Source organism: Salvelinus namaycush, unplaced genomic scaffold, assembly GCF_016432855.1.
Source record: "Salvelinus namaycush isolate Seneca unplaced genomic scaffold, SaNama_1.0 Scaffold339, whole genome shotgun sequence".
Lineage (NCBI taxonomy): Eukaryota > Metazoa > Chordata > Actinopteri > Salmoniformes > Salmonidae > Salvelinus > Salvelinus namaycush.
Window position 1 is genome coordinate 1 of NW_024060330.1, and position 53,996 is coordinate 53,996.

At 43.0% G+C, this 53,996-nt stretch overlaps 1 protein-coding gene across 1 annotated transcript; it reads right to left on the minus strand.

Annotated features, from left to right (window-relative positions):
* Window positions 1-20,448: 20,448 nt before the first annotated feature.
* On the minus strand, window positions 20,449-50,901 carry LOC120040278 (gamma-aminobutyric acid receptor subunit beta-2-like). The gene is made up of 6 exons (XM_038985474.1): window positions 50,835-50,901; window positions 30,250-30,387; window positions 29,577-29,729; window positions 25,276-25,520; window positions 24,810-24,950; window positions 20,449-20,835 (listed from the first exon to the last, which is right to left on the minus strand). Exons 1-6 carry the CDS (start codon window positions 50,899-50,901, stop codon window positions 20,449-20,451), a joined length of 1,131 nt encoding a protein of 376 aa, XP_038841402.1.
* Between the last annotated feature and the right edge of the window lie 3,095 nt (window positions 50,902-53,996).

Here is a 53,996-nt window from a genome sequence, read left to right on the forward strand (position 1 = left end):
GAGGAAACTAACACTAAAGAGACAGTTATAAATGTGAGGAAACTAACACTGAAGAGACAGTTATAAATGTGAGGAAACTAACACTGAAGAGACAGTTATAAATGTGAGGAAACTAACACTAAAGAGACAGTTATAAATGTGAGGAAACTAACACTAAGAGGACAGTTATAAATGTGAGGAAACTAACACTAAAGAGACAGTTATAAATGTGAGGAAACACTAAGAGACAGTTATAAATGTCAGGAAACTAACACTAAGTGACAGTTATAAATGTCAGGAAACTACACTAAAGAGACAGTTATAAATGTCGAGGAAACTAACACTAAAGAGACAGTTATAATGTAAGGAAACTAACACTAAAGAGACAGTTATAAATGTGAGGAGGAAACTAACACTAAGTAGACAGTTATAAATGTGAGGAAACTAACACTAAGAGGACAGTTATAAATGTGAGGAAACTAACACTAAAGAGACAGTTATAAATGTGAGGAAACTAACACTAAAGAGACAGTTATAAATGTGAGGAAACACTAAAGAGACAGTTATAAATGTCAGGAAACTAACACTAAAGTGACAGTTATAAATGTGAGGAAACTAACACTAAAGAGACAGTTATAAATGTGAGGAAACTAACACTAAAGTGACAGTTATAAATGTCAGGAAACTAACACTAAAGTGACAGTTATAAATGTCAGGAACTACACTAAGTGACAGTTAAATGTAGGAAACTAACACTAAGAGACAGTTATAAATGTAAGGAAACTAACACTAAAGTGACAGTTATAAATGTGAGGAAACTAACACTAAAGAGGACAGTTATAAATGTGAGGAAAACTAACACTAAAGTGACAGTTATAAGTGAGGAAACTAACACTAAAGAGACAGTTATAAATGTGAGGAAACTAACACTAAAGAGACAGTTATAAATGTGAGGAAACTAACACTAAAGTGACAGTTATAAATGTAAGGAAACTAACACTAAAGTGACAGTTATAAATGTGAGGAAACTAACACTAAAGAGACAGTTATAAATGTGAGGAAACTAACACTAAAGAGACAGTTATAAATGTGAGGAAACTAACACTAAAGAGACAGTTATAAATGTATGTGGGTATAACTGACGGTGCCTACTGATAGTGGCTAATATTAAACACATTAAACACAACAGATTAAAAAAAGAATGAATACAGTGAAAAGTCCGGGCATATAATTAAAACATTCTAGAAATCATAAATCAACTTGGTATGCTTGGGTCTGTACTGTCATTTGTGCATGGCTACAGAAGCCCACAGCTTGGCGCTGTACTGTCATTTGTGCATGGCTACAGAAGCCCACAGCTTGGCTCTGTACTGTCATTTGTGCATGGCTACAGAAGCCCACAGCTTGGCGCTGTACTGTCATTTGTGCATGGCTACAGAAGCCCACAGCTTGGCTCTGTACTGTCATTTGTGCATGGCTACAGAAGCCCACAGCTTGGCGCTGTACTGTCATTTGTGCATGGCTACAGAAGCCCACAGCTTGGCGCTGTACTGTCATTTGTGCATGGCTACAGAAGCCCACAGCTTGGCGCTGTACTGTCATTTGTGCATGGCTATAGAAGCCCACAGCTTGGCGCTGTACTGTCATTTGTGCATGGCTACAGAAGCCCACAGCTTGGCTCTGTACTGTCATTTGTGCATGGCTACAGAAGCCCACAGCTTGGCTCTGTACTGTCATTTGTGCATGGCTACAGAAGCCCACAGCTTGGCGCTGTACTGTCATTTGTGCATGGCTATAGAAGCCCACAGCTTGGCGCTGTACTGTCATTTGTGCATGGCTACAGAAGCCCACAGCTTGGCTCTGTACTGTCATTTGTGCATGGCTACAGAAGCCCACAGCTTGGCTCTGTACTGTCATTTGTGCATGGCTACAGAAGCCCACAGCTTGGCTCTGTACTGTCATTTGTGCATGGCTACAGAAGCCCACAGCTTGGCGCTGTACTGTCATTTGTGCATGGCTACATAAGCCCACAGCTTGGCGCTGTACTGTCATTTGTGCATGGCTACAGAAGCAACAGCTTGGCTCTGTACTGTCATTTGTGCATGGCTACAGAAGCCCACAGCTTGGCGCTGTACTGTCATTTGTGCATGGCTACAGAAGCCCACAGCTTGGCGCTGTACTGTCATTTGTGCATGGCTACAGAAGCCCACAGCTTGGCTCTGTACTGTCATTTGTGCATGGCTACAGAAGCCCACAGCTTGGCTCTGTACTGTCATTTCTACATGGCTACAGAAGGCCACAGCTTGGCTCTGTACTGTCATTTGTGCATGGCTACAGAAGCCCACAGCTTGGCTCTGTACTGTCATTTGTGCATGGCTACAGAAGCCCACAGCTTGGCGCTGTACTGTCATTTGTGCATGGCTACAGAAGCCCACAGCTTGGCGCTGTACTGTCATTTGTGCATGGCTACAGAAGCCCACAGCTTGGCTCTGTACTGTCATTTGTGCATGGCTACAGAAGCCCACAGCTTGGCTCTGTACTGTCATTTGTGCATGGCTACAGAAGCCCACAGCTTGGCTCTGTACTGTCATTTGTGCATGGCTACAGAAGCCCACAGCTTGGCGCTGTACTGTCATTTGTGCATGGCTACAGAAGCCCACAGCTTGGCGCTGTACTGTCATTTGTGCATGGCTATAGAAGCCCACAGCTTGGCGCTGTACTGTCATTTGTGCATGGCTACAGAAGCCCACAGCTTGGCTCTGTACTGTCATTTGTGCATGGCTACAGAAGCCCACAGCTTGGCTCTGTACTGTCATTTGTGCATGGCTACAGAAGCCCACAGCTTGGCTCTGTACTGTCATTTGTGCATGGCTACAGAAGCCCACAGCTTGGCGCTGTACTGTCATTTGTGCATGGCTACAGAAGCCCACAGCTTGGCGCTGTACTGTCATTTGTGCATGGCTACAGAAGCCCACAGCTTGGCTCTGTACTGTCATTTGTGCATGGCTACAGAAGCCCACAGCTTGGCTCTGTACTGTCATTTGTGCATGGCTACAGAAGCCCACAGCTTGGCTCTGTACTGTCATTTGTGCATGGCTACAGAATCCCACAGCTTGGCTCTGTACTGTCATTTGTGCATGGCTACAGAAGCCCACAGCTTGGCGCTGTACTGTCATTTGTGCATGGCTACAGAAGCCCACAGCTTGGCGCTGTACTGTCATTTGTGCATGGCTACAGAAGCCCACAGCTTGGCTCTGTACTGTCATTTGTGCATGGCTACAGAAGCCCACAGCTTGGCTCTGTACTGTCATTTGTGCATGGCTACAGAAGCCCACAGCTTGGCTCTGTACTGTCATTTGTGCATGGCTACAGAAGCCCACAGCTTGGCTCTGTACTGTCATTTGTGCATGGCTACAGAAGCCCACAGCTTGGCTCTGTACTGTCATTTGTGCATGGCTACAGAAGCCCACAGCTTGGCTCTGTACTGTCATTTCTACATGGCTACAGAAGCCCACAGCTTGGCTCTGTACTGTCATTTGTGCATGGCTACAGAAGCCCACAGCTTGGCTCTGTACTGTCATTTGTGCATGGCTACAGAAGCCCACAGCTTGGCGCTGTACTGTCATTTGTGCATGGCTACAGAAGCCCACAGCTTGGCTCTGTACTGTCATTTGTGCATGGCTACAGAAGCCCACAGCTTGGCTCTGTACTGTCATTTGTGCATGGCTACAGAAGCCCACAGCTTGGCGCTGTACTGTCATTTGTGCATGGCTACAGAAGCCCACAGCTTGGCGCTGTACTGTCATTTGTGCATGGCTATAGAAGCCCACAGCTTGGCGCTGTACTGTCATTTGTGCATGGCTACAGAAGCCCACAGCTTGGCTCTGTACTGTCATTTGTGCATGGCTACAGAAGCCCACAGCTTGGCTCTGTACTGTCATTTGTGCATGGCTACAGAAGCCCACAGCTTGGCTCTGTACTGTCATTTGTGCATGGCTACAGAAGCCCACAGCTTGGCGCTGTACTGTCATTTGTGCATGGCTACAGAAGCAACAGCTTGGCGCTGTACTGTCATTTGTGCATGGCTACAGAAGCAACAGCTTGGCTCTGTACTGTCATTTGTGCATGGCTACAGAAGCCCACAGCTTGGCGCTGTACTGTCATTTGTGCATGGCTACAGAAGCCCACAGCTTGGCGCTGTACTGTCATTTGTGCATGGCTACAGAAGCCCACAGCTTGGCTCTGTACTGTCATTTGTGCATGGCTACAGAAGTGTCATGTTTTGTCATTGATTATCATGTCTTGTCCCTGTGCTTCCCTTCTATTCGTTTCCCTCTGCTGGTCTTATTAGGTTCTTTCCCTCTTTCTATCCCTCTCTCTCCCCCTCCCTCTCTCTCTCTCTCGCTCTCTCTCTCTATCGTTCCGTTCCTGCTCCCAGCTGTTCCTCATTCTCCTAACTACCTCATTTACTCTTTCACACCTGTCCCCTATTTTTCCCTCTGATTAGAGTCCCTATTTCTCCCTCTGTTTTCCGCTTCTGTCCTTGTCGGATCCTTGTTTGATGTTTGCTGTTCTGTGTCCTTGTTCCGCCCTGTCGTGTTTTTGCCTTCTTCAGATGCTGCGTGTGAGCAGGTGTCTATGTCAGCTACGGCCTGTGCCTTCCCGAAGCGACCTGCAGTCTGTGGTCGCGTCTCCAGTCGTTCCTCTCTACTGACGAGAGGATTTCAGTTTTCCTGTTTTGTATTTACCTAAGATAATATCCAGGAGTATCGTTTTTGTTTAAGACTGGAATAAAGACTCTGTTTCTGTTAAGTCGCTTTTGGGTCCTCATTCACCAGCATAACAGAAGGATCCGACCAGTAATGGACCCAGCGACTACGGATTCTCGCAACACTGCCATCGAGATCCAGGGAGCAATGCTCGGCAGACACGAGCAGGAATTGTCTGCTGCTCGTCATGCCGTTGAGACCCTGGCCGCTCAGGTCTCCAACCTCTCAGGACAGTTTCAGAGTCTTCGTCTCGTGCCACCTGCTACTTCCTGGTCTTCCGAGTCTCCGGAACCTAGGGTTAATAACCCACCATGTTACTCTGGGCAACCCACTGAGTGCCGCTCCTTTCTCACCCAGTGTGATATTGTGTTCTCTCTCCAGCCCAACACATACTCAAGAGAGAGAGCTCGGATTGCCTACGTCATATCACTCCTTACTGGTCGGGCTCGGGAGTGGGGCACAGCTATCTGGGAGGCAAGGGCTGAGTGTACTAACGATTATCAGAACTTTAAAGAGGAGATGATACGGGTTTTTGATCGTTCAGTTTTTGGGAAGGAGGCTTCCAGGGCCCTGGCTTCCCTATGTCAAGGTGATCGATCCATAACGGATTACTCTATAGAGTTTCGCACTCTTGCTGCCTCCAGTGACTGGAACGAGCCGGCGTTGCTCGCTCGTTTTCTGGAGGGACTCCACGCTGAGGTTAAAGATGAGATTCTCTCCCGGGAGGTTCCTTCCAGCGTGGACTCTTTGATTGCACTCGCCATCCGCATAGAACGACGGGTAGATCTTCGTCACCGAGCTCGTGGAGGAGAGCTCGCGTTAACGGTGTTCCCCCTCTCCGCATCTCAACCATCTCCTCCCACCGGCTCAGAGACTGAGCCCATGCAGCTGGGAGGTATTCGCATCTCGACTAAGGAGAGGGAACGGAGAATCACCAACCGCCTTTGCCTCTATTGCGGTTCTGCTGGACATTTTGTTATTTCATGTCCAGTAAAAGCCAGAGCTCATCAGTAAGCGGAGGGCTACTGGTGAGCGCTACTACTCAGGTCTCTCCATCAAGATCCTGTACTACCTTGTTGGTCCATCTACGCTGGTCTGGTTCGGCTGCTTCCTGCAGTGCCTTGATAGACTCTGGGGCTGAGGGTTGTTTTATGGACGAAGCATGGGCTCGGAAACATGACATTCCTCTCAGACAGTTAGGGAAGCCCACGCCCATGTTCGCCTTAGATGGTAGTCTTCTCCCCAGTATCAGATGTGAGACACTACCTTTAACCCTCACAGTATCTGGTAACCACAGTGAGACCATTTCCTTTTTGATTTTTCGTTCACCTTTTACACCTGTTGTTTTGGGTCATCCCTGGCTAGTATGTCATAATCCTTCTATTAATTGGTCTAGTAATTCTATCCTATCCTGGAACGTTTCTTGTCATGTGAAGTGTTTAATGTCTGCTATCCCTCCTGTTTCTTCTGTCCCCTCTTCTCAGGAGGAACCTGGTGATTTGACAGGAGTGCCGGAGGAATATCATGATCTGCGCACGGTCTTCAGTCGGTCCAGAGCCAACTCCCTTCCTCCTCACCGGTCGTATGATTGTTGTATTGATCTCCTTCCGGGAACCACTCCCCCTCGGGGTAGACTATACTCTCTGTCGGCTCCCGAACGTAAGGCTCTCGAGGATTATCTGTCTGTTTCTCTCGACGCCGGTACCGTGGTGCCTTCTTCCTCTCCCGCCGGAGCGGGGTTTTTTTTTGTTAAGAAGAAGGACGGTACTCTGCGCCCCTGCGTGGATTATCGAGGGCTGAATGACATAACGGTTAAGAATCGTTATCCGCTTCCCCTTATGTCGTCAGCCTTCGAGATTCTGCAGGGAGCCAGGTTCTTTACTAAGTTGGACCTTCGTAACGCTTACCATCTCGTGCGCATCAGAGAGGGGGACGAGTGGAAAACGGCGTTTAACACTCCGTTAGGGCATTTTGAATACCGGGTTCTGCCGTTCGGTCTCGCTAATGCTCCAGCTGTCTTTCAGGCATTAGTTAATGATGTACTGAGAGACATGCTGAACATCTTTGTTTTCGTTTACCTTGACGATATCCTGATTTTTTCACCGTCACTCGAGATTCATGTTCAGCACGTTCGACGTGTACTCCAGCGCCTTTTAGAGAATTGTCTCTACGTGAAGGCTGAGAAGTGCGCCTTTCATGTCTCCTCTGTCACATTTCTCGGTTCTGTTATTTCCGCTGAAGGCATTCAGATGGATCCCGCTAAGGTCCAGGCTGTCAGCGATTGGCCCGTTCCTAAGTCACGTGTCGAGTTGCAGCGCTTTCTCGGTTTCGCTAATTTCTATCGGCGTTTCATTCGTAATTTCGGTCAAGTGGCTGCTCCTCTCACAGCTCTGACTTCTGTCAAGACGTGCTTTAAGTGGTCCGGTTCCGCCCAGGGAGCTTTTGATCTCCTCAAGAAGCGTTTTACATCCGCTCCTATCCTTGTTACTCCTGACGTCACTAAACAATTTATTGTCGAGGTTGACGCTTCAGAGGTGGGCGTGGGAGCCATTCTGTCCCAGCGCTTCCATTCTGACGATAAGGTCCATCCTTGCGCTTATTTTTCTCATCGCCTGTCGCCATCGGAACGCAACTATGATGTGGGTAACCGCGAACTGCTCGCCATCCGCTTAGCCCTAGGCGAATGGCGACAGTGGTTGGAGGGGGCGACCGTCCCTTTTGTCGTTTGGACTGACCATAAGAACCTTGAGTACATCCGTTCTGCCAAACGACTTAATGCACGTCAAGCTCGTTGGGCGTTGTTTTTCGCTCGTTTCGAGTTCGTGATTTCTTATCGCCCGGGAAATAAGAACACCAAGCCTGATGCCTTATCCCGTCTCTTTGGTTCTTCTGTGGCTTCTACCGACCCCGAGGGGATTCTCCCTGAGGGGCGTGTTGTCGGGTTGACTGTCTGGGGAATTGAGAGACAGGTAAAGCAAGCACTCACTCACACTGCGTCGCCGCGCGCTTGTCCTAGTAACCTTCTGTTCGTTCCTGTCTCTACTCGTCTGGCTGTTCTTCAGTGGGCTCACTCTGCCAAGTTAGCTGGCCACCCCGGCGTTCGGGGTACGCTTGCTTCTATTCGCCAGCGGTTTTGGTGGCCTACTCAGGAGCGTGACACGCGCCGTTTCGTGGCTGCTTGTTCGGACTGCGCGCAGACTAAGTCAGGTAACTCTCCTCCTGCCGGTCGTCTCAGACCGCTTCCCATTCCTTCTCGACCATGGTCTCACATCGCCTTAGACTTTATTACCGGTCTGCCTTCGTCTGCGGGGAAGACTGTGATTCTTACGGTTGTCGATAGGTTCTCTAAGGCGGCACATTTCATTCCCCTCGCTAAGCTTCCTTCCGCTAAGGAGACGGCACAAATCATCATTGAGAATGTGTTCAGAATTCATGGCCTCCCGTTAGACGCCGTTTCAGACAGAGGCCCGCAATTCACGTCACAGTTTTGGAGGGAGTTCTGTCGTTTGATTGGTGCTTCCGTCAGTCTCTCTTCCGGGTTTCATCCCCAGTCTAACGGTCAAGCAGAAAGGGCCAATCAGACGATTGGTCGCATATTACGCAGCCTTTCTTTTCGTAACCCTGCGTCTTGGGCAGAACAGCTCCCCTGGGCAGAATACGCTCACAACTCGCTTCCTTCGTCTGCTACCGGGCTATCTCCGTTTCAGAGTAGTCTTGGGTACCAGCCTCCTCTGTTCTCGTCCCAGCTCGCCGAGTCCAGCGTTCCCTCCGCTCAGGTTTTTGTCCAACGTTGTGAGCGCACCTGGAGGAGGGTCAGGTCTGCACTTTGCCGTTACAGGGCGCAGACTGTGAGAGCCGCCAATAAACGTAGGATTAAGAGTCCTAGGTATTGTCGCGGTCAGAGAGTGTGGCTTTCCACTCGTAACCTTCCCCTTACGACAGCTTCTCGCAAGTTGACTCCGCGGTTCATTGGTCCGTTCCGTGTCTCTCAGGTCGTCAATCCTGTCGCTGTGCGACTGCTTCTTCCGCGACATCTTCGTCGCGTCCACCCTGTCTTCCATGTCTCCTGTGTCAAGCCTTTTCTTCGCGCCCCCGTTCGTCTTCCCTCCCCCCCCCCCGTCCTTGTCGAGGGCGCACCTATTTACAAGGTACGGAAGATCATGGACATGCGTTCTCGGGGACGTGGTCACCAGTACTTAGTGGATTGGGAGGGTTACGGTCCTGAGGAGAGGAGTTGGGTTCCATCTCGGGACGTGCTGGACCGTTCGTTGATTGATGATTTCCTCCGTTGCCGCCAGGGTTCCTCCTCGAGTGCGCCAGGAGGCGCTCGGTGAGTGGGGGGGTACTGTCATGTTTTGTCATTGATTATCATGTCTTGTCCCTGTGCTTCCCTTCTATTCGTTTCCCTCTGCTGGTCTTATTAGGTTCTTTCCCTCTTTCTATCCCTCTCTCTCCCCCTCCCTCTCTCTCTCTCTCGCTCTCTCTCTCTATCGTTCCGTTCCTGCTCCCAGCTGTTCCTCATTCTCCTAACTACCTCATTTACTCTTTCACACCTGTCCCCTATTTTTCCCTCTGATTAGAGTCCCTATTTCTCCCTCTGTTTTCCGCTTCTGTCCTTGTCGGATCCTTGTTTGATGTTTGCTGTTCTGTGTCCTTGTTCCGCCCTGTCGTGTTTTTGCCTTCTTCAGATGCTGCGTGTGAGCAGGTGTCTATGTCAGCTACGGCCTGTGCCTTCCCGAAGCGACCTGCAGTCTGTGGTCGCGTCTCCAGTCGTTCCTCTCTACTGACGAGAGGATTTCAGTTTTCCTGTTTTGTATTTACCTAAGATAATATCCAGGAGTATCGTTTTTGTTTAAGACTGGAATAAAGACTCTGTTTCTGTTAAGTCGCTTTTGGGTCCTCATTCACCAGCATAACAAGAAGCCCACAGCTTGGCTCTGTACTGTCATTTGTGCATGGCTACAGAAGCCCACAGCTTGGCTCTGTACTGTCATTTGTGCATGGCTACAGAAGCCCACAGCTTGGCTCTGTACTGTCATTTGTGCATGGCTACAGAAGCCCACAGCTTGGCGCTGTACTGTCATTTGTGCATGGCTACAGAAGCCCACAGCTTGGCGCTGTACTGTCATTTGTGCATGGCTACAGAAGCAACAGCTTGGCTCTGTACTGTCATTTGTGCATGGCTACAGAAGCCCACAGCTTGGCTCTGTACTGTCATTTGTGCATGGCTACAGAAGCCCACAGCTTGGCGCTGTACTGTCATTTGTGCATGGCTACAGAAGCCCACAGCTTGGCTCTGTACTGTCATTTGTGCATGGCTACAGAAGCCCACAGCTTGGCTCTGTACTGTCATTTGTGCATGGCTACAGAAGCCCACAGCTTGGCGCTGTACTGTCATTTGTGCATGGCTACAGAAGCCCACAGCTTGGCGCTGTACTGTCATTTGTGCATGGCTACAGAAGCAACAGCTTGGCTCTGTACTGTCATTTGTGCATGGCTACAGAAGCCCACAGCTTGGCTCTGTACTGTCATTTGTGCATGGCTACAGAAGCCCACAGCTTGGCGCTGTACTGTCATTTGTGCATGGCTACAGAAGCCCACAGCTTGGCTCTGTACTGTCATTTGTGCATGGCTACAGAAGCCCACAGCTTGGCGCTGTACTGTCATTTGTGCATGGCTACAGAAGCCCACAGCTTGGCTCTGTACTGTCATTTGTGCATGGCTACAGAAACCCACAGCTTGGCGCTGTACTGTCATTTGTGCATGGCTACAGAAGCCCACAGCTTGGCGCTGTACTGTCATTTGTGCATGGCTACAGAAGCCCACAGCTTGGCGCTGTACTGTCATTTGTGCATGGCTACAGAAGCCCACAGCTTGGCGCTGTACTGTCATTTGTGCATGGCTACAGAAGCCCACAGCTTGGCGCTGTACTGTCATTTGTGCATGGCTACAGAAGCCCACAGCTTGGCGCTGTACTGTCATTTGTGCATGGCTATAGAAGCCCACAGCTTGGCGCTGTACTGTCATTTGTGCATGGCTACAGAAGCCCACAGCTTGGCTCTGTACTGTCATTTGTGCATGGCTACATAAGCCCACAGCTTGGCTCTGTACTGTCATTTGTGCATGGCTACAGAAGCCCACAGCTTGGCTCTGTACTGTCATTTGTGCATGGCTACAGAAGCCCACAGCTTGGCGCTGTACTGTCATTTGTGCATGGCTATAGAAGCCCACAGCTTGGCGCTGTACTGTCATTTGTGCATGGCTACAGAAGCCCACAGCTTGGCGCTGTACTGTCATTTGTGCATGGCTACAGAAGCCCACAGCTTGGCTCTGTACTGTCATTTGTGCATGGCTACAGAAGCCCACAGCTTGGCTCTGTACTGTCATTTGTGCATGGCTACAGAAGCCCACAGCTTGGCGCTGTACTGTCATTTGTGCATGGCTACAGAAGCCCACAGCTTGGCTCTGTACTGTCATTTGTGCATGGCTGCAGAAGCCCACAGCTTGGCGCTGTACTGTCATTTGTGCATGGCTACAGAAGCCCACAGCTTGGCGCTGTACTGTCATTTGTGCATGGCTACAGAAGCCCACAGCTTGGCGCTGTACTGTCATTTGTGCATGGCTACAGAAGCCCACAGCTTGGCGCTGTACTGTCATTTGTGCATGGCTACAGAAGCCCACAGCTTAGCGCTGTACTGTCATTTGTGCATGGCTACAGAAGCCCACAGCTTGGCGCTGTACTGTCATTTGTGCATGGCTACAGAAGCCCACAGCTTGGCTCTGTACTGTCATTTGTGCATGGCTACAGAAGCCCACAGCTTGGCGCTGTACTGTCATTTGTGCATGGCTACAGAAGCCCACAGCTTGGCTCTGTACTGTCATTTGTGCATGGCTACAGAAGCCCACAGCTTGGCGCTGTACTGTCATTTGTGCATGGCTACAGAAGCCCACAGCTTGGAGTTGTACTGTCATTTGTGCATGGCTACAGAAGCCCACAGCTTGGAGCTGTACTGTCATTTGTGCATGGCTACAGAAGCCCACAGCTTGGCGCTGTACTGTCATTTGTGCATGGCTACAGAAGCCCACAGCTTGGCTCTGTACTGTCATTTGTGCATGGCTACAGAAGCCCAAAGCATGGCGCTGTACTGTCATTTGTGCATGGCTACAGAAGCCCACAGCTTGGCGCTGTACTGTCATTTGTGCATGGCTATAGAAGCCCACAGCTTGGCTCTGTACTGGGATTTGTGCATGGCTACAGAAGCCCACAGCTTGGCGTTGTACTGTCATTTGTGCATGGCTACAGAAGCCCACAGCTTGGCGCTGTACTGTCATTTGTGCATGGCTACAGAAGCCCACAGCTTGGCGCTGTACTGTCATTTGTGCATGGCTACAGAACCCCACAGCTTGGCGCTGTACTGTCATTTGTGCATGGCTACAGAAGCACACAGCTTGGAGCTGTACTGTCATTTGTGCATGGCTACAGAAGCCCACAGCTTGGTGCTGTACTGTCATTTGTGCATGGCTACAGAAGCCCACAGCTTGGCGCTGTACTGTCATTTGTGCATGGCTACAGAAGCCCACAGCTTGGCGCTGTACTGTCATTTGTGCATGGCTACAGAAACCCACAGCTTGGCGCTGTACTGTCATTTGTGCATGGCTACAGAAGCCCACAGCTTGGCGCTGTACTGTCATTTGTGCATGGCTACAGAACCCCACAACTTGGCGCTGTACTGTCATTTGTGCATGGCTACAGAAGCACACAGCTTGGCGCTGTACTGTCATTTGTGCATGGCTACAGAAGCCCACAGCTTGGCGCTGTACTGTCATTTGTGCATGGCTACAGAAGCCCACAGCTTGGCGCTGTACTGTCATTTGTGCATGGCTACAGAAGCCCACAGCTTGGCGCTGTACTGTCATTTGTGCATGGCTACAGAAGCCCACAGCTTGGCGCTGTACTGTCATTTGTGCATGGCTACAGAAGCCCACAGCTTGGCGCTGTACTGTCATTTGTGCATGGCTACAGAAGCCCACAGCTTGGCGCTGTACTGTCATTTGTGCATGGCTACAGAAGCCCACAGCTTGGCGCTGTACTGTCATTTGTGCATGGCTACAGAAGCCCACAGCTTGGCGCTGTACTGTCATTTGTGCATGGCTACAGAAGCCCACAGCTTGGCGCTGTACTGTCATTTGTGCATGGCTACAGAACCCCACAACTTGGCGCTGTACTGTCATTTGTGCATGGCTACAGAAGCACACAGCTTGGCGCTGTACTGTCATTTGTGCATGGCTACAGAAGCCCACAGCTTGGCGCTGTACTGTCATTTGTGCATGGCTACAGAAGCCCACAGCTTGGCGCTGTACTGTCATTTGTGCATGGCTACAGAAGCCCACAGCTTGGCGCTGTACTGTCATTTGTGCATGGCTACAGAAGCCCACAGCTTGGCGCTGTACTGTCATTTGTGCATGGCTACAAAATCCCACAGCTTGGCGCTGTACTGTCATTTGTGCATGGCTACAGAAGCCCACAGCTTGGCGCTGTACTGTCATTTGTGCATGGCTACAGAAGCCCACAGCTTGGCGCTGTACTGTCATTTGTGCATGGCTACAGAAGCCCACAGCTTGGCGCTGTACTGTCATTTGTGCATGGCTACAGAAGCCCACAGCTTGGCGCTGTACTGTCATTTGTGCATGGCTACAGAAGCCCACAGCTTGGCGCTGTACTGTCATTTGTGCATGGCTACAGAAGCCCACAGCTTGGCGCTGTACTGTCATTTGTGCATGGCTACAGAAGCCCACAGCTTGGCTCTCCACATTTCATCCCTGCAAGTTATAAGGCCAGCATTTCATAAACTTCACTGTGGAAAAGGTGAAATGTTGAAATGCTTCAGTTTGCTGCCGTATGACCGGTTCCATGTTTGTCTCCAGCGATCATAAGGTCAAATGGATGTAAAACAATTATATTTACAATCCCCTTATTCCAACAGATTACTCATTTACCTAGCTCTTATCAATAGCTCTTATCAATAACTATTATCAATAGCTCTTATCAATAACTCTTATCAATAGCTCTTATCAATAACTCTTATCAATAGCTCTTATCAATAGCTCTTATCAATAACTCTTATGAATAGCTCTTATCAATAACTCTTATGAATTGCTCTTATCAATAGCTCTTATCAATAGCTCTTATCAATGGCCCTTATCAATGGCTCTTCTCAATAACTCTTATCAATAACTCTTATGAATAGCTATTATCAATAACTCTTATGAATAGCTATTATCAATAACTCTTATCAATAGCTCTTATCAATAACTCTTATCAATGGCTCTTATCAATGGCTCTTATCAATAACTCTTATGAATAGCTATTATCAATAACTCTTATCAATAGCTCTTATCAATAACTCTTATCAATAGCTCTTATCAATAACTCTTATCAATAACTCTTATGAATAGCTATTATCAATAACTATTATCAATAACTATTATGAATAGCTCTTATCAATGGCTCATATCAATGGCTCTTATCAATAACTCTTATGAATAGCTATTATCAATAGCTCTTATCAATAACTCATATCAATGGCTCTTATCAATAACTCTTATGAATAGCTCTTATCAATAGCTCTTATCAATAACTCTTATCAATAGCTCTTATCAATAACTATTATGAATAGCTCTTATCAATAACTCTTATCAATAGCTCTTATCAATAACTATTATGAATAGCTCTTATCAATAACTCTTATCAATAGCTCTTATCAATAACTATTATGAATAGCTCTTATCAATAGCTCTTATCAATAGCTCTTATCAATAGCTCTTATCAATAGCTCTTATCATTAGCTCTTATCAATGGCTCTTATCAATGGCTCTTATCAATAGCACTTATCAATATCTCTTATCAATAGCTCTTATCAATAGCTCTTATCAATAGCTCTTATCAATAGCTCTTATCAATAGCTCTTATCAATAGCTCTTATCAATAGCTCTAATCAATAGCTCTAATCAATAGCTCTTATCAATGGCTCTTATCAATGGCTCTTATCAATAGCACTTATCAATAGCTCTTATCAATAGCACTTATCAATAGCTCTTATCAATAGCACTTATCAATATCTCTTATCAATAGCTCGTATCAATAACTCTTATCAATAGCACTTATCAATATCTCTTATCAATAGCTCGTATCAATAGCTCTTATCAATAACTCTTATCGATGTGTAAATGACAGTCATGGAGAATGGTGTTATTTCTATCAGGAAAACAAAGTAGAAGCTGTTCCACTTGGAACCAATCGGTTTCTGGACCTTATTCATTGTTTCATCGCTCGTAAAGTTGGTGAATAAAGTCAAGGTCAGAATACGATTTATCTATCGACGCACATCATGCTTAAATTCAAGGTCAGAATACGATTTATCTATCGACGCACCTCATGCTTAAATTCAAGGTCAGAATACGATTTATCTATCGACGCACCTCATGCTTAAATTCAAGGTCAGAATACGATTTATCTATTGACGCACCTCATGCTTAAATTCAAGGTCAGAATACGATTTATCTATCGACGCACCTCATGCTTAAATTCAAGGTCAGAATACGATTTATCTATCGACGCACCTCATGCTTAAATTCAAGGTCAGAATACGATTTATCTATCGACGCACCTCATGCTTAAATTCAAGGTCAGAATACGATTTATCTATCGACGCACCTCATGCTTAAATTCAAGGTCAGAATACGATTTATCTATCGACGCACCTCATGCTTAAATTCAAAGTCAGAATACGATTTATCTATCGACGCACCTCATGCTTAAATTCAAGGTCAGAATACGCATAGAAAGAAAAGTGCATAAAAAGGGAATTGCGTTCCTTTTACGCGCGCTTAACTCGGGTCGGAATTCTCCCTAAATGAATAGGCCTGGTATTGACTGAATAGGCCTGGTATTGACTGAATAGGCCTGGGATTGACTGAATAGGCCTGGGATTGACTGAATAGGCCTGGGATTGATTGAACAGGCCTGGGATTGACTGAACAGGCCTGGTATTGACTGAACAGGCCTGGTATTTACTGAATAGGCCTGGGATTGACAGAATAGGCCTGGGATTGACTGAATAGGCCTGGGATTGACTGAATAGGCCTGGTATTGACAGAATAGGCCTGGGATTGACTGAATAGGCCTGGGATTGACTGAATAGGCCTGGTGTTGATTGAACAGGCCTGGTATTGACTGAATAGGCCTGGGATTGACTGAATAGGCCTGGTATTGACAGAATAGGCCTGGGATTGACTGAATAGGCCTGGTATTGATTGAGCAGGCCTGGTATTGACTGAATAGGCCTGGTATTGACAGAATAGGCCTGGGATTGACTGAATAGGCCTGGGATTGACTGAATAGGCCTGGGATTGACTGAATAGGCCTGGGATTGACTGAATAGGCCTGGTATTGACTGAACAGGCCTGATATTGACTGAATAGGCCTGGTATTGACTGAATAGGCCTGGGATTGACTGAATAGGCCTGGGATTGACTGAATAGGCCTGGTATTGACTGAATAGGCCTGGGATTGACTGAATAGGCCTGGGATTGACTGAATAGGCCTGGTATTGACTGAATAGGCCTGGGATTGACTGAATCGGCCTGGGATTGACTGAATAGGCCTGGGATTGACTGAATAGGCCTGGGATTGACTGAATAGGCCTGGTATTGACTGAACAGGCCTGATATTGACTGAATAGGCCTGGTATTGACTGAATAGGCCTGGGATTGACTGAATAGGCCTGGGATTGACTGAATAGGCCTGGTATTGACTGAATAGGCCTGGGATTGACTGAATAGGCCTGGGATTGACTGAATAGGCCTGGGATTGACTGAATAGGCCTGGGATTGACTGAATCGGCCTGGGATTGACTGAATAGGCCTGGTATTGACTGAATAGGCCTGGTATTGACTGAATAGACCTGGGATTGACTGAATAGGCCTGGGATTGACTGAATAGGCCTGGTATTGACTGAATAGGCCTGGGATTGACTGAATAGGCCTGGGATTGACTGAATAGGCCTGGGATTGACTGAATAGGCCTGGGATTGACTGAATAGGCCTGGTATTGATTGAATAGGCCTGGTATTGACTGAATAGGCCTGGGATTGACTGAATAGGCCTGGGATTGACTGAATAGGCCTGATATTGACTGAATAAGCCTGGTATTGACTGAATAGGCCTGGTATTGACTGAATAGGCCTGGGATTGACTGAATAGGCCTGGTATTGATTGAACAGGCCTGGGATTGACTGAATAGGCCTGGGATTGACTGAATAGGCCTGGGATTGACTGAATAGGCCTGGGATTGACTGAATAGGCCTGGTATTGACTGAATAGGCCTGGGATTGACTGAATAGGCCTGGGATTGACTGAATAGGCCTGGGATTGACTGAATAGGCCTGGGATTGACTGAATAGGCCTGGGATTGACTGAATAGGCCTGGGATTGACTGAATAGGCCTGGTATTGACTGAATAGGCCTGGTATTGACTGAATAGGCCTGGTATTGACTGAATAGGCCTGGGATTGACTGAATAGGCCTGGGATTGACTGAATAGGCCTGGGATTGACTGAATAGGCCTGGGATTGACTGAATAGGCCTGGGATTGACTGAATAGGCCTGGGATTGACTGAATAGGCCTGGGATTGACTGAATAGGTCTGGTATTGACTGAATAGGCCTGGTATTGACTGAATAGGCCTGGTATTGACTGAATAGGCCTGGGATTGACTGAATAGGCCTGGTATTGACTGAATAGGCCTGGTATTGACTGAATAGGCCTGGTATTGACTGAATAGGCCTGGGATTGAACAAGTTAAACACCCTCATCCTCCTATTTGTCCCAGCAGCGTAAAGGGGCATGGTGATCATTAGTCATAATAATAACCACATTCACTTTTTAAAACATTAACTATTTAGCACTGTTCAACATTAAGTATTTAAAAACAGCCGCTCCGCAACAGTAGTTGTCATATCAGAAGTAGGGAGGAGAAGGAATGGATGGATCCAGTTCAAGTGGTGGTGGGTGTGGAATAATGCAGTGAGTGGTGGTGGGTGTGGAATAATGCAGTGAGTGGTGGTGGGTGTGGAATAATGTAGTGAGTGGTGGTGGGTGTGGAAGAATGCAGTGAGTGTGTGAGAGAGTGCGGTTGAGTCAGAGGGATCTCTCTATTCTCTACTCTTGGCTTGTTGTGAGTGAGGTTGGGACGGGGAAGGGGGATTGCCTGTCTGTCCGTCTGTCTGTCAGGCCCGTTGGGCACCCAAGGACAATGGGCAGCAGTGAGTCCAGCGAATGTCTGGATGGCTATCTGCTCTTAATGTCCCCCCTGGCAGGATGGCTGACTGGCTGGATAGCTGGATGAGGCTCCACACTGAGTCATGTCCCAGCCCCACACCATAACATACTACTTGACCAGAGAAATGGATGCACTGCTGTATTCTGAACCCATTATAGATAGATAGATAGATAGATAGATAGATAGATAGATAGATAGATAGATAGAGAGAGAGAGAGAGAGAGAGAGAGAGAGAGAGAGAGAGAGAGAGAGAGAGAGAGAGAGAGAGAGAGAGAGAGAGAGAGAGAGAGAGAGAGAGAGAGAGAGAGAGAGAGAGAGAGAGAGAGAGAGAGAGAGAATTACATCTGCAGCCCTCATTTGCTTGTTTGCCTGTTCCCTCCCAGAGCCTCTATATACATACAGTCTCTCCCAGTGTTATCATGCATTCGGTAAATGAACTAATATATAGGCTGAATTGAGTTTTAATTGAATTTAGGTACATCTTCATAATAGCTGACAATCAATACACAAGTTATTTACATTAGTCATTATTATGAAATATTACAATTGGAATTTACAGGAACTTCGTAGAAAATATGCCTGATGCGTCGTGGTAACGTGGTTGATTCCCCTCGGGTTGATTCCTGTCACAGTCATTTCTGGAGAGAAAAAAATGGTTTTGAACCATGCATAAAAAGACTAATGGTTTATTAGTGTCTGGTAGTTGGTAGAGCTTCAGTTTCATCGCTGCCAAGTAGCTGCTTTTAAAAGTAGAAAGAAATGGGAAAAAAATAAGAAATATAAACAAAGAAAAAACTCCAAGTACAAAGTACAGTGTCAGAAAAAAGTATATATATATTTTTTCCTTCAATGAATTTAAGATTTTTTCTTTTTATAATCTGGCCACGGTACATTTTACCTGTTAGTTAGACTGCAAAAAACAACAACAGACCCATTTAAATATATAATTCATTCATAATATTTATACATCTGGCTTTTCATGAATATTTAGTTTATAAAAATGGACCATGTCCTTTATAACATGATTTTTAAAACGTTATATCTACAATTCATCAAAACATAAAACCTAATCACAATGGAACGTGTCAAAGTTCTAGAACCAATAAACGCTATTGATATGATTGTGGATTACTAGATTTATGCAGCAACTTTCATTGCAATGAAAGATGGGCTTAGCTCTCTTGATGTCCATCAGCAATGTACATAAGCGCCCCCCCCTGGGTAATAAATAAACAAAGCCATTCTCTCCCCTTGATGCCGCCCACACTGGCAATGCAGAGGCAAAGGGTTATACAGTACTGTCTCTCTCTTTAAACCAGGCCAGTTGGATATGATGGACTACTAGATTCTGTCAGTACAACAAGAGTCAGATCAAAAAACACTTGGCAGGTTAGAGCTTCAAGATCCACGGTCGTACCATAATTTTACATATGAAACCTTCATGGGAACTTCAATGGCCAGAATGGATGATGGGTCATGATCTCTAGGTTAAAGGTCATGAACCCACAAATTGGCAGGACAGAAACGGCAACACTGAAGACCCATTGGAATGTCCATAGAGAAGAGTGCCCCCTATTGACCATCTGCGGTACTATCTTCTTACAGTAGCCCATTGTTGTTGGTCCCCAATTGAACCCCAAGCTCAGCCTAAGCTACAGTATGGGGGTGAAAAGAGTTCTGCAGACACTCTTTGCTACACAGAAGAAAAAACCTCAACTAGTTAAAAACTAAAATGCTTTGTGCTCCATCGATAAAGATGGAGATGCAGCAGAAATGAAATAGAAGCATGCTTTTTAAAGAATGTTTTTGTATTACAATAACTACAGGAAAATAGTTTAATCAAGGATGAACCCCTTTAAAACCCTCGAGAAAAGCTTTCCTGGATGCAGATAGCTCGGCTATGAACGAAATACATAGACTAAAACTAAACAAATCCTTAAAGTATATGCAAACACAAGCATAAATATTTGATCCACAGAGAGTTAAGCTACGAATGACAAATATTAGAGTGATATATTGACATTTCTTCAGGAACAGGCACCATGTCTGTCTGTCTTGGCTTTTTAAAATCTCTCCTCTCCTCTGTTGAAGTGTCAGTCAGTCGTTAGAGGTTATTCCCAGATCATAAAAGAGTCACGGCAGATAGAAGCTGACTGTAGAAGAAGTGTTCGGTGTAGAGCTCCTTCCTTTCAAAACCATTTTCTCACATTTCTTTAAAATGAATCAACAAAATAATAGGTGCTCTCTCTCTCTCTCTCTCTCTCTCTCTCTCTCTCTCTCTCACTCCCTCTCTCTCTCTCTCTCTCTCTCTCTCTCTCTCTCTCTCTCTCTCATCCATGATATTCCTCCATCCATCTCTCCTTAGTGAGCGTAGTACAGCCAGTAGATCACGTTAAAGAAGGAGAACACGGTAGGGAAGATCATCCTGGACCACTTGTCGATAGAGTTCACATCAGCCAGGTCAGGGATGTTGACCTTGAGCTGCGAGGCCCGTCTCCGTAGGCGGGACTTCTTCTGGGTGGCGTGGCGCTCCAGGGCGCTGTGGGGTCCGCCGCCGTAGTTCTGGCGGGCCAAGGCGGCCCTGCGGTACTGCAGCGTGGAGCTGTCGTAGGCCAGCATGGTGTTGCGCGGGTCACCCAGACCCCCAGGTCCCAGGGACCTGGACAGCTCAGGAGGAACACCCCCCATCTCATTCTTCATCTCCAGGGAACCAAACAGGATGTTGTCATCAGTCAGGGAGGTGGTCATCTGTGATAGGAGGAGGGGGGAGGAAGAGGAGGGGCCGTGAGAGGAAGTTCATACGTAATCTATACGTCATCTTCATACGTCATCATAATCTATCCTTACTTAAAATATTTGAAAGATGTCTATATTTACGGATAGATAAAATGAGGCATGGTTCATAGGTCATCTTATTCTTAAATAATCTATGATCACATAAAATACTTAAAAGGTGTCTATCTTTACGGTTAATTAAAAGGCACTATGTGTGTGTGTTTTAATAAGAATGTGTTTTTCTCTTAGTTATTAATTGAGGAGTTCATCACGTACAGTATTGTTCTGTGGTTGTACTAATGGGACACAATTGATTTACAGTAGCAATGTAGAGCATAGTGTATTTACCATAAAATGTCATATTAAATTATAGATTCTATTTATATAAATCAATAGCTAGTCATTACACATAAGTATATGTTGACAATCCTGTGAAGATACAATAAATATATATATATATATATATATATATATATATATATATATATATATATATATATATATATACACAGTACCAGTCAAAAGTTTGGACACACCTACTCGTTCAAGTGTTTTTCTTTATTTTTACTATTCTCTACATTGTAGAATAATAGTGAAGACATCAAAACTATGAAATAACACATATGGAATCAAGTAGTAACCAAAAAAGTGTTAAACAAATCAAAATATATTTTATATTTGAGATTCTTCAAAGTAGCCACCCTTTGCCTTGATGACAGCTTTGCACAATCTTGCACACTCTTTACATTCTCTCAACCAGCTTCATGCATTTCAATTAACAGGTGTGCCTTGTTAAAAGTTAATTTGTGGAATATCTTTCCTTCTTAATGCGTTTGAGCCAATCAGTTGTGTAGTGACAAGGTAGGGGTGGTATACAGAAGATAGCCCTATTTGGTAAAATACCAAGTCCATATTATGACAAGAACAGCTCAAATAAGCAAAGAGAAATGATAGTCCATCATTACTTTAAGACATGAAGGTCAGTCAATCCGGAAAAGTTTCTTCAAGTGCAGTCGCTAAAACCATCAAGCGCTATGATGAAACTGTCTCTCATGAGGACCGCCACAGGAATGGAAGACCCAGAGTTACCTCTGCTGCAGAGGATAAGTTCATTAGAGTTACCAGCCTCAGAAATTGCAGCCCAAATAAATGCTTCACAGAGTTCAAGTAACAGACACATCTCAACCTCAACTGTTCAGAGGAGACTGAGTAAGTCAGGCCTTCATGGTCAAATTGCTGCAAGGAAACCACTACTAAAGGGCACCAATAAGAAGAAGAGACTTGCTTGGGCCAAGAAACACGAGCAATGGACATTAAACCGGTGGGAATCTGTCCTTTGGTCTGATGAGTCCAAATTTGAGATTTTTGGTTTCAACCGCCGGGTCTTTGTGAGATGCAGAGTAGGTGAACGGATGATCTCCGCATGTGTGATTCTCACCGTGAAGCATGGAGGAGGAGGTGTGATGGTGTGGGGGTGCTTTCTGGTTACACTGTCTGTGATTTATTTAGAATTCAAGACACACCTTACCAGCATGGCTACCACAGCATTCTGCAGGAATACACCATCGCATCTAGTTTGCGATTAGTGGGACTACAATTTGTTTTTCAACAGGACAATGACAAAACACACCTCCAGGCTGTGTAAGGGCTATTTGACCAAGAAGATTAGTGATGGAGTGCTGCATCAGATTACCTATCCTCCACAATCCCCTAACCTCAACGCAATTGAGATGGTTTGGGATGAGTTGGACCACAGAGTGAAGGAAAAGCAGCCAACAAGTGCTCAGCATATGTGGGAACTCCTTCAAGACGGTTGGAAAAGCATTCCAGGTGAAGCTGGTTGAGAGAATGTCAAGAGTGTGCAAAGCTGTCATCAAGGTAAAGGGGTGGCTACTTTGAAGAATTGTTGGTTACTACATGATTCCATATGTGTTATGTGGCGGATGAATCAGAATTAGTTGGGTAACATAGATAATTAAGATGTCTTATTTGCATAATATGCTTATGTGAGATACTTGTCATTAGAATGTATCCCTTTGGACTCTAGTGTTGGCAGTTGCACTTTTCCATCAGCTAGGGCTCAGTCAATTGGGACCCAGAGAGGGGAGAGGTCAGGCTTGTCTACCACATGTCCCTGGTGCTATGCAGAATATCAGAAAGGGAAGAGGACAGAATGGAACATTGTCTTCATATGTGAATGTGTCTTTACCTATTCTTAAACCATGTGAAGGGATGGCGTGATTAATGGGGAACTAATTACTTGTCTACACAATGTCTGTGCGCCAGTCACTCCCTCCTTTCCCATTGGGGGGAGGTGTCTGGCAGTGTCTGGAAACATTGTAGGTCCTCTCTCATCTTACACTTATCCTGGGATAGTGTATGACCTAGAGGCTCACTCCCCTCAGTGAGCTTGTCCAGGAGTGGGGTCAAGAGGGGGTTTACTTGACATGGGAGTATCTAGAGTTGACAATTGATATATGCCATTGAATGAGTTGGTGTTTTTGTACTAGGAAGTACCAGGAACGAGATTAGAACCTCATCTTAGGGACCAAACTGAATGATAATTTATAGCGAATGTTATCTGGCTAAGGGATACTCCTTTCTCAATTATAAAGTCCCTTTCTGAACTGTTCCTAAGATCTGTGGTTCGTTATGTAAGTTGAGAGGGGTGTATCTTGGCTATAAAAGATCTTTGTACTTTTCTGTTGTCACTTTCAATGGTTCATTAGAGATGGCGCATCATTGAAAGTCAAAGGCTATTGCAAAGCTCTTATTGTTAAAGATGTAGTTTAAGTATAACGCTGACTGGTGTGTGAAGTTTGTAACTCTCCTGATTTGGTAAAGCAGAAATATGCCACCACAGTTATTTCATTGTTTTGATGTCTTCATTATTATTCTACAAAAATAGTAGAAAATAGTAAAAAAAGAAAATAGTAAAAAAATAAAGAAAAACTCTTGAATGAGTAGGTGTGTCCAAACTTTTGACTGGTACTGTATGTATGTATATAAATACAAATCAACAGTATCTCATGGAGAAATCATCTTCATTGTCATGTCAGAATTTCAGCCAGCATGTGGTTAACATTCTGTCTAGTCAGAACAAGACAAACCAAGTAAACAAACAACGTAAACAAAAGGAAGAAATGTGAGAGGATAAAAGGTTGAGAGAAATAGTAATAAGGAAATATTGCAAAGATGAAGGAGAGGTTAAGGTTGATATTTCAGGGGTCAAAGGTAGGTTTAGGTTAGGAGAGACGTTGTGAGGACTGAGGAAGTGGATCGGATCAGAAGTTTCTTCATCCATAGCCTGACTTCAGAAGCAAACAAAACATCTCTAACTAAAAAAAAGATTTTCAAACTTATTAGTTGAAAAAACTAATTCTCAATGATATCTGTTGTTTGTACTCTGTTCCAAGGCCACTCAGTTGGACAAAACTCAGAATGAGAAATAACTGTCTCTCTTTTTCTTCTCTGTTAGGCTGAGTGATAATATGTCACTAACCATCTCATTTCCTTTCAATTACTTCACTTGTTATTTGGGAGTGTTATCAATTTACCTCAGATATACATTTTTTCTGTCACACCAATATTAACTTTGGAGTAGCTTGCAATTACAACCAGCATTTCCTGTCCCTTCATTTTTTTTAAAGGTTTCCCATCAATTTAAGGTGTATAATATTTTGAATGAGACGTAGGCTGCGTCCCAAACGCTGTAATTTACTTAACAATTACTATGACGTGTTTGTCAGGAAAATGCATGAAGAGCAAATCAAGAGAAGGGAAAAAAACACAATGGTGGGAAGTGATGATTAAAGTTGCCTTTAAAAATCTATAGAATAAAATTAAAGAAATGCACAAAAATACTACAGTATTTTCCTCTGATCGGGGGGGGTTGATTCAGATTGATGACATTTGTTAAAGTTTTGACTTTCAAAACCTTCCAGTACCTTATTTCTTTGCTCGCCTAGTCCTAATGCGGCATCGTCCACAAAGATGGGATCCCACATCGTGTCATACGCGTCAATTTCCCTCTGTTTCATTCTGGCATACAGAGCATCATCTCTCTGAACTACATTTCCCACCATCCACTGCAAGCATACAAAATCAGCACTGTTACCATGGAGAAATCGCAGCTTGCTGTCAGATGTTGTCAGATCCTGGTCTAACTAATAAAGATGCATTTTCATTGAACTGTGGTTGATAGATACACATGGCTACACCAATGGGACATGGAGGTGTAGTAGAACCCTGGTAAAGGACAGCAAGTCAACAGTTGATCACAGAAGCATCACATTGACCTCGAGAGGAAGAATAACCTGTGTTCTCCAACTGCATCCAACACCACATTACACCAAAAACACAACCTCCCTAGAACAATCTGACCCTGCTCCCTTTCTATCTGGAGACACCAACCTTATTGGGGTCGGGTCGGAGTTTCTCATTGTTGACGACGGCTAGTTTCTCGGCGGCCCTCTTCTGCCTCTGGGGCCCCCGTCCAAAAAAGATGTAGTTGACAAAGGCGTACTCCAGCAGGGCCAGGAAGACGAACACGAAGCAGCCCATCAGGTACATGTCTATGGCCTTGACGTAGGGGATCTTAGGAAGAGTCTCTCTCAGATGGGTGTTGATGGTGGTCATGGTCAACACCGTAGTGATACCTGGAGATCACATTTTACCTTTACAATCACTGCATTCACCAAAATAATGGATATATTATTATGTGTCAGGTGTGTGTCTCAGGTGTGTGTCAGGTGTGTGTCAGCTGTGTGTCAGGTGTGTATCAGGTGTGTGTCAGGTGTGTCTCAGGTGTGTGTCAGGTGTGTGTCAGGTGTGTGTCAAGTGTGTGTCAGGTGTGTGTCAGGTGTGTGTTAAGTGTGTGTCAGGTGGGTCAGATGTGTGTCAGGTGTGTGTCAGTTGTGTGTCAGGTGTGTCTCAGGTGTGTCTCAGGTGTGTCTCAGGTGTGTGTCTCAGGTGTGTCTCAGGTGTGTCTCAGGTCTGTGGTAGGTGTGTCTCAGGTCTGTGTCAGGTGTGCCTCAGGTGTGTCTCAGGTGTGTGTCAGGTGTGTGTCAAGTGTGTGTCAGGTGTGTGTCAGGTGTGTGTTAAGTGTGTGTCAGGTGGGTCAGATGTGTGTCAGGTGTGTGTCAGTTGTGTGTCAGGTGTGTCTCAGGTGTGTCTCAGGTGTGTGTCAGGTGTATTTCAGGTGTGTCTCAGGTGTGTCTCAGGTGTGTCTCAGGTGTGTCTCAGGTGTGTCTCAGGTGTGTGTCAGGTGTATTTCAGGTGTGTATCAGGTGTGTCTCAGGTGTGTCTCAGGTGTGTTTCAGGTGTGTTTCAGGTGTGTCTCAGGTGTGTTTCAGGTGTGTGTCAGGTGTGTTTCAGGTGTGTCTCAGGTGTGGGTTAGGTGTGTCTCAGGTGTGTGTCAGGTGTGTCTCAGGTGTGTGTCAGGTGTGTCTCAGGTGTGTTTCAGGTGTGTGTCAGGTGTGTTTCAGGTGTGTCTCAGGTGTGGGTTAGGTGTGTCTCAGGTGTGTGTCAGGTGTGTCTCAGGTGTGTGTCAGGTGTGTGTGAGGTGTGTCTCAGTGTGTGAAGAATAACCCTGTGTCCTCCTGGTACAGGGTCGGGAACCAGCCAATTGTGACATGAGTAGTAAACAAGTGCATAGTAGCGTAGTAGTTTGGTTCCTTTACAGACCTAATGAACCCATACAGACATATAGATCCTCACCTTTACAGACCTAATGAACCCATACAGACATATAGATCCTCACCTTTACAGACCTAATGAACCCATACAGACATATAGATCCTCACCTTTACAGACCTAATGAACCCATACAGACATATAGATCCTCACCTTTACAGACCTAATGAACCCATACAAACATATAGATCCTCATTCTACAGACCTAATGAACCCATACAGACATATAGATCCTCACCTTTACAGACCTAATGAACCCATACAGACATATAGATCCTCATTCTACAGACCTAATGAACCCATACAAACATATAGATCCTCATTCTACAGAGTTAATGAACCCATACAGACATATAGATCCTCATTCTACAGAGTTAGCGAACCCATACAGACATATAGATCCTCATTCTACAGAGTTAATGAACCCATACAGACATATAGATCCTCATTCTACAGAGTTAGCGAACCCATACAGACATATAGATCCTCATTCTACAGAGTTAATGAACCCATACAGACATATAGATCCTCATTCTACAGAGTTAATGAACCCATACAGACATATAGATCCTCATTCTACAGAGTTAATGAACCCATACAGACATATAGATCCTCATTCTACAGAGTTAATGAACCCATACAGACATATAGATCCTCATTCTACAGAGTTAGCGAACCCATACAGACATATAGATCCTCATTCTACAGAGTTAATGAACCCATACAGACATATAGATCCTCATTCTACAGAGTGAATGAACCCATACAGACATATAGATCCTCATTCTACAGAGTTAATGAACCCATACAGACATATAGATCCTCATTCTACAGAGTTAATGAACCCATACAGACATATAGATCCTCATTCTACAGACCTAATGAACCCATACAGACATATAGATCCTCATTCTACAGAGTTAGCGAACCCATACAGACATATAGATCCTCATTCTACAGAGTTAATGAACCCATGCAGACATATAGATCCTCATTCTACAGAGTTAGCGAACCCATACAGACATATAGATCCTCATTCTACAGACCTAATGAACCCAAATGGACATATAGATCCTCATTCTACAGACCTAATGAACCCATATGGACATATAGATCCTCATTCTACAGACCTAATGAACCCAAATGGACATATAGATCCTCATTCTACAGACCTAATGAACCCATATGTGTGTCTGTATGCGTTCATATGTGTGTGCGTCTCTGCGTGCATGCCTACGTGCGTGCGTCTGTGCGTGCATGCCTACGTGCATGCGTCTGTGCGTGCATGCCTACGTGCCTGCGTCTGTGCGTGCATGCCTACGTCTGTGCGTCTCTGCGTGCGTGCATGCCTACGTGCATGCGTCTGTGCGTGCATGCCTACGTGCGTGCGTCTGTGCGTGCATGCCTACGTGCGTGCGTCTCTGCGTGCATGCCTACGTCTGTGCGTGCGTGCGTGCGTGCATGCCTACGTGCGTGCGTCTGTGCGTGCATGCCTACGTGCATGCGTCTGTGCGTGCATGCCTACGTGCCTGCGTCTGTGCGTGCATGCCTACGTCTGTGCGTCTCTGCGTGCGTGCATGCCTACGTGCATGCGTCTGTGCGTGCATGCCTACGTGCGTGCGTCTGTGCGTGCATGCCTACGTGCGTGCGTCTCTGCGTGCATGCCTACGTCTGTGCGTGCGTGCGTGCGTGCATGCCTACGTGCGTGCGTCTGTGCGTGCATGCCTACGTGCGTGCGTCTCTGCGTGCGTGCATGTGTATCTGAGCATTGGGTCTCTGTTCAAATTCCAGGGGACCAACCACATGTTTCAGGAAGCTACAGACCCCGTGTCTGTAGATATAAGAAGCAGCCCAGTGTTAGCCCCTTTAACCATCTGGGAGGTGTCCCAAAAGACACTCTATTCTCCACATAGTGCACTACTTTTTCTAATCAGAGCCCAATGGGGATTCTGGTCAAAGGTTATGCACTATATAGGGAATAGGGTGTAATTTGGTACGCAGCCCTGGTATTAGTCACGGCACGATTCACCTGTGTTATTAGAACAATACACCCACTGTGTTTGATACGTTAGTCACCTGTGTTATTAGACCAATACACCCACTGTGTTTGATACGTTAGTCACCTGTGTTATTAGAACAATACACCCATATTGTTTGATACGTTAGTCATCTGTGTTATTAGAACAATACACCCACTGTGTTTGATACGTTAGTCACCTGTGTTATTAGACCAATACACCCACTGTGTTTGATACGTTAAATCATCTGTGTTATTAGACCAATACACCCACTGTGTTTGATACGTTAGTCATCTGTGTTATTAGACCAATACACCCACTGTGTTTGATACGTTAGTCATCTGTGTTATTAGACCAATACACCCACTGTGTTTGATACGTTAAATCATCTGTGTTATTAGACCAATACACCCACTGTGTTCCATACTCTAGTCATCTGTGTTATTAAACCAATACACCCACTGTGTTCCATACTCTAGTCATCTGTGTTATTAGACCAATACACCCACTGTGTTTGATACGTTAGTCATCTGTGTTATTAGACCAATACACCCACTGTGTTTGATACGTTAGTCATCTGTGTTATTAGAGGCGCTCATTAGGACAATAAAGGATCAATAACAGACACAGGTCAATGGACTGAGGCGCTCATTAGGACCTTATCCTCATCAAGTATATTACATCATTATCGGCCAATAATCTAGGTTACTGTATCACAAATCATTCACAGTACTAATATGATTGTCATTAGGATCATGGTGCAAAGGATCTAACTACAATCGTAGCTGGTTTAGGGCAGAATATGAATGCTTCTATTCTTTCTTTCATTCGTCACCGATGAACAATGTTCTACATGACATTTAGAACGATGCAAACACTATGACAACAACGTTTGTAAACATCGTTATAATGTATAAGTTTTATTTTGATTTATGGATTGATTGGTTGATTGACTGATGAAATCTCGATCACTTTATTGATGGAATCGCCGGGCAGTCTTACCCAGGGCCACTCTGGCAGCGGAGGCATCATAGTTGATCCAGAAGGAGACCCAAGACAGGATGGTGATCAGGATCGAGGGCATGTAGGTCTGGAGGATAAAGTAGCCGATGTTCCTCTTTAGCTTGAAGCTCAGAGACAGGCGGGGGTAGGAACCTGCATGGAGGAATATAGACAGAACTCTATTTATTTTATTTGCTTTATTTAACCAGGTAAACCATTAAGAATACATTGTCTTTTACAAATAATGACCTGACATGGAGGGAATCAGAACTGAAAAAGCAGAGAAAGGTAATATACAGAATATCTGTGTATCAACCCCTGAAAAGCTATTGTATAGCCATAGATATACAGTACCAATCAAAAGTTTGGACACACCTACTCATTCCAGGGTTTTCCTTTATTTTTACTATTTTCTACATTGTAGAATAATAGTGAAGACATCAAAACTATGAAATAACACATATGGAATCATGTAGTAACCAAAAAAGGTGTAACCAAATCAAAATATATTTTAGATTTTAGATTCTTCAAAGTAGCCACCCTTTGCCTTGATGACAGCTTTGCACACTCTTGGCATTCTCTCAACCAGCAATCATGAGGAATGCTTTTCCAACAGTCTTGAAAGAGTTCCCACATACGCTACATAGGTATCAAAATGGCCACCACTGTGTACCTGTAGAGAAGACCACGTTCTTGGAGACCAGTTTGTAGTCCACGATGGAGAACTGAGGCAGTTCTATTCTCTCCACCCCAGACACGGCTCCATCTCCCCCTCGCCAGTAGAACTCAATGTCATCCGTGGTGTAGCCATCTGCAATAAGTGGAAGATAAATACACAACGCAGAGACAGAGGACGAGAGGTCAAAAGGACGATCAGTCAAATAGAGTACTAACGATCAATGGAAATAGTGTTTTTTCTGTAATAGGGAATTATGGATCAACGGTTCAGAGACATGGGAGGAATATGTCTTCTGAAATAGGGAATTATTGATCAACGGTTCAGAGACATGGGAGGAATATGTCTTCTGAAATAGGGAATTATTGATCAACGGTTCAGAGACATGGGAGGAATATGTCTTCTGAAATAGGGAATTATTGATCAACGGTTCAGAGACATGGGAGGAATATGTCTTCTGAAATAGGGAATTATGGATCAACGGTTCAGAGACATGGGAGGAATATGTCTTCTGAAATAGGGAATTATGGATCAACGGTTCAGAGACATGGGAGGAATATGTCTTCTGAAATAGGATACTTGTTATCTGGCCATTGGCTTGTTTAATTGCAAGGAATACTAATTGGTCAACCACAGGCTAGGGCTGGGTTATAAAACTACATGCTGTTCCTTTGATCTGGAGACAGAATCACTGGAGAGAATCACTGGAGAGAATCACTGGAGAGAATCACTGGAGAGAATCACTGAGAGAGAATCACTGAGAGAGAATCACTGAAGAGAATCACTGAGAGAGAATCACTGATAGAGAATCACTGAGAGAGAATCACTGGAGAGAATCACTGGAGAGAACCACAGGAGAGAATCACTGGAGAGAACCACAGGAGAGAATCACTGGAGAGAACCACAGGAGAGAATCACTGGAGAGAACCACAGGAGAGAATCACTGAGAGAATCACTGAGAGAGAATCACTGGAGAGAATCACTGAGAGAGAACCACAGGAGAGGATCACTGAGAGAATCACTGGAGAGAATCACTGGAGAGAACCACAGGAGAGAATCACTGAGAGAATCCCTGAGAGAGAATCACTGGAGAGAATCACTGAGAGAGAACCACAGGAGAGAATCACTGAGAGAATCACTGAGAGAGAACCACAGGAGAGAATCACTGGAGAGAACCACAGGAGAGAATCACTGGAGAGAACCACAGGAGAGAATCACTGAGAGAATCACTGAGAGAGAATCACTGGAGAGAATCACTGAGAGAGAACCACAGGAGAGAATCACTGAGAGAATCACTGGAGAGAATCACTGAGAGAGAATCACTGGAGAGAATCACTGAGAGAGAACCACAGGAGAGAATCACTGAGAGAATCACTGGAGAGAATCACTTGAGAGAATCACTGGAGAGAACCACAGGAGAGAATCACTGGAGAGAATCACTGAGAGAGAACCACAGGAGAGAATCACTGGAGAGAACCACAGGAGAGAATCACTGGAGAGAACCACAGGAGAGACGCACTGAGAAAGAATCACTGAAGAGAATCACTGAGAGAGAATCACTGAGAGAGAATCACTGAGAGAGAATCACTGGAGAGAATCACTGAGAAAGAATCACTGAGAGAGAATCACTGAAGAGAATCACTGAGAGAGAATCACTGAGAGAGAATCACTGGAGAGAATCACTGAGAGAGAATCACTGAGAGAGAATCACTGAAGAGAATCACTGAGAGAATCACAGGAGAGAATCACTGAGAGAGAATCACTGGAGAGAATCACTGAGAGAGAATCACTGGAGAGAATCACTGAGAGAGAATCACTGGAGAGAATCACTGAGAGAGAATCACTGAGAGAATCACAGGAGAGAATCACTTAGAGAGAATCACTGGAGAGAATCACTGAGAGAGAATCACTGAAGAGAATCACTGAGAGAATCACTGGAGAGAATCACTGAGAGAGAATCACTGGAGAGAATCACTGAGAGAGAATCACTGGAGAGAATCACTGAGAGAGAATCACTGAGAGAATCACTGGAGAGAATCACTGAGAGAGAATCACTGGAGAGAATCACTGAGAGAGAACCACAGGAGAGAATCACTGGAGAGAACCACAGGAGAGACTCACTGAGAGTGAATCACTGAAGAGAATCACTGAGAGAATCACTGGAGAGAATCACTGAGAGAGAATCACTGGAGAGAATCACTGAGAGAGAATCACTGAGAGAGAATCACTGAGAGAGAATCACTGGAGAGAACCACAGGAGAGGATCACTGGGAGAAAATCACTGAGAGAGAATCACTGGAGAGAATCACTGAGAGAGAATCACTGAGAGAGAATCACTGAGAGAGAATCACTGCAGAGAACCACAGGAGAGGATCACTGGGAGAGAATCACTGAGAGAGAATCACTGGAGAGAATCACTGGGAGAGAATCACTGGAGCGAACCACAGGAGAGAATCACTGAGAAAGAATCACTGGAGAGAACCACAGAGAGAGAATCACTGGAGCGAACCACAGGAGAGAATCACTGAGAGAGAATCACTGGAGAGAACCACAGGAGAGACGCACTGAGAAAGAATCACTGAAGAGAATCACTGAGAGAGAATCACTGAGAGAGAATCACTGAGAGAGAATCACTGGAGAGAATCACTGAGAGAGAATCACTGAGAGAGAATCACTGAAGAGAATCACTGAGAGAGAATCACTGAGAGAGAATCACTGGAGAGAATCACTGAGAGAGAATCACTGAGAGAATCACAGGAGAGAATCACTTAGAGAGAATCACTGGAGAGAATCACTGAGAGAGAATCACTGAAGAGAATCACTGAGAGAATCACTGGAGAGAATCACTGAGAGAGAATCACTGGAGAGAATCACTGAGAGAGAATCACTGGAGAGAATCACTGAGAGAGAATCACTGAGAGAATCACTGGAGAGAATCACTGAGAGAGAATCACTGGAGAGAATCACTGAGAGAGAACCACAGGAGAGAATCACTGGAGAGAACCACAGGAGAGACTCACTGAGAGTGAATCACTGAAGAGAATCACTGAGAGAATCACTGGAGAGAATCACTGAGAGAGAATCACTGGAGAGAATCACTGAGAGAGAATCACTGAGAGAGAATCACTGAGAGAGAATCACTGGAGAGAACCACAGGAGAGGATCACTGGGAGAAAATCACTGAGAGAGAATCACTGGAGAGAATCACTGAGAGAGAATCACTGAGAGAGAATCACTGAGAGAGAATCACTGGAGAGAACCACAGGAGAGGATCACTGGGAGAGAATCACTGAGAGAGAATCACTGGAGAGAATCACTGGGAGAGAATCACTGGAGCGAACCACAGGAGAGAATCACTGAGAAAGAATCACTGGAGAGAACCACAGAGAGAGAATCACTGGAGCGAACCACAGGAGAGAATCACTGAGAGAGAATCACTGGAGAGAACCACAGGAGAGAATCACTGAGAAAGAATCACTGGAGAGAATCACAGGAGAGAATCACTGAGAAAGAATCACTGGAGAGAATCACTGAGAGTGAATCACTGGAGCGAACCACAGGAGAGAATCACTGAGAAAGAATCACAGGAGAGAACCACAGAGAGAGAATCACTGGAGCGAACCACAGGAGAGAACCACAGAGAGAGAATCACTGGAGCGAACCACAGGAGAGAATCACTGAGAGAGCATCACTGAGGACAGGGGAGAATGACCATCTACCTACCTGTATGATGTGTCCTCTTTGAATAAACCTATTTTCCTCCCCCAGATTTGCTTTGGAGTTTGTGTTATTGAAGAATAACATAAATTGCTAACAACAGGTACTGGAGATTCAGAACACACACCACATTAACATAGAGTGCCAAAATGGTAGGAATGGCTATGGCCTATGTCAGACGGCAGGGACGCGAGGCTCTCACACACGTTGAGTAGACAACTGTTCCTCAAAGGTTCTATTTTTGTTCCTGTAATGTTTACTATTTATTTCAACGATTCATATTCTGGTGTGTCAAATGTTACTGGAGAACATAATGTTAGGTTTAATAATAAATACAATTATAAAAGGAGATTTCAAAGAACATTTCAGGTGACCAAAAATTGTTAGCTAACTGGGTAGATCCTCTGTTCAGCTTATATGGATGAAGCCCCATGCAGCAACTCATGGACCATTCTGTTGTGTTATCCCTTCTGTTGTGTTATCTCTTCTGTTGTGTTATCCCTTCTGTTGTGTTAACTCTTCTGTTGTGTTATCCCTTCTGTTGTGTTAACCCTTCTGTTGTGTTAACCCTTCTGTTGTGTTATCCCTTCTGTTGTGTTATCCCTTCTGTTGTGTTAACCCTTCTGTTGTGTTATCTCTTCTGTTGTGTTATCCCTTCTGTTGTGTTAACCCTTCTGTTGTGTTATCCCTTCTGTTGTGTTATCCCTTCTGTTGTGTTATCCCTTCTGTTGTGTTAACCCTTCTGTTGTGTTATCTCTTCTGTTGTGTTAACCCTTCTGTTGTGTTAACTCTTCTGTTGTGTTAACTCTCCCACCTGAATGACCCAGATACTAAGGAGAAGTCCCTAACTGTTTTATGTGCCCGCTGTAAGCGGTCTGTATGCAGCTAAAATGAGGTCAGAGACCAAGAGCAGCACTGCCCCCTCAAGATTCTGAGCCTGCTTGGCAGGGTTGGTCCTGCAAAGCCAAAGCCCCATAAAGGGAGAGCATAATATACAAGGAAATTCTCAAAGCTGCTAATGAGAACCTTGACGACCTTGTACCTAGCCGGTGGGGATTCCGGTGGGGTGCCCCCACCCAGGCAGTGGCAGTGCTGGCAACACTAGCTGCAGTAACCCATGGGGAGGGGGTCACACTCGGACATTCAGAGAGGGGGTATATTATTGTGGCCCTGGCGGCACAAAATCAAAGTCGGACTGCATGGAGATGCGTGGGGACATGGTCATGACGGGTGGCCGTATTGTGGGTGTTTCAGGAATAAGGTGTACATTTGACCTCCATTATCTAGGATATGACAATGGTAAATAAATCTCTCAATTTTTGCTAATTTTTTGTGCGGTCTTGCAGGCCTTCTCATGCAGCTGCAACTGCAAGTGCATTTGTAAATCATGACCCATCTTGAGTTGGGCTCTGGGATGGTGCAATTGTTGAGAAAGTGAGCTTATGGTTGTGTGGGGGTAAGGGCTGAGTGTGTATGGGTGTATGTGTGTATCCCACAACTGTTGCGAAGGAAGAAGTAAAAGATGTTAGGGACAATAGAGGATGATCCACAGATATATATAATACAAATCGAGGTGAGGGCAATGGAAATGCATATGGTAATTGATCTTCTTCAATTCGGTAAATGGCACTGTATGCTCTTTTCAAAGAATGGATCCCAGTCAGTTCAGGGCTATGGGATACAGGGGGTCGAGGGTGGTCTACCGGGCATTGGGATGACAAGCCATCTCGAGATGAGGCCTTTTAGCGGGTGGAATAGTAGGGACCAATTGGAGGTTTACTTAGTAGAAATGCAAATATCATGGTACAACTATATAGACACTCAATCATTATGTTACTTTTTAATAGTACGTTTACAAAAATATATTCTGATTAAAAGAATGAAAGGTGTGTCTCATTATGGTAAGTGGTGAAATAAGTATAGCCAGTTACAATTGTAATGGCTTAGCAGATAATAAGAAAAGACGATCAGTATTTACCTGGCTAAAAGAGAAGGATTATAATATCTATTGTTTACAGGAAACCCATTCAACAGTTTTAGATGAAGTTTTGTGGAAAAAGAACTGGGGGGGCAAAATATATTTCTCCCATGGGCAAAGAAATTCAAAAGGGGTGATGGTTTTAATTAACAATCATTTTGATCCAAATGTGCAAATTGTCCAAACAGATCCTCAAGGTAGATGGATTATTTTAAATATGTTATTGGACAATAAACAAATATGGCTTGTTAACCTATACGGTCCGAATAATGATGATCCAAGCTTCTTTGAAAATATATATAAGAATTTATCAACTCTACAAGCAACACTAGACTCTATTATTATAGTGGGAGATTTTAATACGGTCTTAAATACCTCTATAGACCGGAAAGGAAATCACACTACAAACTATCACCCTCAGGCACTTAAGGAAATCATGAATGTCATGGATATATTGGAATTAGTGGATATATGGAGACTTAAATACCCTGATTTAGTGAGATATACATGGCGGAGGCTGAATCAAGCTAGTCGTCTTGACTACTTTCTTATACCATTCTCTCTGGCACCAAAAGTTAAAAAAGTGTTGATAGGGGACAGAATGCGGTCGGATCATCACATAATTGGCATATATATTTCTCTTACAGAATTTCCACGTGGGCGAGGATATTGGAAATTTAATCAAAGTCTACTAGATGATAAATTGTTTAGAACTAGGACAGAAGATTTTATAACTGACTTTTTCAGACATAACATAGGTACAGCAGATCCCCTTATTGTATGGGACACTTTTAAGTGTGCCTTTAGAGGCCATGCAATTCAGTACTCATCTATAAAACAAAGGGAATTTAGATCAAAAGAGTCCATATTAACAAAGGAAATTGAAGGACTAACAGTACAGTTAGATAGCAATAAAAACGGTACCATAGAGGCACAGAATAAGTTAGAGGAAAAACAAAAAGAAATGGAGGAACTTATTCAAGAAAGATCCAGTGTAATATATTATAAAAATAAAGCGAACTGGATGGAATATGGGGAAAAATGCACCAAATTCTTTTTCAATCTTCAATATAGAAATGCTACCAAAAAAAATGTATTAAAACTTGTTACAAATGATGGAGTCACGCATGATTCACCAAATGATATTTTGAAAGAGGAAGTAAAGTACTTTAAGAATATGTTTTCGTTTCAGGCTCCTCCATCTCCACTAACTGAAACTAATTGTATGGATTTTTTTCCTATTAATAATGTAAAATTAACATCTGTACAGAAAGACTCATGTGAAGGCCAAATTACAGAGGAGGAACTGCTTGATGCAATTGGGGCCTTTAAGGATGGGAAAACTCCAGGGCTGGATGGCATACCAGTGGAAGTATACAAAACTTTTTTTGATATACTCAAAGGACCATTATTAGCTTGTTTTAACCACTCCTATATAAATGGTAGATTATCAGACACGCAACAAGAAGGTCTGATATCGTTATTACTGAAACAGGACCCAAGTGGTATATATAAAGATCCAGTCCAATTAAAAAATTGGAGACCTCTTACACTTCAGTGTTGTGATGCAAAAATCCTAGCAAAATGCTTGGCGCATAGAATAAAAAAAGTTTTGTCAGATATTATTCATCCTAATCAGACAGGTTTTTTACATGGACGATACATTGGAGATAATATAAGGCAAGTACTGGAAACAATAGAACACTATGAAATATCGGGGACACCAGGTCTGGTTTTCATAGCTGATTTTGAAAAGGCTTTTGATAAAGTACGACTGGAGTTTATATATAAATGCCTAGAATATTTCAATTTTGGGGAATCTCTTATAAAATGGGTTAAAATTATGTATAGTAACCCTAGGTGTAAAATAGTAAATAATGGCTACATCTCAGAAAGTTTTAAACTATCTAGAGGAGTAAAACAAGGTTGTCCACTATCGGCATATCTATTTATTATTGCCATCGAAATGTTAGCTGTTAAAATTAGATCAAACATTAATATTAATGGATTAGAAATCCGCTGGCTTAAAAACTAAGGTGTCATTGTACGCTGATGATTCATGTTTTCTTTTAAAACCACAACTAGAGTCTCTCCACGGCCTCATAGAGGATCTAGATACCTTTGCTATCCTCTCTGGATTAAAACCAAATTATGATAAATGTACCATATTACGTATTGGATCACTAAAAAATACACATTTTATATTGCCATGTAGTTTACCAATTAAATGGTCTGACGGAGATGTGGACATACTCGGTATAAAAATCCCAAAAGAAAGAAATGATCTCACTCCAATAAATTTTTATAGAAAGTTAGCAAAAATAGATAAGATCTTGCTACCATGGAAAGGAAAATACTTGTCTATTTGTGGAAAAATCACCCTGATTAACTCTTTAGTCATATCACAGTTTACCTATTTGCTTATGGTTTTGCCTACACCTAGTGACCTGCTTTTTAAATTATATGAACAAAAAATATTCCATTTTATTTGGAACGGCAAGCCAGATAAAATTAAAAGGGCCTATTTATATAACGAATATGAATTCGGAGGGCAGAAATTATTAAATATTAAAGCATTAGACCTCTCACTAAAGGCATCAGTCATACAAAAGTTATACTTAAATCCAAACTGGTTCTCTAGTAAATTGGTACGAATGTCTCATCCTATGTTCAAGAAGGGCCTTTTTCCCTTTATTCAGATTACACCTGCTCACTTTCGGTTGTTTGAAAAGGAAATAATCTCCAAAATATCCTTATTTTTTAAACAAGCCTTAGAAAGTTGGTTGCAATTTCAGTTTAATCCACCTGAAAGGACGGAACAAATAGTACAACAAATATTGTGGTTAAATTCAAATATAGTAATTGATAAAAAAACTGTATTTATCGAAGAAATGTTTAAAAAAGGTATAATTTTTGTGAATGATATCATAAATAGGACTGGTGGAGTTATGTCACACATGCAGCTAACACAGACATATGGAAATGTCTGCTCTACCCAAAATTACAACCAATTAATTGCAGCATTACCACAAAAATGGAAGAGGCAAGTAGAAGGGGAAAAAAGTAAGGAACTTGTATGTCGGCCCTGTATTAAAGAACATAAATGGTTAAAGAAAAGTGTGATAAATAAAAACATATACCAATTTCATTTAAGGACCAAAAAACTGACAGCTGTGCCATATAAATTGCAAAATAGTTGGGAAGAGATTTTCGATGTACCCATTCCATGGCACATGGTTTATGAATTGATACGCAAAACAACGCCGGATTCAAAACTTCGAATTTTTCAATTTAAATTACTGTACAAAATTCTTGCAACTAATAGAATGTTATATATATGGGGTATACAATCTTCCCAGCTCTGCAGATTCTGTTGTGAGGAGGCAGAGTCATTAGATCATTTATTTTGGTATTGTCCATATGTAGCTCGTTTTTGGTCACAGGTCCAGGAATGGCTGAAGAATTGCAACATTTGCCTAGAACTAACGCTACAGATAGCAATACTGGGGGATTTGAAAAGCCATAGTCAATCAATCAATAATATAATAATTATTTTAGCAAAAATGTTTATATTTAATTTACAATCTGTAGAAGCTATGAGAATAGGAAGGTTCAAATCTTTTGTGAAGCATCACAGCACAGTTGAAAAATATATGGCAAATAAAAATCCGAAATGGATGATGTTGGAAGATAGATGGGAAGGGTTGAGTGGAACTGAAGGGTGGGACTAATAACAAGATAAACAATGTAGGGCATACGGGATCTGTGAAATGTGTATAGGTGCGGAGCTTTTGTGAAATAGCACAGTTACAAGTGGAAATAAAATTGGATGGACAACAGAAATAGAGGAAGGACTAAGAACAAACAAGAGAGAACTATTATAAAGTAGTCTGTGTCTGTAAAATAGGTATAAGATGTATAAATTGAAGGTAAAAGCAGAAGTGTTTATTAGTTTACTCCAATTGGGGGAGCGGTGGTAGGGTTGCGGGGAATAATAATAAAGGTATATTCTTTAAAAAAGTATGTATGTCTATATAGGTATGTGTATGTATATATGTATATATGTATGCATGCGTGTATGGATATATATATTTACCCAAAAAAATATGGGGGATTGGAAATGATGCAGACAATTACATTGGAAGCAACATTCTTTCCGCAATATTAAGCTGATCCACCCCAAAAAAAAAAAAAAAAAAATAAATAAAAGAAAAAAAAAAAAAAAAAAAAAAAAAAAAACATCTGTTAGTGCTGAGCTGGACAACAAATCTGATGCCCCAGTAGATGTTCTCCGAGAGAACGGTTAGCAGTTGGTAAAACAGTATCGCCAAAATTAATCAAATCAAAAATGTTCAAATCAAATCAAATGTATTTATATAGCCCTTCATACATCAGCTGATATCTCAAAGTGCTGTACAGAAACCCAGCCGAAAACCCCCAAACAGCAAGCAATGCAGGTGTAGAAGCACGGTGGCTAGGAAAAACTCCCTAGAAAGGCCAAAACCTAGGAAGAAACCTAGAGAGGAACCAGGCTATGAGGGGTGGCCAGTCCTCTTCTGGCTGTGCCGGGTGGAGATTATAACAGAACATGGCCAAGATGTTCAAATGTTCATAAATGACCAGCATGGTCAAATACTAATAATCACAATAATTACTCCCGTCAAAATAAAACCATTCAATATACTTCACCAAGGTGCATGACTTATCCACCTGGGATCATTATTTAACTGTTTTAAATAGCTGTGAGTTCTTGGAAAAGTACAAGTGTGTAAGTCTATGTCTATTTGGAAAGCCCGCGATTTAGGTAGTGCTCGTGGCAATAGGTCAATCTGATTGAGTTGATGTGGTCAGTGAAAAGCGTCTACAATATGTGAAGATAATATATCTTGAGTATAGTCTACAATGTTGAAACAAGAAGAAAGGGGGAGGGGTGTATGGTGAAGATATGGGGTAATCTCTTTCCCAGAATGCATGCACTCAGCTGTCTTCCACCAATTCTTGCGCATTCAGTGTTTCATTGTGTGAATTGTTTGCTCTTTTTTATTTTTTTTTATCAAGTCTCCATTACATATGTCACCAGTAGGCCTAGTAAATGTTAATCCCCGTCATTTGCATTGATTTATGTTAATACATGCAATTAAATTACAGTAATTTACCATTCTCATTCATTAATTTCTCTTAATACATGCATTTAAATTACAGTAATTTACCATTCTCATTCATTAATTTCTCTTAATACATGCATTTAAATTACAGTAATTTACCGGTTCTCATTCATTAATTTCTCTTAATACATGCATTTAAATTACAGTAATTTACCGGTTCTCATTCTCGGACCGGTAACGTTGTTTGAGGTGTTCACCACCTGCTACACTTGTGAGAAACACGTTTTTTTATTTCATAACCATTACGAGTTTTGTCATTTTTCCCCCCCCATTGTATTTTGTTTGGAGTGCTCCATGTGTTGCAATGAGCATGTGTCTGGTTTCCTTTGTCCTGATAAAGTTGGTAGCCCGTGCACCTGAGCACGCACAGAAGTAGCCCTACCTACCTTCATGCAGGCAGAGTCATATTACTCTGGGCTCATGCTACTCCGACCACTTCAGATTATCCATCCCATTTAACTTTTTCAGGAGTAGGGCCATTTGAGGATTTTATTCGACAAGTGATGAAATACACATTATTATTATTATTTATGTTTTTAAACAAAGAAATGTGATATATTTCACCTCCAAAAGTCATCGAATTTGCTACGTCAATAAAACGCTCAAATCTGTGACAGTCTCTGCGATCCTATAGCTATCAAACATATTCTCCGATGCTATAAATGCTTTTACTGCAGGCTTTGGCAGTGTTTTTTTCCCCGTAGTTGCAGTCCACCCCAATTGAAAAGCTCACATTCACTTCAATAACATTTGATCTAGACTACCAACATGTAATATAAACATGCAAAAAATAATACAGGATACCTTTACAAAATGTCACTGCTGTTAAAACACAGTACAACGGATGTTTAAATGAATGATATATCCGGTAGCTTGCTGTGTGTTGGTTTCTAAATGGTAGTCTTGTCTGTGTTAGCTAGCTAGCTAATTGTACTGTTTATTGTGCCGCACATTTTCTTCAGGTTTCACTGAATGCCGTTTTGATGTTTATTATTACAACATTTGTTTTCAGAATTTAACAAAACAATAATAAAAAGGTCTTTGTCTTTTATTTCCATAATTTAATACAATCCACCAGGCTTTACAAAAATACTATTTTTAATGGCACTGATCACAATAAATAATATTTCAACCGGAATTTGGCCCTGGAAATATGACTATTATATTTGTCCTTAAAGCTTTTAAGCAATTAACATAATGAGTGCAGTAATTGTATTTTAATTTCAGTAGCTAAATAAAGGAGGTAGGCATATCAGTTCCAGCTAAAGCAACTCCGTACAGTAGGTGGTGGTGGCAGTACATCAATAGGTGCCATAAAACCTTATAGAAGAAGATGTTCTAGTTAAAACTTGGATTAGAATCTGTGCCTCACGCGCAGGCAGCCTGCTCGAGCGCATTCCTCAATATTCCATACTGCAGTTGGGACAGAGTGCCTGGTAAACTACACAACAGCACTGCTGAAAAACAACGACAGTTGTTCACACAATTTATTTTGAAAAGATTTGACTGCTAAACGGTTAGTCCCTGTTCTCCTTCATTCTCGTTTTACTTTGGTAAGTAGTGGCAGATTGTTGGGGAGAAGAACATCAAGGAAAGATTTGCTAGCTATCTTAGCGGCGTAATTTTAGCTAGCTATTTTAGCGGCGTAATTTTAGCTAGCTAATTTAGCTGCGTAATTTTAGCTAGCTAGCTTAGCTGGGTAATTTTAGCTAGCTAGCTTAGCTGGGTAATTTTAGCTAGCTAGCTTAGCTGGGTAATTTTAGCTAGCTAGCTTAGCTGGGTAATTTTAGCTAGCTAGCTAACGTTAGCTCTCTGGCTAATCCTCCATGGACATGGTACATTTATATTTGTATCTGTTGTAGGCGTTGGTGTTAGCTAGCTACAATTTTGATTTATGTTTAGTAAATTATAGTGTGAGAGAAAGTGAGATGATTACAATAACTTCAGAAAACATTGTCATTTCAATGTTGTCATGCTAACTATGTGTGTATCTGTGTGTGAGATAGATAGTGAGATGGTACATAAATAAGACCATAAACTAGGCTAATTCTTGAAACGTGTACCCCCCTCCCCCCCCCAATGGATGTGAAGATTTTCTTGATTCAGAGATCTTTGTGTATTTTGTATATGACAATACACGTTGCCTATCCCTGCTCCCCCTCAACACTCATTCTGACATTACAATTCTTGATCCTCTGTTTTTTTGCAGGACTTTTCTAGCTTAGATGGAAGGTCGGAACAAAGGGAGGGATTAGAGAAGTTATCCAGCCTGCTGACTAAGAATGTAAATAGACTATGCTTTGCATGTCTAGCTCTCTCAGTCTGTCTGCCTGACTGCCAGATTGCAGAGGGGCAACATAGTCAACGTACTTTCTAGCCTTAGGTAACGGTTAATCATGATTCGTCGCCGTCTTTACAGTTCCTGAAACACGTCAATGGCCTGATGTATGGCCTCTACAGCAGCGCTTGGCAACCCACTCAGTTACCAGTGACCTCTTCTGCCACATTAAATCCCTACTCATTGACAGTAAGTTGTAAAATGTTGGATGTTTGATACTCTGATCGTCAATGTGTATAGATTCCTACTAACCAGCTTGGTAAGAGCTAGGTTAGTACTAGCTATGCTGATGATCATGAATGTTTTTTCTCTGTATTCCCCAAGATACATGCTATTCAGCTGTCCATGATTGTCTGATCTTACACTCTTAGAAAAAAAGGTGGTACAGTATTCTAGAACCTAAAGAACCCTTTTTGGTTCCAGGTAGAATTATCTTGGGTTCCATGTAGAACCCTTTCCACAGAGGGTTCTACATGGAACCCAAAACGGTTCTACCTGGAACCAAAAAAAGGTTGTCCGTTGGGGACAGCCGGAAAACTGCTTTGGAAGCCTTTTTTCTCAGAGTGTAGTGTAAGTAGATCCAATTGAAATAGCACCTCTTCTGGTAACATATCAACTTGAAATACAATCTTATATTTTTAGAAGCGGTGCTAAAGCAAATCAAATCCTATTTTAACTCAGCTTTTTATTTTCAAGTGCAAAACCATTGTGTCCTGATTCAACAGAATGTAAAGTCATGTAAAGTTTCTCCCACTTTCTCCCTGTCGCTCACTCAAACACGTGAGCAATTGCAGAGGAAAATAGTTGACAATTACACCCATTTACAACAATGTTTGTTGCAGGTTTCACATGACAGACATAACTTTTGAACAATAATATTTTATTATCTCTTTATTGCCTCTTTACTCACACATACATTTTTGCATTTAACCTCTGTCCGGGACAATGTCCTCAGGATTATGGCGCTTTATATGGACATTGGAGATAATATAAGACAAAATCTGGGAAACCAGGCCTGGTATTCATAGCTGACTTTGAAAAGGCTTTTGATAAAATATGGCTGGAATTTATATATAAATGCCTGGACTATTTAAAATTTTGGAGAATCTCTTATATAAATGGGTTAAAGTTATGTATAGTAACCCTAGGTGTAAAATAGTAAATAATTGGCTACTTCTCAGAAAGTACTACACTGTCAAGAGGAGTAAAACAAGGGTTGTCCACTATCAGCATATATATTTATTATGGCCATCGAAATGTGATCTAACAATAATATCAAGGCTTAAAAACAATAAAAAAAGGCGTCATTGTACGCTGACCATTCATGTTTTCTTTAAAATCCGCAATTTGGCTCCCTGCACACTCATAGAGGATCTCGATATTTTTTCTAAGCTCTCTGAATTAAAATCTAATTATTTTTTTAAATCGAAGTGTACTATATTACATATTGGATCACAAAAAAAATACAACTTTTACATTACCGTGTAGTTCACCAATAGAAATGGACTGACGGGGATGTGGACATACTCGGTAAACATATCCCGAAATAAACAAATGATCTCACTGCAATACATTTTAATAGAAAGTTAGCCAAATTAGATGTCCTTTCCATGGTAGCAAAAGTGTAACACCTGTATTTGTGGAAAAATTGCCCTGATTAAATATTTAGTCATATCCCAGTTTAACTATTTATTTATGGCCCTGTCTACGACTTGTTTTTTACATTATATTATAAAATTATAAAAATATTCCCCTTTTTTAGGATTGGCAAGCCAGACAAAATTAAACATTATATAATGAATTTGGAGGGCAGAAATGATTCAATATTAAAGCATTAGACCTCTCATTAAAGGCTTCAGTCATACAAAAGATATACATAAAGCAAAACTGGTTCTCTAGCAGATTAGCAAGAATGTCTCACCCCATGTTCAATAACAGCCTTTTTCCCTTTATTCAGATTACAATCTCTCACTTCCGGTTATTTGAAAACGTAATTATCTCCAAAATATAGTTATTTTTAAAACAAGCAATATAAAGCTGGTTGCAATGTCAGTTTAATCCACCAGAAAATACAGGACAAATATTGTAGTAAAACTCAAAAATATGAATTGATTAAAAACAAATGTTGTTTTTAGATTACCGTTTCTAAAAAATGTATACTTTTTGTAAATTATATCATAAATAGGACTGGTGGAATTATGTAAAAAAATAAATATGGAAATGTCTGCTCTATCCAAAATTACAATCAAATGATTGCAGCATTACATGAAAAAATTGAGGAGGCAAGTGGAAAGAGGAGAAGGTAAGGAACTTGTCTGTTGGCATTAAAAGACCAGAATTGTCTGAAGTAAATTGTGATAAATAAAAAAAAGAATACCAGTTTAATTTAAGGACCAACACGTTGTACAGCTGCGCCATACAGGAGATTTTTGATGTACCGATTCCATGGCAACATGGAACTGATGCACAAAACAACGCCGGATTCAAAACTTTTAGATTTTCTAATTATTATGCAACACTCTTTGCAACACTCTTGCAACCGATTGAATGTTATATATATATATATATCTATATGGGAGATACAACCAGCTCTGCAGATCCCAGCTCTGCAGATTTTGCTGCGAACAGACAGAATTGTTTGTTTTGGTACTGTTCATATGTAGTTTGTTTTTGGTCGCAAGTTCAGGAATGGCAACAACAACAAAAAATTGTGCAACATTTACTTGGAGCTACAGTAAAGCAGCAAATAGCAATACTGGGTGATTTGAAAAGTATACCGTTCAATATTATAATAAGACTTAATAACAAATGTGTTTAACTTTAATTCACAGAACAGTTGGAAAAAATGGAAATTAAATATCAAAACTGGATGGTCTTCAGAGATAGCTAGGGAGTGTATCGCGGGGTAAGTCAGGTGGTGTCGCTGTTGAGCTAGGGAGTGTATCGCGGGGTATGTCAGGTGATGTCGCTGTAGGTAGGGAGTGTATAATGGGGTATATCAGGTGATGTCGCTGTAGGTAGGGAGTGTATAATGGGGTATATCAGGTGATGTCGCTGTAGGTAGGGAGTGTATAATGGGGTATATCAGGTGATGTCGCTGTAGGTAGGGAGTGTATAATGGGGTATATCAGGTGATGTCGCTGTAGGTAGGGAGTGTATAATGGGGTATGTCAGGTGATGTCGCTGTAGGTAGGGAGTGTATAATGGGGTATGTCAGGTGATGTCGCTGTAGGTAGGGAGTGTATAATGGGGTTTGTAAGTCGCTCTGGATAAGAGCGTCTGCTAAATGACTTAAATGTAAATGTAAATGTATATCAGGTGATGTTGCTGTAGGTAGGGAGTGTATAATGGGGTATATCAGGTGATGTTGCTGTAGGTAGGGAGTGTATAATGGGGTATATCAGGTGATGTTGTGATGTTGCTGTAGGTAGGGAGTGTATAATGAGGTATATCAGGTGATGTTGTGATGTCGCTGTAGGTAGGGAGTGTATAATGGGGTATATCAGGTGATGTTGCTGTAGGTAGGGAGTGTATAATGAGGTATGTCAGGTGATGTCGCTGTAGGTAGGGAGTGTATAATGGGGTATATCAGGTGATGTCGCTGTAGGTAGGGAGTGTATAATGAGGTATATCAGGTGATGTTGTGATGTCGCTGTAGGTAGGGAGTGTATAATGGGGTATATCAGGTGATGTTGCTGTAGGTAGGGAGTGTATAATGAGGTATATCAGGTGATGTTGTGATGTCGCTGTAGGTAGGGAGTGTATAATGGGGTATATCAGGTGATGTTGCTGTAGGTAGGGAGTGTATAATGGGGTATATCAGGTGATGTTGTGATGTTGCTGTAGGTAGGGAGTGTATAATGAGGTATATCAGGTGATGTTGTGATGTTGCTGTAGGTAGGGAGTGTATAATGAGGTATATCAGGTGATGTTGTGATGTCGCTGTAGGTAGGGAGTATATAATGGGGTATATCAGGTGATGTTGCTGTAGGTAGGGAGTGTATAATGAGGTATATCAGGTGATGTTGTGATGTTGCTGTAGGTAGGGAGTGTATAATGGGGTATATCAGGTGATGTTGCTGTAGGTAGGGAGTGTATAATGAGGTATATCAGGTGATGTTGCTGTAGGTAGGGAGTGTATAATGGGGTATATCAGGTGATGTTGCTGTAGGTAGGGAGTGTATAATGAGGTATGTCAGGTGATGTTGCTGTAGGTAGGGAGTATATAATGGGGTATATCAGGTGATGTTGCTGTAGGTAGGGAGTGTATAATGAGGTATGTCAGGTGATGTTGCTGTAGGTAGGGAGTATATAATGGGGTATATCAGGTGATGTTGCTGTAGGTAGGGAGTGTATAATGAGGTATGTCAGGTGATGTTGCTGTAGGTAGGGAGTATATAATGGGGTATATCAGGTGATGTTGCTGTAGGTAGGGAGTGTATAATGAGGTATATCAGGTGATGTTGCTGTAGGTAGGGAGTGTATAATGGGGTATATCAGGTGATGTCGCTGTAGGTAGGGAGTGTATAATGAGGTATGTCAGGTGATGTCGCTGTAGGTAGGGAGTGTATAATGAGGTATATCAGGTGATGTTGCTGTAGGTAGGGAGTGTATAATGAGGTATATCAGGTGATGTTGCTGTAGGTAGGGAGTATATAATGGGGTATATCAGGTGATGTTGCTGTAGGTAGGGAGTGTATAATGGGGTATATCAGGTGATGTCGCTGTAGGTAGGGAGTGTATAATGAGGTATGTCAGGTGATGTCGCTGTAGGTAGGGAGTGTATAATGAGGTATATCAGGTGATGTCGCTGTAGGTAGGGAGTGTATAATGAGGTATATCAGGTGATGTTGTGATGTTGCTGTAGGTAGGGAGTGTATAGTGGGGTATATCAGGTGATGTTGTGATGTTGCTGTAGGTAGGGAGTGTATAATGGGGTATATCAGGTGATGTTGCTGTAGGTGGGGAGTGTATAATGGGGTATATCAGGTGATGTTGTGATGTTGCTGTAGGTAGGGAGTGTATAATGAGGTATGTCAGGTGATGTTCACCTCTCACACACACTATAGTTAATAATTACACACAGCTCCTCAACAAGAAAAAAAGTGGCTGGTTATATGACTATGTAATGCCTACTGTAAACACACAGACTGCTCTCTCTTACGCAACACACACACACACACACACACACACACACACACACACACACACACACACACACACACACACACACACACACACACACACACACACACACACGATCACTCAGGTGAGGGGTCAACACCAACAGCACCTACAGTTTCTAAAATGGAATCCACCTGTGGGAAATTCAATGAATTGGACATAATTTGGAAAGGTCCAACAGTTGACCGAGCATGTCAGATCAAAACCAAGCCATGAGGTCGAAGGAATTGTCCGTAGAGCTCCGAGACAGGATTGTGTCGAGGCACAGATCTGGGGAAGGGTACCAAAACATTTCTGCAGCACTCAAGGTCCCCAATAACAGTGGCCTCTTCTTAAATGAAACAAGTTTGGAACCACTCAGATTTTTTGTACAACTGGCCGCCCGGCCAAACTGAGCAATCGGGGTAGAAGGGCCTTGATCAGGGAGGTGACCAAGAACCCGATGGTCACTCTGACAGAGCTCCAGAGTTCCTCTATGGAGATGGGAGAACCTTCCAGAAGGACAACCATCTCTGTAGCATTCCACCAATCAGGTCTTTACGGTAGAGTGGTTGACGGAAGCCACTCCTCAGAAAAAGGCACATGAGAAACAAGAATCTCTGGTCTGATGAAACCAAGATTTAACTCTTTGGCCTGAACGCCAAGCGTCACATCTGGAGGAACCCTGGCACCATCCCGACGGTGAAGCATGGTGGTGGCAGAATCATGCTGCTGGGACTGGGAGACTAGTCAGGACCTCAGAATGGGGCGAAGGTTCACCTTCCAACAGGACAACGACCCTAAGCACACAGCCAAGACAACGCAGGAGTGGATTCGGGACACATCTCTGAATGTCCTTGAGTGGCCCAGCCAGAGCAGTTAGGGAGATTGAACCCGATCAATCTCTGGAGAGACCTGAAAATAGCTGTGCAGCGACCCTCCCCATCCAAGCTGATAGAGCTTGAGAGGATCCGCAGAGAAGAATGGGAGAAACTCCCCAAATACAGGTTTTCCAAGCTTGTAGCATCATACACAAGACTCAAGGCTGTAATCGCTGCCAAAGGTGCTTCAACAAAGTACTGAGTAAATGGTCGGAATACTTACGTAAATGTGATATTTCTAAGAACCTGTTTTTGCTTTGTCATTATAGGCTATTGTGATGTCATTATGGGGTATTGTGTGTAGATTGATGAGGGGGGGGAATGATTTACACTTTTTTAGAATAAGGCTGTAACGTAACAAAATGTGGAAAATTCAAGGGGTCTGAATACTTTCTGGAGGCTCTGTTTAATTTCTTCTCGTATCTTTCCACACGCTCTCCTCCTCTCAACTTCTTTCCTTCCTTTGTGGACTTCAGCTGTCTGTGACCAGGCGAAGAAAAAAACATTTCCAAGCCAAACCTTCATATCATAACCACTAATCGATACACACAGCCTACATCGTTGTCACGTCATAGTCAACATAGCCACTAAAATGAACGTGTTCGTAAACCCGCTACAATTATGCAGTACAGGTCACAGTCAGCAGCAAGCAGTTTACCAGATACGCTGCCGGGCCCCGGTGGCAATACATTCATAAAACTAAAAGCTTACCTTGACTTGGAAGAGTTCCAGTGTCGGATAGCCATAGCCAGCTAGGTAACATAGCATCCTTCTTTGTTTGAGCCGGGTGTTTGAGTAGGCTAAACTAGCTAGCTTCATTTGACACTAGCTAAGCAAGTGAAAACATTTTTTTACTATGAAATATAGCTAGCTTTCCCACTCTTTCTCTCTCTTTTGCTTCTCCTTAATTTTGGAAAAAAATAATTATTCAAAACTGTTAAACTATTGTCTTTCTCTCTCTCAACTACTCATCACATTTTATGCACTGCAGTGCTAGCTAGTTGTAGATTATGCTTTCAGTACTAGATTCGTTCTCTGATCCTTTGACAGATTGGAGGACGTCCTTCAGAAGTTGTCATAATTACTGTGTAAGTCTATGGAAGGGGGTGAGAATCATTAGCCTCCTAGGTTTTGTATTGAAGTCAATGTACCCAGAGGAGGACGGAAGCTAGCTGTCCTCCGGCTACACCTACAGAGTGCTGTTGAGGCTACTGTAGACCTTCATTGCAAAACAGTGTGTTTCTATCAAGTATTTGGTGATGTGAATATATTTAGTATAATCTAAAGTTTTAGTACAGTAATAGTAACATCCTAGGTGATCCGCTGGGAGACACGCCTACTCCCAACTCCCCCTCTCCAGTCTCCCATGGTGATCCGCTGGGAGACACGCCTACTCCCAGCTCCCATGGTAATCCACTGGGAGACACACCTACTCCCAGCCCCCCCTCTCCAGTCTCCCATGGTGATCCACTGGGAGACACGCCTACTCCCAGCTCCCCCTCTCGACGTGACTCCCAGTGGATCAACATGGGAGATTGTTTGTTGTTACATGTTGAAAGTAATTTCCTTATATAACATAATGGACTTATGAAAGCAGGGGGTTTCAGGATAGTACTGGCCCATGACCCCAGCGTGTGTGTATATAAGTGTGTGTCCTCCTGCTGAGCCTCTGTACCAGTCCCTTTCCTTCCTCTGATTCAATAGGTATTATTTAGGAAATGTCTGGGTTTAATATTATTTAGGGTAGTGTGTGTGTGTGTGTGTGTGTGTGTGTCTCCTCCTGCCGGTCTCCTGAACCTACAACCTACTTCCTCTGATACAGAAGGTAATATTTAGAGTCATGCGTTTGATCTGAGTGGTCTTTTATGTTATCATGTACGTCCCCTCCTCCCCTGGTGGATTCGCTTCACACACACACAGGAGCACAACAGATATGTTTAGTCATTTAACAGACGCTCTTATCTAGAGCCACTTAAGAGTTGGTTTACATTTCAACCATAGAATTCTAGTCTCCCCATTATAATAGGATCATTATAATGGGATCAGAAAGCATTCTCTCAGACTGATATGGTTCCTCGGTAAAGACTACAGTCTATAGTAGACTGATATGGTTCCTCTGTAAAGTCTACAGTAGACTGATATGGTTCCTCGGTAAAGACTACAGTCTATAGTAGACTGATATGGTTCCTCGGTAAAGACTACAGTCTATAGTAGACTGATATGGTTCCTCGGTAAAGACTACAGTCTATAGTAGACTGATATGGTTCCTCGGTAAAGACTACAGTCTATAGTAGACTGATATGGTTCCTCGGTAAAGACTACAGTCTATAGTAGACTGATATGGTTCCTCGGTAAAGACTACAGTCTATAGTAGACTGATATGGTTCCTCGGTAAAGACTACAGTCTATAGTAGACTGATATGGTTCCTCGGTAAAGACTACAGTCTATAGTAGACTGATATGGTTCCTCGGTAAAGACTACAGTCTATAGTAGACTGATATGGTTCCTCGGTAAAGACTACAGTCTACAGTAGACTGATATGGTTCCTCGGTAAAGACTACAGTCTACAGTAGACTGATATGGTTCCTCGGTAAAGACTACAGTCTACAGTAGACTGATATGGTTCCTCGGTAAAGACTACAGTCTACAGTAGACTGATATGGTTCCTCGGTAAAGACTACAGTAGACTGATATGGTTCCTCGGTAAAGACTACAGTCTACAGTAGACTGATATGGTTCCTCTGTAAAGACTACAGTAGACTGATATGGTTCCTCTGTAAAGACTACAGTCTACAGTAGACTGATATGGTTCCTCGGTAAAGACTACAGTCTACAGTAGACTGATATAGTTCCTCTGTAAAGTCTACAGTAGACTGATATGGTTCCTCGGTAAAGACTACAGTCTACAGTAGACTGATATGGTTCCTCGGTAAAGACTACAGTCTACAGTAGACTGATATGGTTCCTCGGTAAAGTCTACAGTAGACTGATATGGTTCCTCGGTAAAGTCTACAGTAGACTGATATGGTTCCTCGGTAAAGTCTACAGTAGACTGATATGGTTCCTCGGTAAAGACTACAGTAGACTGATATGGTTCCTCGGTAAAGTCTACAGTAGACTGATATGGTTCCTCGGTAAAGACTACAGTCTACAGTAGACTGATATGGTTCCTCGGTAAAGACTACAGTCTACAGTAGACTGATATGGTTCCTCGGTAAAGACTACAGTCTACAGTAGACTGATATGGTTCCTCGGTAAAGACTACAGTCTACAGTAGACTGATATGGTTCCTCGGTAAAGACTACAGTCTACAGTAGACTGATATGGTTCCTCGGTAAAGACTACAGTCTACAGTAGACTGATATGGTTCCTCGGTAAAGACTACAGTCTACAGTAGACTGATATGGTTCCTCGGTAAAGACTACAGTCTACAGTAGACTGATATGGTTCCTCGGTAAAGACTACAGTCTACAGTAGACTGATATGGTTCCTCGGTAAAGACTACAGTCTACAGTAGACTGATATGGTTCCTCGGTAAAGACTACAGTCTACAGTAGACTGATATGGTTCCTCGGTAAAGACTACAGTCTACAGTAGACTGATATGGTTCCTCGGTAAAGACTACAGTCTACAGTAGACTGATATGGTTCCTCGGTAAAGACTACAGTCTACAGTAGACTGATATGGTTCCTCGGTAAAGGCTACAGTCTACAGTAGACTGATATGGTTCCTCTGTAAAGGCTACAGTCTATAGTAGACTGATATGGTTCCTCGGTAAAGGCTACAGTCTACAGTAGACTGATATGGTTCCTCTGTAAAGGCTACAGTCTATAGTAGACTGATATGGTTCCTCGGTAAAGACTACAGTCTATAGTAGACTGATATGGTTCCTCTGTAAAGGCTACAGTCTACAGTAGACTGATATGGTTCCTCGTTAAAGACTACAGTCTATAGTAGACTGATATGTTTCCTCGGTAAAGACTACAGTCTATAGTAGACTGATATGGTTCCTCTGTAAAGACTACAGTCTATAGTAGACTGATATGGTTCCTCGGTAAAGGCTGTCGCGTATAGTAGACTGATGTGGTTTGTCTGTAAGGACTACAGCCTATAGTAAATTGATATGGTAGGGATGGTATACAGAAGATAGCCCTATTTGGTAAAAGACCAAGTCCATATTATAGCAAGAACAGCTCAAATAAGCAAAGAGAAACGACAGTCCATCATTACTTTAAGACATGAAGGTCAGTCAATCCGGAAAATTTCAAGAACTTTCAACGTTTCTTCAAGTGCAGTCGCAAAAACCATCAAGCGCTATGATGAAACTGGCTCTCATGAGGACCGCCACAGGAAAGGAAGACCCAGAGTTACCTCTGCTGCAGAGGATAAGTTCCTTAGAGATACCAGCCTCAGAAATTGCAGCCCAAATAAATGCTTCAGAGTTCAAGTAACAGACACATCTCAACATCAACTGTTCAGATGAGACCGCAAGAATCAGGCC

Coding starts and splice junctions, on each gene's coding strand:
- LOC120040278 (XM_038985474.1), bottom strand. CDS start 50,901: ATGGGAGCTGGGAGTAGGCGTGTCTCCCAGCGGATCACCATGGGAGAC. Junction 30,388..50,834: donor CTGGAGAGGGGGAGTTGGGA/GTAGGCGTGTCT, acceptor CACTTATTGCAG/ATGGCTACACCACGGATGAC. Junction 24,951..25,275: donor TCCGACCCGACCCCAATAAG/GTTGGTGTCTCC, acceptor GTATGCTTGCAG/TGGATGGTGGGAAATGTAGT.